This window comes from Triticum urartu, chromosome 6A (genome assembly GCF_056163025.1).
Source record: "Triticum urartu cultivar PI428250 chromosome 6A, HENAU_Tu73, whole genome shotgun sequence".
Taxonomy (NCBI): Eukaryota; Viridiplantae; Streptophyta; class Magnoliopsida; order Poales; family Poaceae; genus Triticum; species Triticum urartu.
Window position 1 is genome coordinate 563,108,949 of NC_141878.1, and position 72,089 is coordinate 563,181,037.

Consider the following 72,089-nt stretch of genomic DNA (forward strand, 5'->3'; position numbering starts at 1 on the left):
TCGCCTCTGCTTCCACTACTTCCCCTGCATCGACACCATGGCCGACGCCGCCGCCTCCAAGATGAAGGCCACGGACGACGCCGAGGCTGCTGCTACAGCCGCCGCGTTGGCCTGGCCAACCGGAGGGTATGATATGTTCATCCCTCGTTTACTCGTACTTATGCTAGCCGTATATGTGCTGCCCATAGAAGGTTCGGTTCTATGTTCTGCACGCGCTAGTATGCTTAGGTATCGCTATGAAATGCATACCTTTTATGCCATGCTTACTGTTTACTCGTGGAAGTCTAATCGGAAAAGTGCTAATATTTCCAACAATCCAAAAACCTTATTTTAGGCACTTTTCGATTCAAGGCTTTGCTGCTACTCTGAAACCGGAAAAGTTTACCGGGACGCATTTTAAGCGTTGGCAGACTAGGACCACCTTGTGGCTCACAGCGATGAACATGTTCTGGGTTGGTGGTGTGTTCCTCACAGAAACGATTGCTCCTGAACAGGAGAAGGCGTTTAGGGAGGCAACCACAATATTTCTGGGAGCAGTTCTGAGTGTGATTGGAGACAAGTTGGTTGACGCCTATATTCATATGGGTGTTGCCAAAAACTTGTGGGATGCGCTCGAAGTCAAATTCGGCGCAACTGATGCTGGTAGTGAGTTGTATGCCAGGGAGCAGTTCCATGATTACAGGATGGTTGATAACCGTTCTGTATTGGACCAGGCTCATGAGATACAGTGCGTTGCTAAGGAGCTAGAGCTCCTGGAGTGTGAGTTACCGGACAAGTTTGTTGCGGGTTGCATTATTGCAAAACTCCCTCCTACTTGGAGGAACTTTGCTACTTCTCTCAAGCACTTGAGACGTGAATTCTCTGTTGAGGATGTCATTGGTCATCTCGGTGTTGAGCAAAACTCGAGAGCAAAGGACTCGCACATGAAAGGGGCAGAGGGTTCTTCTAGCGCCAATGTGGTGCAGAAGAACTTCCACAAGTTCAAGGGAAAGAACTCTGTCCAGCAGAATACTACCTTTAAGAAGAAGGGTAAGAAGAAAGACAAAAAGAGAGATGGTTGCTTTACTTGTGGTTCAGATGAACATTGGGAAAACAAGTGCCCAAACAAGTATAAGAAGCCAGCACAGGACTCCAAGTCTGTGAATGTCACTCTGAGAAACCATGATGCGGCATCTGGGTATGGTAATCTGTTTACCATACTTTCAGTCTGTCAGTCCACCGATTGGTGGATTGACACTGGGGCCAATATTCATGTGTGTGCTGATGTGTCTTTGTTTTCTTCATACCAGGTCGCACGAGATTGTTCCGTGCTGATGGGGAATGGCTCGCATGCTTCTGTTCATGGTGTTGACATGGTAGATCTGAAGTTTACTTCGGGAAAGATCATGCAACTGAAGAACGTGCAGCATGTCCCCGCCATAAAGAAGAATCTCGTTAGTGGCTCCCTTCTATGTAAAAAAGGGTTTAAGTTAGTATTTGAGTCTAACAAAGTAGTCATATCTCGGTATGGACTATTTGTTGGAAAAGGATATGATTGTGGTGGTTTGTTCCGCCTTTCCCTGGAGGATTTCTGTAATAAAGTCGTGAACCAAATTTATTCTAATGTGAACGAATCTGAGGTTTGGCATTCACATCTTTGTCACATAAATTTCGGTTGTATGACGCGGCTAGCTAAGATGGATTTAATCCTGAGTTTCACTTTAGCCAAAGGCTCTAAGTGCCATGCATGTGTGCAAGCTAAGCAACCTCGTAAGCCTCACAAGCCTGCGAAGGAGAGACACCTGGCACCTCTAGAGCTCATACATTCAGATCTCTGTGAGATGAATGGTGTGTTGACTAAAGGTGGAAAGAAATACTTCATAACTCTGATTGATGATTCCACTAGATTCTGCTATGTGTATTTGTTAAATACTAAGGATGAGGCTCTACACTACTTCAAAGTCTATAAGGCTGAAGTTGAGAACCAACTTGAGAAGAAAATAAAATGAGTCCGGTCTGATCGTGGTGGAGAGTACTTTTCTAATGAGTTCGATTTATTCTGTGCGGAACATGGTATTATTCATGAGAGGACGCCTCCCTACTCGCCCCACTCAAACGGGGTTGCCGAACGGAAAAACCATACTCTAACTGATTTGGTTAACGACATGTTAGATACATCGGGTTTATCCAAGGCATGGTGGGGGGAGGCTGTATTGACATCTTGTCATGTCCTGAATAAAGTTCCCACAAAGGATAATGAGACTACTCCCTATGAGCAATGGGAAAAGAAAAGAACTACACTCTCTTACTTGTGCACTTGGCGCTGTTTGGCGAAAGTCAATGTGCCGATAATCAAAAAGCGCAAGTTGGGACCAAAGACCATGGACTGTGTTTTTCTTGGCTATGCCAAGCATAGCGTTGTCTATAGATTTCTAGTGGTGAAATCTGAGGTACCTGACCAGAAGGTCGGTATAATTATAGAGTCTAGGGATGCTACATTCTTTGAGGATATTTTCCCCATGAGAGATATGCAAAGCAATTCTAGACTGGAATCTGATGGACTCCTGAACCTGCTATTCCGATGGAATATTATGAACATAAAAGTGATAAGAGTTCCACGGAGGATGACGAGGAAGCTCCTATTAGGAGCAAGAGACAGAGGACTGCAAAGTCCTTTGGTGATGATTTCCTCGTGTACCTCATGGATGATGATACTCCCAGCTCCATTTCAGAAGCTTATGCATCTCCGAATGCTGACTACTGGAAGGATGCGGTCCGTAGTGAGATGGATTCCATTTTGGCTGACGGGGCATGGGAGATCACTGATCGTCCTTATGGTTGTCGACCATTAGGATGTAAGTGGGTGTTCAAAAGGAAGCTTAGGCCTGATGGTACTGTTGAGAACTACAAGGCTAGGCTTGTGGCCAAGGGTTATACCCAGAAAGAAGAAGAGGATTTCTTTGATACTTATTCACCTGTGGCTAGACTGACAACCATTCGAGTGTTACTCGCTTTGGCTGCCTCGCATGGTCTTCTCGTTCATCAGATGGACGTTAAGACGACTTTCCTTAACGGAGAGCTAGACGAGGAAATTTACATGCAACAGCCGGATGGCTTTGTAGTAAATGGTCAGGAAGGAAAGGTGTGTAAGCTAGTGAAATCTTTGTATGGCCTGAAACAAGCACCTAAGCAATGGCATGAGAAGTTCAACACTACTCTGACATCTGCTGGCTTTGTTGTGAACGAAGCTGACAAATATGTATACTATCGCTATGGTGGGGGCGAAGGAGTTATACTGTGTCTGTATGTCGATGACATACTGATATTTGGGACCCACCTCAAGGTCATTGAGGAGGTCAAGTCTTTTCTATCTCACAACTTTGAGATGAAGGACCTGGGTGTGGCTGATGTTATCCTGAACATCAAGCTACTGAGAAATTCTGAGGGTGGAATTACACTTTTGCAATCCCACTATGTTGAGAAGATTTTGAGCCGTTTTGGATATTCGGACTGCAAACCTTTTGCAAAACCATATGATCCTAGCGTGCGGATTCGAAAGTTCGAAAGCACAGCTGTAGATCAATTGAGATATTCTCAAGTGGTTGGTTCACTGATGTACCTAGCATGTGCTACTCGTCCTGACATCTCATTTGCTGTGTGCAAACTGAGCCGGTTTGTTTCCAATCCGGGAGATGTGCACTGGCATGCTGTTGAGCGAGTGATGCGTTATTTGCAAGGTACTGCGAACTATGGAATTCACTATTCTAGGTACCCGGCGGTACTTGAGGGGTATAGTGATTCGAATTGGATATCTGATGCTGATGAGATGAAAGCCACAAGTGGACATGTCTTCACACTTGGTGGTGGTGCTGTTTTCTGGAAGTCTTGCAAGCAGATGATCTTAACCAAATCGACTATGGAAGCAGAACTCACAGCATTAGACACATCATGCGTCGAAGCAGAATGGCTTCAAGAGCTTTTGATGGATTTGCCGGTGGTTGATAAACCAGTGCCGACTGTCCTTATGAATTGTGACAATCAAACAGTGATTGCCAAGGCTAAGAGTTCAAAGGACAACATGAAATCCACAAAGCACATAAGAAGAAGATTGAAATCTGTCAGAAAATCAAGAAACTCTGGAGTAATAGTGTTGGATTATATCTAGACGGCTAAGAATCTGGCAGACCCTTTTACGAAAGGTCTATCACGGATTGTGATAGAAAATGCATCGAGGGAGATGGGTATGAGACCCACGTAAGTTGCCATGGGGGTAACCCAACCTATGTGATCGGAGATCCCATGAATTATGATGTAACGCCCTGAGACCGATGTGCCAGGTGTCCTCTAGTTATTCGATGTTGTTTGCCTTGTCTTTGCTTGCGTGTCATGCATTGCATGTCATGTCATCACGTGCATTTCATTTGGATACGTGATCGTCTCATGCATCCGAGCATTTTCCCCGTTGTCCGTTTTGCATTCCGGCGCTCCGTTCTCCTCCGGTGGTCATTTCTACCTTTCTCTCGTGTGTGGGGATTAAACATTTCTGGACTGGACCGAGACTTGCCAAGCGGTCTTGGTTTACTACCGGTAGACCGCCTGTCAAGTTTCGTACCATTTGGACTTTGTTTGATGCTCCAACGGTTAACCGAGGGATCGAAAAGGCCTCGTGTGTGTTGCAGCCCAACACCCTTCCAAAGTGGCTCCAAACCCACATAAATCTCCTCCGTCATCTCGGTCGTTCGATCACGATCGCGTGGCCGAAAACCACACCTCATTTGGACTCTCCTAGCTCCCTCTACCTATATATATGTGGCCATCCCTGAAATTTTCGCGGATGAACCCTAGCCCCGCTCCTCTCGCATCGCCGGACATGTCCGCGCCGCCGCCACCTCACCCGGGCCAATCGGGAGCCGCCACCTCAGCACCGCCGCCTCCCTCCTCCACTCGCGCGCCGCCATGTGTCGCAGCCTCCCTCCTCCACCGCGCGGCCCGCGGAGCCATCGCGGGCCCGTGCGAGCCCGACCGCGTCCGCCGCTGCGCCCTGCGGGCCTGAGCGCTCCGCCGCCGCCGCTCGGGTTCCCCGCCACCGTTTGCCGCCGGCGAGCTCCACCGCCGCCGCCATGGCAGCGCCATCCCTCACGTCGCCACCTACCACGCGCCAAGACGACGCCGGGTTCGCCCCGCAGCTCCCCGTCGCCCTCTCTCATGGATCCGCTCCGCCACCGCTCGTCCTCGACTGCCGGAGCCGCTGTCAACCTCCGTCGCCGCCGCGTCCAAGCTCTGTCGTCGCCGGCGTCGCCATGGACCGCCTCCACCAGGGACCGAAGCCCTCCGCCCGGATCTGGCTTGTCCCCGCTCGGATCCGGTCTCCCTCGTCCTTCCCCGCTGCCCACGGCCCGGTCCGGCGCCTTCACAACCTCTCCGGCCAACTCCGGTGGGATTCCGGCGAGATCCACCGCCCGCGTTGACTTTCTGCGAAGGTCCATTTCTGCCAAGTCCTCGAAATTCCCAGATCCACATGCCCATGTTCATTGCGTCGTAACTTTGCATCTGTAGATCCGATTTGCACATATAGCATATCAAAGTGTTCGTCTCAGAGAGCACATCATTTCATCTCATTGCATCATTTTCATTTGAGTTCATGTTGATGCCTGAAATGCTGTTGGAAGAGTGCTACTTGAGATATTTGTCAGATCTGCTGCTCCATTTAGATATTTGTCATTTTTGCCATGATTATTGTGTGCATGATATGCCCATGAGCTCGACATATGTTTTGTTAAGGGTTTTGCCATCTTTCCAGAGGTGCAACCCATGTATTTTTGTGATGTGCGTGGTGACTAGCACAAGCTTGCAAAGTGAGGCACTTGGTAATGCTGATTTCAGGGACTTAGCAATTCCACTAAGTCCTTGACCTGTTTATCTCATATTGCCATACGTTCATGTTGTTTCCTAGTGATCCGAGCCTCTTTTGAGGATGTTTAGTAAGGATGTTTTGTTAATATTGTAGTGCTCTATCCATCTATGTCTTTGTTTGCAATTATGGAGCACCCTAGCTTGAGTCAATCGAGCTCTACTTTTGCTACTTCGTGAATCCGGGCAGATTGTCTACTTGTTAGCGATTTTGCCGAGGATGTTGTAGTTGATCCGTGCATCCTATGTTATTGTTCTTGCCATGTCTAGTTTGTATTTTGTGTATTCTTGATGTGTGTATGCTTAGATTATCATGACTTGCTCTATAATGAGTGCATCGAGCTCGTAAACATGCCTACTTGATATCTGATTTGCATGCTCCAGTTTTTCTCTAAGTCTGTGATCTGATTATGTTTTTGCCATGTTCACATGCTTGCAATTGTATTTTCTGATCCCTTTTGGCTCAAGGTCACTAAGGGACTTTTGTTAAGCTCTTTGAGTAGTTCCATGCCATGCTTTACTTTGCCATGTTCAGGTCCTGTAGTATATAGTTTTCATGCTCTGAAGTGTGCTACCTGATCTGAAATTCCAGAGAAGTGTTAATTTCACTAAGTCTGAAATCTGTTTACCAAATGCATTTTTGCCATGCTTGTTTGAACCTGTTAATGGATGAATTGGCCGTAGCTCAGTGTTCATCTTTTGTTAAGCATCTTGAGTGGATCCCTGCCATGTATTTTGTTGCCATGTTTGAGTGCTGTAGCATGTTCATCTTGTTGCATTTAGTTGGCTACTTGCTGTAAATCGCAGACCGGTGCCATATTTGAATTGCTCGCCATTTCCAAACCGTAACTCCAATTCCGGTGATCTTTATATCGTTTTCAAGCGATTTCACCTCACCTTTCCAGTGGCACACTTGGGTTTCCAAGTTGAGGCCAGGTTCAATCATTCCTTGTCAAATCATGCATATGCATCGTATACCGCATCTCGCATATCATACCATGTTCTTGTGTTGGTTGTTTACTATGTTGTGTGCTTCTTTCCGGTGTTTGCTTCTTCGGGTTGGTTCCGGTAACGGCGTTGTGAGGACCCGTTCGTCTACGTCCATTTGTATTCTTCATGGACTCGCTCTTCTTCCTTGCGGGATTTCAGGCAGATGATCATACCCTCGAAATCACTTCTATCTTTGCTTGCTAGATGCTCGCTCTTTTGCTATGTCTATGCTGCGATACCTACCACTTGCTTATCATGCCACCCATATTGTTGAACCAAGCCTCTAACCCACCTTGTCCTAGCAAACCGTTGTTTGGCTATGTTACCGCTTTGCTCAGCCCCTCTTATAGCGTTGTTAGTTGCAGGTGAAGATCGAAGTTTTGTTCCTTGTTGGAACATGGCAATGTTGTTCCTTGTTGGAACATGGTTACTTGTTGGGATATCACAATATATCTTATTTAATTAATGCATCTATATACTTGGTAAAGGGTGGAAGGCTCGGCCTTATGCCTGGTGTTTTATTCCACTCTTGCCGCCCTAGTTTCCGTCATATTAGTGTTATGTTCCCGGATTTTGCGTTCCTTACGCGGTTGGGTTATAATGGGAACCCCTTGACAGTTCGCTTTGAATAAAACTCCTCCAGTAAGGCCCAACCTTGGTTTTACCATTCGCCACCTAGCCTTTTTTCCCTTGGGAGTCGCGCATCCCGAGGGTCATCTTATTTTAACCCCCCCGGGCCAGTGCTTGTCTAAGTGTTGGTCCGAACTAGAGTCCTTTGCAGCGCCACCTCGGGGAAACTTGAGGGCTGGTTTTAGTTGTACGGAGCGCTCATCCGGTGTTGCCCTGAGAACGAGATATGTGCAGCTCCTATCAAGATGTCGGCGCATCGGGCGGTCTTGCTGGACTTGTTTTACCATTGTCGAGGATGTCTTGAAGAACCGGGATACCGAGTCTGATCGGAATGTCTCGGGAGGAGGTCTATTCCTTCGTTGACCGTGAGAGCTTGTCATGGGCTAAGTTGGGACACCCCTGCAGGGATTTGAACTTTCGAAAGCCGTGCCCGCGGTTATGGGAAGATGGGAATTTGTTAACGTCCGGTTGTAGAAAACCTGAAGTCGACCTTAATTAAAATGAATCAACAGCGTGTGTTACCATGATGGTCTCTTTCCGGCGGAGTCCGGGAAGTGAACACGGTGTTGGAGTTATGCTTGACGTAGGTTGTTCTAGGATCACTTCTTGATCATAGTTTCTCGATCGTGCTTTGCTTTCTCTTCTCGCTCTCATTTGCGTATGTTAGCCACCATATATGCTACTCGCTTGCTGCAGCTCCACCTCATACCTTTACCTTACCCATAAGCTTAAATAGTCTTGATCGCGAGGGTGCGAGATTGCTGATTCCCCGTGGCTCACAAATACGTCCAAAACCAGCTTGCAGGTGCCGATGAGTCCGTGCAGATGACGCAACCAAGATCAGGAGGAGCTCGATGAAGATCTTGTCCTTTGTGTCATTTCGTTCTAGTTGATCAGTAGTGGAGCCCAGTTGGGGTCGATTGGGGCCTTTGTCGCATTTGGGGTTCTTCTTTTATTTTGGTTCCGTAGTCGGACCTTGATTGTATCTGGTTGATGTAATGCTTTATTCATGTATTTGTGTGAAGTGGCGATTGTAAGCCAACTATGTATCTCTTTCCCTTAAGTATTACATGGGTTGTGTGAAGATTACCTCACTTGCGACATTGCTTTCAATGCGGTTATGCCTCTAAGTCGTGCTTCGACACGTGGGAGATATAGCCGCATCGAGGGCGTTACATAGGACCTGGAAAAACAATCCAGCGGTCAACTGAGGAGAGTATCCTTAATTAACCCACTCCGTTGGAGATGCACAATACTCTCAATTCTGTAAGGCAAGCTGACTTTTGTCTTAATGTGTTCCAAAGCTTGTGTAAGCAAGATGCTAACCTACAGAGCATTCTTTGGAGGAACACACCTCTGTGAGCCCGACTGCTGGTCACAGTCTATGAGATTGGGCAATCTCTAGTAAGCTCATGAGAAGGTACGGAGTATGACTAATAGGCTCCACCCGTGGGGTTTAGCCTTCGGCAGCCACGTATCAGCTGACAATAGGCAAAACTTCTGCACGCCAAACTGATAATTCAAGGCATAGTCCATTGTTCAGTTGTGAAGAAGTCTAATCATGTTGCTCTAGGTGGAAGTTCAACTTAACAGTCTTCACTGAAAATTCTGGTATATCAAACATTGTTTGGAACAGTTGACAAACTTATGTGCCTCGAGATCTGGTGGGGGATTGTTGGATTATGGATGGGCTTAGGCCCATATAAGACACTAATCCTTGGTTAATCTTGAGGCCCATGTATGAGATGGCAGGTGGTGGCAAGTTTAGTCACACCTTGCTAGTTGAGGAGAGTTGAGACCCCTTTATAAGGGCTGCTCTACCACTTGCCATTGAGAGCTTGGGAAGAGGAGTGATACACGCGCGCTCCTCCTCCTCCGCCGGTCGCCTCGCCATGCCTCGCCTTGCCTTGTCACGACGCGCGTGCGCCGTGGGTTGCGGGTTGCGGGTTGCGGGAATGAGCCGAGCCGAAGCTTATTTTTGCCGCTCAGGAATGAATTAATTAATCAGGTATTAATTAACGAGTCGCTAACATGTGGGCCATTGTCCAAGACATTGGACTGTGAGCTGACTTGTGTTGCCGGGATTCGTCGACTCCCTTGCCGGGACATATTCGTCGACTCCCTTGCCGGGAACAACGACTCCCTTGCCGGGAGTGGGCCGACTCGGTCGTGGGCCTTGGAAAGGCCCACGACTTTCTTCCTTACGGACTATATAAGAAGGCTCTAGCCAGTGAAGTAACCTAGTTCGGTTCACTCACTCCCTCTCGTGTGACCTAGCCGTCATCTACTGTTCCTCACTCTGTGCTGCCTCCGGCGATCCCATCCCGACGACCGCGTGCACGGCTGGTTGGGAGAGCAGGTGCCTCTGGTGTTGGAAATATGCCCTAGAGGCAATAATAAAAGTATTATTATTATATTTCTTTGTTCATGATAATTGTCTTTATTCATGCTATAACTGTATTATCCGGAAATCGTAATACACGTGTGAATACATAGACCATAATATGTCCCTAGTAAGCCTCTAGTTGACTAGCTCGTTGATCAACAGATAGTCATGGTTTCCTGGCTATGGACATTGGATGTCATTGATAACGGGATCACATCATTAGGAGAATGATGTGATGGACAAGACCCAATCCTAAGCATAGCACAAAGATCGTGTAGTTCGTTTGCTAGAGCTTTTCCAATGTCAAGTATCTTTTCCTTTGACCATGAGATCGTGTAACTCCCGGATACCGTAGGAGTGCTTTGGGTGTATCAAACGTCACAACGTAACTGGGTGACTATAAAGGTGCATTACAGGTATCTCCAAAAGTGTCTGTTGGGTTGACACGGATCGAGACTGGGATTTGTCACTCCATATAACGGAGAGGTATCACTGGGCCCACTCGGTAATGCATCATCATTATGAGCTCAAGGTGACCAAGTGGTTGGTCACGGGATCATGCGTTACGGTACGAGTAAAGTGACTTGCCGGTAACGAGATTGAACAAGGTATTGGGATACCGACGATCGAGTCTCGGGCAAGTAACATACCGATTGACAAAGGGAATTGTATACGGGGTTGATTAATCCTCGACATCGTGGTTCATCCGATGAGATCATCGTGGAGCATGTGGGAGCCATCATGGGTATCCAGATCCCACTGTTGGTTATTGACCGGAGAGTCGTCTCGGTCATGTCTGCTTGTCTCCCGAACCCGTAGGGTCTACACACTTAAGGTTCGGTGACGCTAGGGTTATGAAGATATGTATATGCAGTAATCCGAATGTTGTTCGGAGTCCCGGATGAGATCCCGGACGTCACGAGGAGTTCCGGAATGGTCCGGAGGTAAAGAATTATATATAGGAAGTGCTGTTTCGGCCATCGGGACAAGTTTCGGGGTTATCGGTATTGTACCGGGACCACCGGAGGGGTCCCGGGGGCCCACCGGGTGGGGCCACCTGTCCCGGGGGGCCACATGGGCTGTAGGGGGTGCGCCTTGGCTTTCATGGGCCAAGGGCACCAGCCCTACTAGGCCCATGCACCTAGGGTTTCCACCACGGAGGAGTCCAAGTGGTGGAAGGCACCCCGAGGTGCCTTGGGGGGGAGGGAAACCCTCCCCTAGCCGCCGCACCTAGGAGATCAGATCTCCTAGGCTGCGCACCACCCCCCTTGGCCCTCCTATATATAGTGGGGGAGAGGAGGGATTTCATACCTCAGCCTTTGGTGCTTCCTCTCTCCCCGTTACGTCTCTCTCTCGTAGTATAGGCGAAGCCCTGCTACTGTGACGCCCTGCATCCACCACCACGCCGTCGTGCTGCTGGATCTTCATCAACATGTCTTCCCCCCTTGCTGGATCAAGAAAGGAGGAGACGTCATCCGTTCCGTACGTGTGTTGAACGCGGAGGCACCGTCCGTTCGGTGCTAAGATCATCGGTGATTTGAATCACGTCGTGTTCGACTACATCATCCCCGTTCTTTGAACGCTTCCGCTCGCGATCTACAAGGTACGTAGATGCATCTAATCACTCGTTGCTAGATGAACTCCTAGATGGATCTTGGTGAAACGAGTAGGAAAAATTTTGTTTTCTGCAACGTTCCCCAACATCTGGAACCCTGTCGTTCGAGATCCTGTCCGGGAGAACGGCAATAAGGTTTTTGGGGAGCGTCTCGACGCGACTGCTCCCGATCCGTCCCCAACTCTGTTCGCCTCTGGTTCCACTACTTCCCCTGCATCGACACCATGGCCGACACCGCCGCCTCCAAAAAAAGGCCACGGACGACGCCGAGGCTGCTGCTACAGCCGCCGCGTTGGCCTGGCCAACCGGAGGGTATGATCTGTTCATCCCTCATTTACTCGTACTTATGCTAGCCGTATATGTGCTGCTCATAGAAGGTTCGGTTCTATGTTCTGCACGCGCTAGTATGCTTAGGTATCACTATGAAATTCATACCTTTTATGCCATGCCTATTGTTTACTCGTGAATAAGTCTAATCGGAAAAGTGCTAATATTTCCAACATTCGGTAACAACAAACCAAAGAACCGGTAGGTACGAAGGACAAACAAATTTTTGTTACTTTTTTGGAACCCTAGCCTGAAAAATGGTAGTTTTATATGCTATTCACTTGTCAAACCACGGGCAACCAAAAAACAGAAAAGCTCAACCAAAATTTTGCCTTACCAATGCTTTGGTGGGGGCAACCTCGTGCATAAACCAAACATACCCAAAACCTTGACCAAATTCGCACAGCAAACCAAATTTTGGTAGGACTGGCTTGTGTACAAACCAAACACAACCAAAGGGTCATCCCTAACCATGAGAAACACGCTACCTTATGATTTTTCACGTTTTGTGAACTATTGGAGTTAAACACGCCATGAGTCCTTGAGCCCTACGTGTGCATCCAATACATATACATGTAGTATTGCTCTAGCTCACCCGCAAAAAAAGTATTGCTCTAGCTAAGGTATATCTTGTGCGACATGCCCATGTGGCGATCCAATAGTTTTGCATCCGTGCGTGTTGAAGCTTTGCACGTTATTATATCGATCAAAAAGGAACATATATCGTGCCAGTTTGGGGCCGGGCAGAAACCGTGTCAGCTTCGTCGTCGTTCAATCAACTAGGGAAAATCTCCGGCGACCGGCCGCCAGATCATGGCCAAACCATCTACCGTCGAGGGTCTCAACGGATCCGACCGCTGGTCATCCATGGAGCCGGAAGACGACCGAGAGGATCGGCTGAGCAGCCTGCCCGACGACGTGCTGCTCAACGTGGTGGAGCGGCTCGGCATCGCCGGCGCCACAAGAACCGGCATCCTCTCCGGCCGATGGAGGCGGATCCCCGCGATGATCTCCAGGCTCCGTCTGGCGGTCGGCTCGTCTGACCCCGAGCGTGACAGGTCGAAGCTAAGCTGCGTCGATGATGTGGTTCGGGCTAACGCCACCATAGCTGAAGCAGTTAGGAGCATGATGGAAAGCAGGAGCACAGGTCCATATGCGGTCCGCCTCCTGTGCCTGCAGTTCTTCCTAGGACATGAAAACATTGGCGTTGGCCAGGCCGTCGCCGACACCATGGCAACGGAAAACATTGGGCTGGCCGAGCTGACTCTATTGACAAGGAAGGACGGCCGGCGGTGCACCGATCAAGATTTGGTCAACTACGGCGGGTAGATGAGGTTGTTCCTCTACGCGTGCCCAAACACATTGTTCACCGGCCTCGCACGGCTCAAGCTAGAGAATTTGAGGCTGCCCGAATCCGAATCCGATTTCCCCAAGATTCTAGGTATATGTGAGCGCCTGGAGTTCCTCCGCCTCTACAACTGCGACGCCGGGATCAAGTCGTCGCTGCAGGTGGAGCACCAGAAGCTCCGCGAGCTTGAGATCATCAGGAGTGGTTTCGAGAAGGTTGATCTGAACTGGCTCCTAGAGCTCAGGACGCTCAATTTTTCCTCTTGGAAGTCTCATCATGATGATCCCATGGCATTCCGTCACGTCCCGCTGCTCCACACCGTAACCATGAGTAATACGGCCGCTTCATGTCACAAGATGCTAAGCTTGAGCGAGTTTCTCGGCACGGCCACCATAAACAACCTGCATTTAAACTTTGAAAGCGAAAAGGTTAGTCAAGGTTACACTCTTGTTTGTTGATGATGCACGTAATTTTTCCATGGCTATGTCACTAGTTGTGAGGTTTTTGTAACGCCCCGAGACTTATATGCCAGGTGTCCTCCAGTTATTCGTTGTTGTTACCTTATCATTGCTTGTGTGTCATGCATTACATATCATGTCATCATGTGCATTTCATTTGCATACATGTTCGTCTCATGCATCCGAGCTTTTTCTTTGTTGTCCGTTTTGCAATCCGGCGCTTCTATGTCATCCGGTGTCCCTTTCTACCTCTTTTCATGTGCGCATGTTAAACGTTTTCGGATTGGACCGAGACTTGTCATGCGACCTTGGTTTACTACCGGTAGACCGCCTGTCAAGTTTCGTGCCATTTTGACTTCGTTCGATACTCCAACGTTTAACCGAGGGACCGAAAAGGTCTCGTGTGTGTTGCAGCCCAACACCCCTCCAAAGTGGCCCAAAATCCACCTAAACCTCCTCCATCATTTCGGTCGTTCGATCATGATCGCGTGGCCAAAAACCACACCTCATTTGAACTCTCCTAGCTCCCTCTACCTATAAATATGTGCACCTCGTTCATTTTCACGGACGAAACCCTAGTCTACCACCTCCCCGCGCCGCCGGACACGTCCACCGACGGCCGAACATGTCCACCGCCAGCAGCCACGCGTTCCGGCCAATGAGAGGCCGACACGTCGTCACCGCCGCCTCCCCCGTCCAATCCTGCGCCGCCACGTCACCGCTGCCATCTCCTCTCTCCTCTGGCCCGACAAGCCAGCGGGAGGCCCTCCCGGGCCCGAGGCGGCCGCCGCCTACCTCCGCCCGGGCCCGCGCGTGAGGAGCCGCTTCTCCGCCCGCGCCGGCTTGTCTCACCGCCCAGCGCCGCCGCGTCGCCATCGCCGCGCCTCTCGCCGGGAGCCGGCCGCGCCGTCGCGCTTCTCCGGCGTTGGGAGCCCGCCGCGCCCTTCTCCACCCGCGGCGACTGCGCCTCGCTCCGGCCATCGCGTCTTCAGCTCTGGCGACGACTTCCGGACATCCTCGTTTTGCGTGCCACTACAGTACCGGATCTGGATCCAGATCCAGATCGGGTTGACTTCCCCTCCAAACCCTAATTATTTTGACATCTTCATCGCATCATAACTTCATCACCGTTGCTCCGATTCGTGCGTGTAGCATATCAAAATGTTCGTCTCGACGAGTACATCATTTCATCTCATTGCATCATTTTGATTTAAGCTCATCTTGGTGCCCGAAATGCTGTTGGAAGAGGGCTATGTGATGATTATGTCGGATCTGTTTCAGCAAATGGCTTGTTGTCATTTTTGCCATGATTAATGTGTGCATGATATAATCCTGAGCTCTACATGTGTTTTGTTGAATGCCATGCCATCTTTACAGGGGTGTATGCCATGTATTTTTGTGATATTGGTGGTGACTAGCACAAGCATGCAAATTAGCTTACTCAATGATGTTGATTTCAGGGACTTAGGATTATTCTAAGTCCTTGTCCTGTTTTCGTCTTTATGCCATATGTTCATGTTGTTTCCTAGTGATCCGTGCCTCTTTTGAGGATGACCAGTAAGGATGTTTTGTTAATATTGTGGTGCTCTATCCATCCATGTCTTTGTTTGCATTTATGGAGCACCCTAACTTGAGTCAATCGAGCTCTACATTTGCTATAAAATGATCCTGGCAGATTGTTGACATGTTCAGCGATTTTGCCGAGCTTATTGTTGTTGATCCGTGCATGCTATGATGTTGTTCTTGCCATGTCTAGCTTCTATGACATGTCTACTTGATGGGTGTATGCTTAGTTTGTAATGCCATACTTTGTGGTGAGTGCATCGAACTCGTAAACATGCCTACTTGTTAACAGTTTTGCCATGCTCCGGTTTTTCACTAAGTCTGAATCTGTTTATATTTTTGCAATGTTCACATGCTTGCAATTGTATTTTCTGATCCCTTTTGTCTCATGGTCACTAAGGGACTTTTGTTATATGCTTAGAGTAGCTTCATGCCATGCCTTTCCTTGCCATGATATGTTCCTGTAGCATGTAGTTTTCATGCTCTAAAGATTACTTCCTGATGATAAATTCCTGACATGCTGTTAATTCCACTAAGTCTAAAACCTGTTATCTTTTGCACTTTTGCAATGCTTGTTTGAACCTGTTAATGAGTGAATTAGCCGTACCTCAGTGTTCATCTTTTGTCAAGCTTCATGAGTGGATCCCTTCCGTGTATTTTGTTGCCATGTTTGAGTGCTGTAGTATATTTATCTTGATGCATTTAGATGGCTACTTGCTGTTTATCGCTGACCGATGCCATATTTGCTTTGCTTGTCATTTCCAAACCGTGCATCCGATTCCGGTGATCTTTATATCGATCTCAACCGAAATCATCTCACCTTTCCAGAGGCACTCTTGGATTTCCAAGTTGAGGCCAGGTTTATGAAGGAAATATGACCTAGAGGCAATAATAAAGTTATTATTTATTTCCTTATATCATGATAAATGTTTATTATTCATGCTAGAATTGTATTAACCGGAAACATAATACATGTGTGAATACATAGACAAACAGAGTGTCACTAGTATGCCTCTACTTGACTAGCTCGTTGATAAAAAATGGTTATGTTTCCTAACCATAGACATGAGTTGTCATTTGATTAACGGGATCACATCATTAGGAGAATGACGTGATTGACTTGACCCATTTCGTTAGCATAACACTTGATCGTTTAGTTTGTTGCTATTGCTTTCTTCATGACTTATACCTGTTCCGATGACTATGAGATTATGCAACTCCCGTTTACCAGAGGAACACTTTGTGTGCTACCAAACGTCACAACGTAACTGGGTGATTATAAAGGTGCTCTACAGGTGTCTCCAAAGGTACTTGTTGGGTTGGCGTATTTCGAGATTAGGATTTGTCACTCCGATTGTCCGAGAGGTATCTCTGGACCCACTCGGTAATGCACATCACTATAAGCCTTGCAAGCATTGCAACTAATGAGTTAGTTGCGGGATGATGTATTACGGAACGAGTAAAGAGACTTGCCGGTAACAAGATTGAACTAGGTATTGAGATACCGACGATCGAATCTCGGGCAAGTAACATACCGATGACAAAGAGAACAACGTATGTTGTTATGCGGTTTGACCGATAAAGATCTTCGTAGAATATGTAGGAGCCAATATGAGCATCCAGGTTCCGCTATTGGTTATTGACCGGAGACGTGTCTCGGTCATGTCTACATAGTTCTCGAACCCGTAGGGTCCGCACGCTTAAAGTTCGATGACAGTTATATTATGAGTTTATGTGTTTTGATGTACCGAAGGAGTTCTGAGTCCTGGATGAGATCGGGGACATTATGAGGAGTCTCGAAATAGTCGAAACGTAAAGATCGATATATTGGACGACTATATTCGGACATCGGAAAGGTTTCGAATGATTCGGGTATTATCGGGAGTACCGGGGAGTTACGGGAATTCGTATTGGGTCTTAATGGGCCATACGGGAAAGGAGAGAAAGGCCTCAAAGGGTGGCCGCACCCCTCCCCATGGGCTGATCCGAATTGGACTAGGGAGGGGGGGCGCCCCCTTCCTTCCTTCTCCTTTTCCCTTCCCTTTCCATCCCTCCTACTCCTCCTACTTGGAAGGGTTCCTAGTTCTACTAGGAAAGGGGGAATCCTACTCCCGGTGGGAGTAGGACTCCCCTAGGGCGCGCCATAGAGAGGGCCGGCCCTCCCCCTCCTCCACTCCTTTATATACGGGGGCAGGGGGCACCCCAAAGACACAACAATTGATCTCTTGATATCTTAGCCGTGTGCGGTGCCCCCTTTCACCATAATCCACCTCGATCATATCGTAGTGGTGCTTAGGCGAAGCCCTGTGTCGGTAGAACATCATCATCGTCACCACGCCGTCGTGCTGACGAAACTCTCCCTCAACACTCGGCTGGATCGGAGTTCGAGGGACGTCATCGAGTTGAACGTGTGCAGAAATCGGAGGTGTCGTGCGTTCAGTACTTGATCGGTCGGATCGTGAAGACGTACGACTACATCAACCGCGTTGTGCTAATGCTTCCGCTTTCGGTCTACGAGGGTACGTGGACAACACTCTCCCCTCTCGTTGCTACGCATCACCATGATCTTGCGTGTGCGTAGGAAATTTTTGAAATTACTATGTTCCCCAACAGTTCAATCATTCCTTTCCAAATCATGCATATGCACTGCATACCGCATCCCGCATATCATGCCATGTTCATGTGTTGGTTGTTTACTATGTTGTGTGATTCTTTCCGGTGTTGCTTCTTCGGGTTGGTTCCGATAACTTCGCGTTTGTGAGGATCCGTTGGCTACATCCGTTTGTCTTCTTCATGGACTCGTTCTTCTTCCTTGCGGGATCCGAGACAAGATGACCATACCCTCGAAATCACTTCTATCTTTGTTTGCTAGTTGCTCGCTCTTTTGCTATGCCTATGTTGCGATACCTACCACTTGCTTATCATGCCTTCCATATTGTTAAGCCAAGCCTCTAACCCACCTTGTCCTAGCAAACCGTTGTTTGGCTATGTTACCGCTTTGCTCAGCCCCTCTTATAGCGTTGTTAGTTGCAGGTGAAGATTGGAGTTTGTTCCTTGTTGGAACATGGATATTTTGTTGGAATATCACAATATCTTTATTTAATTAATGCATCTATATATTTGGTAAAGGGTGGAAGGTTCGGCCTTATGCCTGGTGTTTTGTTCCACTCTTGCCGCCCTAGTTTCCGTCATATCGGTGTTATGTTCCCGGATTTTGCGTTCCTTACACTGTTGGGTTATAATGGGAACCCCTTGACAGTTCGCCTTGAATAAAATGAAGGAAATATGCCCTAGAGGCAATAATAAAGTTATTATTTATTTCCTTATATCATGATAAATGTTTATTATTCATGCTAGAATTGTATTAACCGGAAACATAATACATGTGTGAATACATAGACAAACAGAGTGTCACTAGTATGCCTCTACTTGACTAGCTCGTTAATCAAAGATGGTTATGTTTCCTAACCATGAACAAAGAGTTGTTATTTGATTAACGGGATCACATCATTAGTTGAATGATCTGATTGACATGACCCATTCCATTAGCTTAGCACCCGATCGTTTAGTATGTTGCTATTGCTTTCTTCATGACTTATACATGTTCCAATGACTATGAGATTATGCAACTCCCGTTTGCCGGAGGAACACTTTGTGTGCTACCAAACGTCACAACGTAACTGGGTGATTATAAAGGTGCTCTACAGGTGTCTCCAAAGGTACATGTTGGGTTGGCGTATTTCGAGATTAGAATTTGTCACTCTGATTGTCGGAGAGGTATCTCTGGGCCCTCTCGGTAATGCACATCACATAAGCCTTGCAAGCATTGCAACTAATGAGTTAGTTGTGAGATGATGTATTACGGAACGAGTAAAGAGACTTGCCGGTGACGAGATTGAACTAGGTATTGAGATACCGACGATCGAATCTCGGGCAAGTAACATACCGATGAAAAAGGGAACAACATATGTTGTTATGCGGTCTCACCGATAAAGATCTTCGTAGAATATGTAGGAACCAATATGAGCATCCAGGTTCTGCTATTGGTTATTGACCAGAGACGTGTCTCGGTCATGTCTACATTGTTCTCGAACCGTAGGGTCCGCACGCTTAACGTTACGATGACAGTTTCATTATGAGTTTATGTATTTTGATGTACCGAAGGTTGTTCGGAGTCCCGGATGTGATCACGGACATGACGAGGAGTCTCGAAATGGTCGAGACATAAAGATCGATATATTGGACGACTATATTCGGACACCGGAAGTGTTCCGGGTGATTTCGGAGAAAACCGGAGTGCCGGAGGGGTTACCGGAACCCCCCGGGGAAGTATTGGGCCTTAGTGGGCCTGAGGGGAGAGAGAGGGCAGCAGCCCAGGAGGTGGCGCCCTCCCCCCATGGGGAGTCCGAATTGGACTAGGGAGGGGGGGCGCGGCCCCTCTTTCCCTCTCACTCTCCCTCTCTTTCCTTCCCCCTCTTTCTTCCTAGTTGGACTAGGAAAGGGGAGTCCTACTCCCACTAGGAGGAGGACTCCCCCCTCCCTTTGGCGCGCCCCATAGGGCCGGCCGGCCTCCCCCCTTGCTCCTTTATATACGGGGGCAGGGGGGCACCCTAGGACACACAAGTTGATCTTCGTGATCGTTCCTTAGCCGTGTGCGGTGCCCCCCTCCACGATATTACACCTCGATCATATTGTAGCGGTGCTTAGGCGAAGCCCTGCGATGGTTGAACATCAAGATCGTCACCACGCCGTCGTGCTGACGAAACTCCTCCCCGAAGCTTTGCTGGATCGGAGCCCGGGGAGCGTCATCGAGCTGAACGTGTGCCAAGAACTCGGAGGTGCCGGAGTAACGGTGCTTGGATCGGTTGAACCGGGAAGACGTACGACTACTTCCTCTACGTTGTGTCAACGCTTCCGCTTCGGTCTACGAGGGTACGTAGACAACACTCTCCCATCTCGTTGCTATGCATCACCATGATCTTGCGTGTGCGTAGGAATTTTTTTGAAATTACTACGTTCCCCAACAGTGGCATCCGAGCCTAGGTTTTATGGTTTGATGTTATATGCACGAGTAGAACACAAGTGAGTTGTGGGCGATATAAGTCATACTGCTTACCAGCATGTCATACTTTGGTTCGGCGGTATTGTTGGATGAAGCGGCCCGGACCGACATTACGCGTACGCTTACGCGAGACTGGTTCTACCGCCGTGCTTTGCACACAAGTGGCTGGCGGGTGTCAGTTTCTCCAACTTTAGTTGAACCGAGTGTGGCTACGCCCGGTCCTTGCGAAGGTTAAAACAGCACCAACTTGACAAATTATCGTTGTGGTTTTGATGCGTAGGTAAGGTTGGTTCTTGCTTAAGCCCGTAGCAGCCACGTAAAACTTGCAACAACAAAGTAGAGGACGTCTAACTTGTTTTTGCAGGGCATGTTGTGATGTGATATGGTCAAGACATGATGCTAAATTTTATTGTATGAGATGATCATGTTTTGTAACCGAGTTATCGGCAACTGGCAGGAGCCATATGGTTGTCGCTTTATTGTATGCAATGCAATCGCGCTGTAATGCTTTACTTTATCACTAAGCGGTAGCGATAGTCGTGGAAGCATAAGATTGGCGAGACGACAACGATGCTACGATGGAGATCAAGGTGTCGCGCCGGTGACGATGGTGATCACGACGGTGCTTCGGAGATGGAGATCACAAGCACAAGATGATGATGGCCATATCATATCACTTATATTGATTGCATGTGATGTTTATCTTTTATGCATCTTATATTGCTTTGATTGACGGTAGCATTATAAGATGATCTCTCTCTAAATTATCAAGAAGTGTTCTCCCTGAGTATGCACCGTTGCGAAAGTTCTTCGTGCTGAGACACCACGTGATGATCGGGTGTGATGGGCTCTACGTTCAAATACAACGGGTGCAAAACAGTTGCACACGCGGAATACTCAGGTTATACTTGACGAGCCAAGCATATACAGATATGGCCTCGGAACACGGAGACCGAAAGGTCGAGCGTGAATCATATAGTAGATATGATCAACATAGTGATGTTCACCAATGAAACTACTCCATCTCTCGGGATGATCGGACATGGTTTAGTTAATTTGGATCACGTAATCACTTAGAGGATTAGAGGGATATCTATCTAAGTGGGAGTTCTTAAGTAATATGATTAATTGAACCTAAATTTATCATGAACTTAGTACCTGATAGTATCTTGCTTATGTATGTTTGATTGTAGATAGATGGCCCGTGCTGTTGTTCCGTTGAATTTTAATGCATTCCTTGAGAAAGCAAAGTTGAAAGATGATGGTAGCAATTACACGGACTGGGTCCGTAACTTGAGGATTATCCTCATTGCTGCATAGAAGAATTACGTTCTGGAAGCACCGCTGGGTGCCAGGCCTGCTGCTGGAGCAACACCAGATGTTATGAACGTCTGGCAGAGCAAAGCTGATGACTACTCGATAGTTCAATGTGCCATGCTTTACGGCTTAGAACCGGGACTTCAACGACGTTTTGAACGTCATGGGGCATATGAGATATTCCAGGAGTTGAAGATTAATATTTCAAGCAAATGCCCGGATTGAGAGATATGAAGTCTCCAATAAGTTCTATAGCTGCAAGATGGAGGAGAACAGTTCTGTCAGTGAGCATATACTCAAGATGTCTGGGTATTGTAATCACTTGATTCAACTGGGAGTTAATCTTCCGGATGATAGCGTCATTGACAGAATTCTCCAATCACTTCCACCAAGCTACAAGAGCTTCGTGATGAACTATAATATGCAAGGGATGAATAAGACTATTTCCGAGCTCTTCGCGATGCTGAAAGCTGCGGAGGTAGAAATCAAGAAGGAGCATCAAGTGTTGATGGTCAACAAGACCACTAGTTTCAAGAAAAAGGGCAAAGGGAAGAAGAAGGGGAACTTCAAGAAGAACAGCAAGCAAGTTGCTGCTCAAGAGAAGAAACCCAAGTCTGGACCTAAGCCTGAAACTGAGTGCTTCTACTGCAAGCAGACTGGTCACTGGAAGCGGAACTGCCCCAAGTATTTGGCGGATAAGAAGGATGGCAAGGTGAACAAAGGTATATGTGATATACATGTTATTGATGTGTACCTTACTAATGCTCGCAGTAGCACCTGGGTATTTGATACTGGTTCTGTTGCTAATATTTGCAACTCGAAACAGGGACTACAGATTAAGCGAAGATTGGCTAAAGACGAGGTGACGATGCGCGTGGGAAATGGTTCCAAAGTCGATGTGATCGCAGTCGGCACGCTACCTCTACATCTACCTTCGGGATTAATATTAGACCGAAATAATTGTTATTTGGTGCCAGCGTTAAGCATGAACATTATATCTGGATCTTGTTTGATGCGAGACGGTTATTCATTTAAATCAGAGAATAATGGTTGTTCTATTTATATGAGTAATATCTTTTATGGTCATGCACCCTTGAAGAGTGGTCTATTCTTATTGAATCTCGATAGTAATAATACACATATTCATAATGTTGAAGCCAAAAGATGCAGAGTTGATAATGAAAGTGCAACTTATTTGTGGCACTGTCGTTTAGGTCATATTGGTATAAAACGCATGAAGAAACTCCATTCTGATGGACTTTTGGAACCACTTGATTATGAATCACTTGGTACTTGCGAACCGTGCCTCATGGGCAAGATGACTAAAACACCGTTCTCCGGTACTATGGAGAGAGCAACAGATTTGTTGGAAATCATACATACCGATGTATGTGGTCCGATGAATATTGAGGCTCGTGGCGGATATCGTTATTTTCTCACCTTCACAGATGATTTAAGCAGATATGGGTATATCTACTTAATGAAACATAAATCTGAAACATTTGAAAAGTTCAAAGAATTTCAGAGTGAAGTTGAAAATCATCGTAACAAGAAAATAAAGTTTCTACGATCTGATCGTGGAGGAGAATATTTGAGTTATGAGTTTGGTGTACATTTGAAAAACTGTGGAATAGTTTCGCAACTCACGCCACCCGGAACACCACAGCGTAATGGTGTGTCCGAACGTCGTAATCGTACTTTACTGGATATGGTGCGATCTATGATGTCTCTTACTGATTTACCGCTATCGTTTTGGGGTTATGCTCTAGAGACGGCCGCATTCACGTTAAATAGGGCACCATCAAAATCCGTTGAGACGACGCCTTATGAACTGTGGTTTGGCAAGAAACCAAAGTTGTCGTTTCTTAAAGTTTGGGGCTGCGATGCTTACGTGAAAAAGCTTCAACCTGATAAGCTCGAACCCAAATCAGAGAAATGTGTCTTCATAGGATACCCAAAGGAAACTGTTGGGTACACCTTCTATCACAGATCCGAAGGCAAAACATTCGTTGCCAAGAATGGATCCTTTCTAGAGAAGGAGTTTCTCTCGAAAGAAGTGAGTGGGAGGAAAGTAGAACTTGACGAGGTAACTGTACCTGCTCCCTTACTGGAAAGTAGTTCATCCCAGAAAACTGTTTCAGTGACACCTACACCAGTTAGTAAGGAAGCCAATGATAATGATCATGAAACTTCAGATCAAGATACTACTGAACCTCGTAGATCAACCAGAGTAAGATCCGCACCAGAGTGGTACGGTAATCCTGTTCTGGAAGTCATGATACTAGATCATGATGAACCACGAACTATGAAGAAGCGATGGTGAGCCCAGATTCCGCAAAGTGGCTTGAAGCCATGAGATCTGAGATGGGATCCATGTATGAGAACAAAGTATGGACTTTGGTTGACTTGCCCGATGATCGGCAAGCGATTGAGAATAAATGGATCTTCAAGAAGAAGACTGACGCTGACGGTAATATTATTGTCTACAAAGCTCGACTTGTCGCAAAAGGGTTTCGGCAAGTTCAAGGGATTGACTATGATGAGACCTTCTCACCCGTAGCGATGCTTAAGTCTGTCCGAATCATGTTAGCAATTGCCGCATTTTATGATTATGAAATTTGGCAGATGGGTGTCAAAACTGCATTCCTGAATGGGTTTCTGGAAGAAGAGTTGTATATGATGCAACCAGAAGGTTTTGTCGATCCAAAGGGAGCTAACAAAGTATGCAAGCTCCAGCGATCCATCTATGGACTGGTGCAAGCCTCTCGGAGTTGGAATAAATGCTTTGATAGTGTGATCAAAGCATTTGGTTTTATACAGACTTTTGGAGAAGCCTGTATTTACAAGAAAGTGAGTGGGAGCTCTGTAGCATTTCTGATATTATATGTGGATGAAATATTACTGATTGGAAATGATATAGAATTTCTGGATAGCATAAAGGGATACCTGAATAAGAGTTTTTCAATGAAAGACCTCGGTGAAGCTGCTTACATATTAGGCATTAAGATCTATAGAGATAGATCGAGACTCTTAATTGGACTTTCACAAAGCACATACCTTGACAAGATTTTGAAGAAGTTCAAAATGGATCAAGCAAAGAAAGGGTTCTTGCCTGTGTTACAAGGTGTGAAATTGAGTCAGACTCAATGCCCGACCACTGCAGAAGATAGAGAGAAAATGAAAGATGTTCCCTATGCTTCAGCCATAGGCTGTATCATGTATGCAATGCTGTGTACCAGACCTGATGTGTGCCTTGCTATAAGTCTAGCAGGGAGGTACCAAAGTAATCCAGGAGTGGATCACTGGACAGCGGTCAAGAACATCCTGAAGTACCTGAGAAGGACTAAGGATATGTTTCTCGTATACGGAGGTGACAAAGAGCTCATCGTGAATGGTTACGTTGATGCAAGCTTTGACACTGATCCGGATGATTCTAAATCGCAAACCGGATACATGTTTACATTAAACGGTGGAGCTATCAGTTGGTGCAGTTCTAAACAAAGCGTCGTGGCGGGATCTACGTGTGAAGCAGAATACATAGCTGCTTCGGAAGCAGCAAATGAAGGAGTCTGGATGAAGGAGTTCATATCCGATCTAGGTGTCATACCTAGTGCATCGGTTCCAATGAAAATCTTTTGTGACAATACTGGTGCAATTGCCTTGGCAAAGGAATCCAGATTTCACAAGAGAACCAAGCACATCAAGAGACGCTTCAATTCCATCCGGAATCTAGTCCAGGTGGGAGACATAGAGATTTGCAAGATACATACGGATCTGAATGTAGCAGACCCATTGACTAAGCCTCTTCCACGAGCAAAGCATGATCAGCACCAAGGCTCCATGGGTGTTAGAATCATTAACTGTGTAATCTAGATTATTGACTCTAGTGCAAGTGGGAGACTGAAGGAAATATGCCCTAGAGGCAATAATAAAGTTATTATTTATTTCCTTATATCATGATAAATATTTATTATTCATGCTAGAATTGTATTAACCGGAAACATAATACATGTGTGAATACATAGACAAACAGAGTGTTACTAGTATGCCTCTACTTGACTAGCTCGTTAATCAAAGATGGTTATGTTTCCTAACCATGAAGAAAGAGTTGTTATTTGATTAACGGGATCACATCATTAGTTGAATGATCTGATTGACATGACCCATTCCATTAGCTTAGCACCCGATCGTTTAGTATGTTGCTATTGCTTTCTTCATAACTTATACATGTTCCTATGACTATGAGATTATGCAACTCCCGTTTGCCGGAGGAACACTTTGTGTGCTACCAAACGTCACAACGTAACTGGGTGATTATAAAGGTGCTCTATAGGTGTCTCCAAAGGTACATGTTGGGTTGGCGTATTTCGAGATTAGGATTTGTCACTCCGATTGTCGGAGAGGTATCTCTGGACCCTCTCGGTAATGCACATCACATAAGCCTTGCAAGCATTGCAACTAATGAGTTAGTTGTGAGATTATGTATTACGGAACGAGTAAAGAGACTTGCCGGTGAGGAGATTGAACTAGGTATTGAGATACCGACGATCGAATCTCGGGCAAGTAACATACCGATGACAAAGGGAACAACGTATGTTGTTATGCGGTCTGACCGATAAAGATCTTCGTAGAATATGTAGGAACCAATACGAGCATCCAGGTTCCGCTATTGGTTATTGACCAGAGACGTGTCTCGGTCATGTCTACATTGTTCTTGAACCGTAGGGTCCGCACGCTTAACATTACGATGACATTTTCATTATGAGTTTATGTATTTTGATGTACCGAAGGTTGTTCGGAGTCCCGGATGTGATCACGGACATGACGAGGAGTCTCGAAATGGTCGAGACATAAAGATCGATATATTGGACGACTATATTCGGACACCGGAAGTGTTCCGGGTGATTTTGGAGAAAACCGGAGTGCCGGAGGGGTTACCGGAACCCCCCGGGGAAGTATTGGGCCTTAGTGGGCCTGAGGGGAGAGAGAGGGCAGCAGCCCAGGAGGTGGCGCCCCCCCCCCATGGGGAGTCCGAATTGGACTAGGGAGGGGGACGCGGCCCCTCTTTCCCTCTCCCTCTCCCTCTCTTTCCTTCCCCCTCTTTCTTCCTAGTTGGACTAGGAAAGGGGAGTCCTACTCCCACTAGGAGGAGGACTCCCCCCTCCCTTTGACGCGCCCCATAGGGCCGGCCGGCCTTCCCCCTTGCTCCTTTATATACGGGGGCAGGGGGGCACCCTAGGACACACAAGTTGATCTTCGTGATCGTTCCTTAGCCGTGTGCGGTGCCCCCCTCCACGATATTACACCTCGATCATATTGTAGCGGTGCTTAGGCGAAGCCCTGCGACGGTTGAACATCAAGATCGTCACCACGCTGTCGTGCTGACGGAACTCCTCCCCGAAGCTTTGCTGGATTGGAGCCCGAGGAGCATCATCGAGCTGAACGTGTGCCAAGAACTCGGAGGTGCCAGAGTAACGGTGGTTGGATCGGTTGAACCGGGAAGACGTACGACTACTTCCTCTACGTTGTGTCAACGTTCCGCTTCGGTCTACGAGGGTACGTAGACAACACTCTCCCATCTCGTTGCTATGCATCACCATGATCTTGCGTGTGCGTAGGAAATTTTTTGAAATTACTACGTTCCCCAACATAAAACTCCTCCAGCAAGGCCCAACCTTGGTTTTACCATTCGCAACCTAGCCTTTTTTTCCCTTGGGAGTCGCGCTCTCGAGGGTCATCATTATTTTTAACCCCCTCCCCCCCCGGGCCAGTGCTCCTCTGAGTGTTGGTCCAACTTGTCAGCCGCCGGTGGCCACCAGGGGCAACTCTGGGTTGGCCTACCGGAAGTTTGGACAATCTAAGTGTGCCCTGAGAACGAGATATGTGCAGCTCCTATCGGGATTTGTCGGCACATTCGGGCGGCTTTGCTGGACTTGTTTTACCATTGTCGAGGATGTCTTGTAACCGGGATGACGAGCCTGATCGGATTGTCTTGGGAGAAGGAATATCCTTCGTTGACCATGAGAGCTTGTGATGGGCTAAGTTGGGACACCCCTGCAGGGATTTGAACTTTCGAAAGCCGTGCCCGCGGTTATGGGCAGATGGTAATTTGTTAATGTCCGGTTGTAGAAAACCTGAAGTTGATCTTAACTAAAATACATCAACCGCGTTTGTAACCGTGATGGTCTCTTTCCGGCGGAGTCCGGGAAGTGAACACGGTGTTGGAGTTATGCTTGACGTAGGTTGTTCTAGGATCACTTCTTGATCATAGTTTCTCGACCGTGCTTTGCTCTCTCTCTTCTCGCTCTCATTTGCGTATGTTTAGCCACCATATATGCTAGTCGCTTGCTGCAGCTCCACATCATACCTTTTACCCTACCTATAAGCTTAAATAGTCTTGATCGCGAGGGTGTAAGATTGCTGAGTCCCCGTGACTCACAGATACTTGCAAAATCAGTTTGCAGGTGTCGACGATGCCGTGCAGGTGACGCAACCGAGCTCAAGGAGGAGCTCGATGAAGATCTTGTCCTTTGTGTTGTTTCGTTCTGGTTGATCAGTAGTGGAGCCCAGTTGGGATCGATCGGGGATCTATGTAGCATTTGGGGTAGTCTTCTTTTATTTTGATTCCGTAGTCGGACCTTGATTGTATCTGGATGATATAATGCTTTAGTCATGCAATTGTGTGAAGTGGCGATTGTAAGCCAACTATGTAACTCTTTCCCTTATGTATTACATAGGTTGTGTGAAGATTACCTCACTTGCGACATTCTTTTCAATGCGGTTATGCCTCTAAGTCGTGCTTCGACACGTGGGAGATATAGCCGCATCGAGGGCGTTATAGTTTTAGTCTTAATCTGTCATTCTCTTTACCTTTTCCCAGGTCGATCATGTAATCATTGTCAGGTTCTAGTATTTAACCTGGATAATATATTTGTCATTGTCTTGGCCTTTTAATTTGCAGATTTGGGTCAAACCTGAAGGTCCAATAGAATTATCACAAGTGTTTGACAAGCTAAAGTTTGTGAATTTGGCCGACATTTCAGAAGAATGTGATCTGACTTGGACATTGTTTATCCTGCGAGGCGCGCCTAGCCTCGAGGAGGTATGCGTAAGCATGTGGAATAGATGCGACTTGGTAAGGGGTCACAAGGATAGGAAGAAGCTTCAGCTTAGCGAGGAGAAGAAGGACGCGGGCACGGAGTGGGAATCATCTTCCGCACCAGATTTCAAGCACCACAACCTGGCTGTGCTCAGGATCTTTGGGTTTCAGTTGCAAGACAAGTTTGTGAATTATGTCAATGGCATCATGGAATCGGCGGTTGATCTCAAGGGAGTGTACCTGCATAAGAGGCCGGGGTGTGGGGCTTGTGTGTGCAGAATTTGGAAGGATGGATACCCATGGACGGAGAAGCAGAAGGTCTCGCTTTTGAATAGTTTCAACATGGATGCATGCCCGCTCTTAACGATTTACTTCCCGAGCTCAAGAACCTGAAGGATCGATGTGTTTCGTTGACCTCGAATGCTGCTCGTGTATCATGTTTTGAGATTCCTTGAGATGGTAACTAAATTCAACATAATGAGCAGTGAAATAATAGCCGCGGGTGTTTTTATTAGCTAATGGTAAGTGCTGATAATTCTTCTGGTTATGTAAACAACTTACCAATATTTGTGTTGCATAATATAAGGTGGTGTTATCATGCCTTGCAAATTCTATGAGTAGTGAAATATTGCTAAGGATCTACAAATAAAATTGTGCTTCGAGTTTATTTTTCATGTGCTACTCATCGTATTCCCCTTGAGAAAATGCTCGTGATCCACCAATGAAATCATGTTCTTCTCCAAAAAAACAAGGAAGCAGTTAACAGTGGTAGCAGTACTGCTACTACCGATCCTGATAGTCGCACTGCTAATGCGGCGCCATCATTAGTACTATGTTGATTCTCTGACAAGCAAGCATAAGAAAGTGATGTGATCATGGTGCAAGAATTTAAATATTATATTTTTACTAGGTCAGAGGAGAAAGAACAGAAGCGGGTTGTAGTTTAAGAGCACAAGTATAATGTATATCTATATCTATACCTATTACTCGTCATATGTTTTACAAAAAAGCACCTGAATTTTTCTTTAAGTAACCCGTGGCATTAAGTGCCCTTTCTCTGTTGGGCTTTAGCTCAACTGCTGCAGCAACTATCTCACGCGTCTGGGCACCGGTTAGTTTTCTGTGTTCAGCTGCAATAGGCCCAGTACGGCTTGGGGGCGGACTTGGGCTTAGATGGAGCAGCCCCAGTCCTTATGGCATCCCTCATAAGCTTATGTGTCTTAGGTGGAGGTGCAACTGGCTCTTCCTCCTCCTCATCTTCTTCATCACTCCTTGTCATAGAAGGATGACCAAGCACTCTGGCAGTGGTCTTTCTGACTCTCTCCTTCCTCTTCTTTCCACCTGCAGCCTCTTCCTCTCTTGGTTCAAGAGTGAATTTCATGGTTTCTTGAGTTGAGGCTCTGGCCTTCGACATTGAAGCTCTCTTGGCAGGAGCCTTCTACTGCATTCCAGGCTTGGTAGCAGCAGCAACATACTCTTTGTTGAGTACTTTCTTGGAGGTCATCTCCTCCTCAATAACAAAATCCTCATCCTTAGATTCAGATGGTCTCTTCTTCCTTTGCCTAGTTGTTGCCTTAGGCAAATTGCTGGGAGTCATTCTACTCCCCTCATCATAGCTGCTAGAGGGACTAGTGCCCTCACTGAGGTTGAGCTGCTCTTCAGACTTGTTCCGGCTTTCACTGCCCTCTGACATTGCTGAAACTGGCCCTGTGAATAGTTGGGTATAGATAGAGTAGATGAGCATCACAAAGTGCAGCTTATTTTGCAAAAAATATTGAGACAAAAACTTAATTTTAGTTTTCTATAGAAAGCATTTTGGAACTATAGATTTGACAAACTCGGTGACACCGAAGCGCACATAGAGTCTAAACATGCAGTTTCGGTCAGACCGAAATGCAGTTAGGTAACTCCGAGATGCTAGGGTTTCACAGAGAAAGTGATTTCGGTCTCACCGATCAGTGCACTTCGGTTAGACCGAGTTGTAGTTGTGCAATGGCCAGGGCCAATCATTGTGACCAAGATCCTCAGATCGGTCGGCCCGAGATGGGTTTGGCGGAAACCTAACCCCAAGTTTTTGCATCAAATCTATTCTATGGAATTCGTTTGGTGGATAGATCAATCTCATACGTGGGAAGAACATATGCATTATACTTTGTGCAAGATTTGGAGTAATGAAAAGCACAAAGGGTCAAGTCAGTACCCTAACTTGGCGACGGACTCGCTATGACGGCAACGACGGTGAGGATTCCGTTGACGGCGGCGGAGACCAGCGAAGGAGGTCACTGCCGACGACGGCGACGATCCGAAGACCAAGGGGCAGCAGTGCTGGGAGGCGCGATTGAGTGGTTTGAAGGAGTTTCCAAAATTTCAATGCGCGGTATATATACCCGGTCACTGTCGGTGTGACCGAGTGGAACGACTCGGTGTGACCGGATTGTTCTAATCGGTTGCGTCGAGAAAGCACCGCATGTGCCGCTTCCTGGCGCAGGCGACTGCTCCGCGTTCAAACGACACAAGGACCGTCCGTCCGTCTGCCGCCCTGCTACTTGTGAGCTGTGTTGTGATTTTCCCCGAAGAGGAGGAGAGATGCAGTACAATAGAGATAACTATTTCCCTCAGTCGTACTCAAAATCATTGTTTACATGAACTTTTTTCCACATGATGATTTTTTACATTGGTGTTGATTTTTTCCAAAAGAAGTACTATGATGAACATTTTGCAAATAACATTGTGTGCTCTTTAAATACACGATGGACATTTTTTCAAATACACGTTGAACGTATTTTAGATACATGATAACATTCACGTTGTACACTTTTTAAATTGACGATGAAATTTTAAAGTGCAATGATGGATATTGTTCTAAACATGGGATGCTTTTAAAAATGTGAACATTTCTCTAAAACTACGTAAACATTTTAATGGGTCTGTATAGCAGGTTTTCCTTTTCCTTTACAGTTTTATACACGAACATTTATGTGCTTTAAAAAAAGTAACCAACGAACTTTTTTGAAACACCCAATGAACATTTTTCTGATATGCCTGATGAATATGTCTTTAGTTTTATGATGAGAATTTTGTAAATATAAGATGAACATTTTTTAAATACATGGTGAAAATTTGTTGAAATAAGTGATGATCATCGTTTCGAAATTAGTATAAAAGTTTTATAAAAGAATACACAATGACCATTTTTTTTTAATACCATATGATAAGAAACAATTGTAATTCATGCCGAATATTGGATTCTCATCAGTTTACTTAGACGGACTTGTTTTACCTGGTCCAATTGGTACCGTGTGTGGAGTGGACACCTTGCCAAAGCCGTGTCCAGCTGTGGGTCGGCCGCTAATTACGTGCGCATGTAGCTTAGCTTAGGGTTAGGGAAACCAACTCTATCTTCCCTGCTCGATCTGAACTCGGAGTCGATCGGGCCTCCGCTGATCGAAACCAACGTTATAAATAGCCACCACCCTCCGTCTGTCCATTGATCCAACACGTTCGCTCCGCTCGCAACTCACGAAAACAACCGCAAGCTCAGATTGGTATATGCTCCGGTCGCCGCTTTCGCATCCATCGCTCACCGCCGTCGACACCGTCAAGACAGGTCTCCCGTCTCTCTCGACAACAACGAGACCGCCGCGCACTTTGATCCTGAACGATGAAGCTCGTCGGAAAAAGCCTCGCCCGCGACGGGCCCGGCTCCGTCAAGCTATTGCCGGAGGTGGATGACGACCTGTGGGACGCCTACAACCTCATCGCCGCCGGCGACGCCGTCGAGGCCGTCACTGTCCGGAAGATCACGAGGTCCGGAGGCCGCGACGCGGAGCGCATCAAGCTGACGCTAGAGGTCGCGGTGGAGTCCACGGACTACGACAAGGACGGCTCCGTCCTGCGCGTCCGCGGCAAGAACCTCACCAAGAACGAGCACGTCCAGATCGGCCAGTACCATACCTTGGAGATCGAGCTGCGGAGGCCCTTCGTCCTCCGCAAGGAGGCCTGGGACTGGCCGGCGCTCGACACCATCCGCAAATCCTGCGACGAGACCGCCGCCAACGCCGACCTCGCCGTGCTCCTCATGCAGGAAGGCCTCGCCCACCTCTTCCTCGTCGGCCGGAGCGTCACGGCCACCAGGGCGCGCGTCGAGGTGCCCATCCCCAGGAAGCACGGCTCCAGCGCCGGCGCCGTCGCCGCGTACGACACCGCCCTCAAGGACTTCTTCCAGCGCGTCCTGGCCGCCTTCGTGCACCACGTCGACTTCGACCTCGTCCAGTGCGTGGTGATCGCCAGCCCCGGCTTCACCAAGGACCAGTTCCGCGACCACATGCTCCTGGAGGCCGCCCGGCGAGGGGAGCTGCGCGCCATCACGGAGCACAAGGCGCGCATCGTGCTCGCACCCGCGCCCTCGGGCTACCCGCACAGCCTCAAGGACGTCCTGGCCGCCCCGAGCGTCCTGTCGCTGATAAAGGACACGAGGGCCGCGCTGGAGGTGCCGGCGCTGCAGGAGTTCTATGCCATGATCGCCAAGGACTCGGCGAGGGCTTGCTACGGGCCCAAGCACGTCGAGGTCGCGCATGAACGTCTCGCCATCCAGACCCTCTTGCTCACGGACACTTGGTTCCGGAATCCTGACGTTGTTGCTAGGCGCAAGTGCGTCGATTTGGCCGAATCCGTGAAGAAGGTCGGTGGCAAGGTGTGCGTCTTTTCGTCCATGCATGTCTCCGGCAATCAGCTCGAGCAGCTCACGGGGATAGCCGCAGTTCTTCGTTTTCCCATGCCTGATCTCGACGACATCGAGATGTGATGATAATTAAGGGCTATGCTTATATTTTTCTTCTACTACTACTAGGGTGTACTACGCTCTCTGTTTCACTTTTACTTGAACTATGATTTTAGATGTCTCAATACACAACTTTGATCACTTATTTCTATTATACGATGTGTTATTTATGTAACCAAGCAAAGTTTATACATTGTGGAGTTGTCTTTTTCATTGAAAATATCAATGCGAAAATCTAAGTTACTAAGCTCCGTGGAATTGCTAGCACGTGGTGGCTTGTGGTTTTTATAAGGTAATGATGGGGCCCGGTTGAAAGTGTGAGTATCGTTGCATGACGGAGTGAAATCTATTTTAAACCTTGAAGTTGTAGAGCCTGTTTAAAATGAACCCTTACCTTAAAATCCCTGAAGTTTGTACATGTACTCATGATCCTAGTTTGATCCCGACCCCGAAACTGTTTGGCACACCGGGAAACATTCCATCCCGCCCAGGATCAGAGTCTATCCTTACTTACATCGTTAACCCACGTGCCAATCCATCCTCTATCCCTAGTGCCCTCTCTCTCTCTCTCTCTCTCTCTCTCTCTCTCTCTCTCTCTCTCTCTCTCTCTCTCTCTCTCCTGAAATCAACACAGACGCGTCTGTGCCGGTGCCGTGCGCCTCGTGCCCACCGTTGCAAACAACGTCGTGCGCTGCTCCAGTCCATGCCAGGACCCGGGCCGCGCGTCGGCAGTACGCCTCATGCCGAGGAGTCCGTGCTCTCGTCGTGAGTAGAGGAGAGCAAGATGATGAAGTGGTGCCCGCACATCGGTGCTCCCTTGGCCATGCAATTAGTGGGGTAGCACGGCATCGAGTAGCTTGACGTGGTGTGTGCGACCACGGCTTATACTTGGTCCTTGCTGAGAGAGTTTGTTGCATGCAACGTTCAAGTCAAGACCGGTTCCTGCCTCCAACAACAAACCTCCACATCTGGCGGAAAAGTAGGATCGCTCCAGACGATTAAGGGAGGCGGCGAGGGTTCCCTTGCGCGCCGCCGGTGACGTCGTCGGTTCCCTCTCTCTCCGTCGACCGCTCCGGCGGCGGGAGGGAGGGGAAACCTCGGGTCTGTTCGCTAGGTGGGTGTGTGGTAGGGTTAGGGTTGAGGGAGACGCTGCCGCGGCCGTTGCGGTGGTGTCGCGTCAAAATAAGTTTCTCCGGGTTCCGTTCGCGGTCAGGCGAGGCTTTTGCCTTCGTCTAGGAGCCAGCAGGGTTGGGGATCCTCGGACCTCGTCGAGGTCGCGGGCTATGGTGGCTGGAGGTCCATCTGCACTGGCCGTTTGGGTCCTCAGATGGGCGATGGATGCAGGGAGACGAAGACCTTTCTGTTTTCTTTGTTGGTATGATTTCCTGCTGTTGTTCTTCTCCTTCCTCTATGCTGATGCTGGTGGGAGATCCTACTTTGTCCGGCCAGATGGCCCGGCCGCGGTGCTGGAGCGCGTCAAGCTGACGCTGGAGGTGGCGGTCCAGTCCACGGACTAGGACCAGTTCCGCGACCGCATGCTCCTTGAGGCCGCCCGGCGAGGGGAGCTGCGTGCGATCATGGAGCACAAGGCGCGCATCGTGCTCGCGCCCGCGCCCTCGGGTTACCCGCACGGCCGCACAGCCTCAAGGACGTGCTGGCCGCCTCGAGCGTCATGTCGCTGATAAAGGACACGAGGGCAGCGCAGGAAGTGCCGGCGCTGGAGGAGTTCTTCGCCATGATCGCCAAGGACTTGGCGCGCACTTGCTACGGGCCCAAGCACGTCGAGGTCGCACATGAACGCATGGCCATCCAGACCCTCTTGCTCACGAACACTTGGTTCCGGAACCCCGACGTTGCTGGCTTGCTGCTGTTAAATGATATGGCTGTAGTTGTAGCATGACATATGTCATGGCGTGTAACTTGTGTGCGTGTGTTGTAACTTGGGCAGGTTGTTGGAGATTAGAGATCCTTATCTTGTATAGTCTTGGATGAGGGGTCAAGCTAACACAACAACCTGCCAACCGATGTAATCTTGTCTTGCTATTTAACACGCACGCGTCCCTGCCAGGAGGCATACGCTTCACCTCTTTTCTTTCATGGTAATCAGAGCCTACCTCGGGTTCATCCATGGCGAGCTCTTCCTCCGCAAATTCCTTCCCCTCGTCTCCGTTTGCACACAACGCAACCGAGAAGCTTACGAGAGGGAACGAGGCCTTATGGCGGGCCACGGTGCTCTCAGCCATCAGGGGAGCGCAGATGGCAAGCTTCCTCAACACCGAGCAGCCGCCTCCGCCCACGACCATTGAAGTCACCGGCGATGACGGCAAAACCAAGACGAAGGCGCCGAACCCTGAGTTCGGTGTGTGGTACGCGCGGGATCAGCAGGTTTTCTCGTACCTTCTAACTACGCTACCGCGTGAGATGGCCGTCCAAGTGGCAACCTGCCACACCGCGGCCGAGCTATGGAACACGGACCATTGAAGTCACCGGCGATGACGGCAAAACCAAGACGAAGGCGCCGAACCCTGAGTTCGGTGTGTGGTACGCGCGGGATCAGCAGGTTTTCTCATACCTGCTAACTACGCTACCGCGTGAGATGGCCGTCCAAGTGGCAACCTGCCACACCGCGGCCGAGCTATGGAACACGGTGCAAGGGATGCTTGCGTCGCACACCAGGGCGCAGACCATCAACGTCAGAATCGTCCTAGCCAATCTTCAGAAGGGCAACTCCACGATCACAGAGTATGTTGGTAAGGTCCGAACCCTGTGTGATGAACTAACTGCTTCAGGGAAGCCTTTGGACGAGGAAGAGGTGATCTCCCACATCCTTGCTGGACTGGATGAGGAGTACGACCCAGTGGTGTCGGCCATGTGTTCTAGGGTCGAACCTGTCAAGATCCCGGAGCTGTTCTCACAGCTTCTGAGTTTTGAGACTCGCCTGAATCTCCACGGCAGGTCCTCTCAGTCGTCCGCAAATGCGGCGGCGCATGGATGCGGCTTCAACAAGAACAACAACTCCATCGGCAATAGTGATCGCGGCGGTGGTCGCGGCTTCAACAACAAACCAGGCGGTGGTGGTGACCGTGGCCGTGGTGGTGACCACGGTCGTGGTGGTGATCACGGCCGTGGTCGAGGCAACTCGAGAGGCAGGGGGAACTACAACAACAACTCCTCTGCCAAGCCGGTGTGCCAGATCTGTGGAAAAGTTGGCCACCCTGCTTGGAAGTGCTGGAAGCGCTACGACTCTTCATATCAGGGAGGAGAGGAGCGCTCAGCCAATATGGCTGCTCATCAGTATGGGGTTGACACCAACTGGTACATGGACAGTGGTGCAACCGGCCATATTACGACCGATATGGAGAAGCTGACCGTCCGGGAGAGGTACACGGGCGGTGATCAGATTCATACTGCAAACGGATCAGGTATGTCCATTGATCATATTGGTTATGCAACTATTTCTACCCCAGATCGTAATCTTCATATAAAAGATGTTCTTCATGTTCCGGAGGCAACAAAAGATTTGATTTCTGCAAGTAAACTTGCTCTTGACAATAATACTATTGTTGAAATTCACCCTCATTTTTTTCTCATCAAGGATCTGGAAACGAGGAAGGTTCTACTTCGAGGCAGGGGTAGAAGAGGGCTCTATCCTGTCAAACACACCGGGGGAAACGTCCAGAAGCATATGCTCAATGTCACCAAACCACCTCTGGATTGGTGGCATAGACGTTTAGGTCATCCTTCTTCCATAGTTGTTAGGAAGATTCTTAGTGAGAATAAACTCCCGTGTATCAATAATGATAGCAATAAGCATGTATGTGACGCCTGCCAAAAGGACAAAAGTCACCAGTTACCTTATCCTCGATCCTTGAGTGAATCTAAATTTCCTTTGGAACTTGTCTTTTCTGATGTGTGGGGTCCTGCTGTTGAAACAGTAGGCAGAAAAAAAATACTATGTGAGTTTTATCGATGACTTTAGTAAATTCACGTGGATCTATCTCATCAAGCACAAATCTGAAGTTTTCCAGAAATTTCATGACTTCCAAAACCTTGTTGAACGACATTTTGATCGCAAGATTCTTGCCCTCCAAACTGATTGGGGAGGGGAGTACGAAAAATTGAACTCTTTCTTCACCAAAATTGGTATTTCACACCATGTATCATGCCCTCATGCTCATCAACAGAATGGGTCAGCTGAGCGCAAACACCGTCACATTGTTGAGGTTGGCCTCTCCTTGCTCGCTCAAGCCTCTATGCCCTTGAAATTTTGGGATGAGGCCTTCCTTGCCGCAACCTATCTGATCAATAGGGTTCCAAGCAAGGTCATAAATCATGAAACACCTCTTACTAGGTTATTCGGTGAAACTTCCAACTATTCCTCTCTTAGAATTTTTGGGTTTGTGGATCTAGTCTCTCCTAAACAAGGCAGAAACATTATAGATTGCAAATGGGTATACAAAATTAAGAGGAATGCTGATGGTACAATAGATAGATACAAAGCTAGACTAGTAGCAAAGGGGTTTAAACAACGTTATGGAATTGACTATGAAGACACTTTTAGTCCAGTAGTCAAGGCAGCTACTATTAGACTTGTTATGTCTATTGCTGTTTCCAGGGGATGGACTCTTCGCCAATTGGATGTACAGAATGCATTCTTACATGGCATTCTCGAGGAGGAGGTGTACATAAAGCAACCACCTGGGTTTGTGGATGGCACCAAACCACAGCATGTGTGTAAATTGGACAAAGCACTGTATGGTCTGAAACAAGCACTCAGAGCTTGGTACTCAAGACTAAGCACAAAGCTTCAACAACTTGGTTTCCGACCCTCAAGGGGAGATACTTCTCTGTTTTTCTTCAAAAATGAGAAGATGATCATTTATATGCTTATATATGTAGATGATATAATTGTTGTTAGCTCCTCTCCACAAGCCACCTCAGCTTTACTCAGAAACTTGAAGAATGACTTTGCTCTCAAGGACTTGGGAGAATTACATTATTTCCTTGGCATAGAAGTAAAACAGGTACATGATGGTATACTGCTGACTCAGGAAAAATATGCCAAGGATATACTCAAGCGTGTAGGTATGAGAGACTGTAAACCCTCCAGTACACCTTTATCTACAACAGAAAAATTATCATTGCATGAAGGAGAGTTGTTGAGTCCAGAGGAAGGGACTAAATATAGGAGTGTGGTGGGTGCACTACAATATTTAACTTTGACAAGACCTGATATATCCTTCTCTGTTAACAAGGTCTGTCAATTTCTGCACTCCCCTACTTCACTTCATTGGACAGCAGTAAAAAGGATATTGAGATATGTTCAAGGAAGTGCAGGTACAGGACTGAAAATATGTAAATCACCCTCAACAACTGTTAGTGCCTTTTCTGATGCAGATTGGGCAGGGTGTCCTGATGACAGAAGGTCTACAGGTGGATTTGCTGTTTTCTTTGGTTCTAACCTCATATCCTGGAATGCAAAGAAACAAGCAACAGTCTCTCGCTCTAGTACTGAAGCAGAATATAAATCTCTGGCAAATGCAACAACTGAGGTAATGTGGATGGAAACTCTATTAGATGAGCTAGGAGTAAGAAGAACAAGCACTTCTTGCCTATGGTGTGATAATCTTGGGGCAACATATTTCTCAGCTAATCCAGTGTTTCATGCAAGGACTAAACACATAGAGATTGATTTTCACTTTGTCAGAGAGAGGGTTGCTAAGAAATTATTGGAGATCAGATTCATTCCAACAGGAGACCAAGTGGCGGATGGTTTTACAAAACCGTTACAGATTCGACAACTACAAGCCTTTAAGAATAATCTCAACCTTGACACGTTTAGATTGAGGGAGGATGTTAAATGATATGGCTGTAGTTGTAGCGTGACATATGTCATGGCGTGTAACTTGTGTGCGTGTGTTGTAACTTGGGCAGGTTGTTGGAGATTAGAGATCCTTATCTTGTATAGTCTTGGATGAGGGGTCAAGCTAACACAAAAACCTGCCAACCGATGTAATCTTGTCTTGCTATTTAACACGCACGCGTCCCTGCCAGGAGGCATACGCTTCACCTCTTTTCTTTCAGCTGCTAGGTGCAAGTGCGTCGATTTGGCCGAATCGGTGAAGAAGGTCGGTGGCACGGTGTGCGTCCTTTCTTCCATGCATGTCTCCGGCGATCAGCTGGAGCAGCTCACAGGGATAGCTGCGGTTCTTCGTTTTCCCATGCCTGATCTCGACGACATCGAGATGTGATAATCGTTCTGCTTATTCTTCTACTAGCGTCTACGCTCCCTGTTTTACTTTTATTATTACTTGAACTATGTATCGTGTGTCTCGCTCGAACACACAACTTTGAGTCTTTGATCACTTATTTCTATTATACCATATTTATTCAGTTTTGTAACCAGACAAAGTTTATACATTGTGGAGGTGATTTTTCGTTGACAATATCAGTCTGAAAATCTACCCAAGTGACTAAGCTCCCCAGAATTGCTAGCACGTGGTGGCTCGTGGTATTGTAAGGCATTTATGCGGCTTGATTTGAACGGTTCTTCGTTTTCCCATGCCTGATTTGGAGAACATCGAGATGTGATACCGGCTGTGCTTATTTTTCTTAAAAGAACTTTTAGTTGAACTATTGTTTTAGATGTCTCCACGAATACACAATTTTGATCACTTATTCCTATTATCAGTCTCAGTTAAGTTTCAGTCAATGCTAATGACCGTGAGATCTTACATTGAGAATTGTGTAAAATTTTCTTTTTAGTATTTCTTTTTTCTCTCTCGCATATAATGTCACTTGATCGTGACTTGGTTAAATCTCAGTCGAGTAGGACCTAGCCACACACCCCTATTATACCAAGCAAAGTACATTGTGGAGGTGATTTTTTTTCTAAAAATATCAATGTTACATTTTTTTAAGAGAACGGGAGAGTTTTATTGCATCAAGAGAGAATATGAATATTTCGCTAACGCATGCACATCCCTGTTAAAGACGAGGATGAATATTTCGCTAACGCATGCGCATCCCTATTAAACTCTCTCAGTTTGTGGCCGATTTTGACCAAGTGAGCTCCCTAGTTTAGACACACTTTCTAGGGAGCTCACTTGAAAGTTTATGCCCGGTTGAAAGTGTGTGTAAAGCTTTCTAGAATTACTAGCATGCAATGGCTCGTGGGCTTTGTATAGCATTGGTGGGGCCTGGTTGAAAGTGTGTGTAAACCTTTCAAGAATTACTAGCATGCAATGGCTCGTGGGCTTTGTATGGCATTGATGGGGCCTGGTTGAAAGTGTGTGTAAACCTTTCAAGAATTGCTAGCATATTATGGATCGTAGCTTTGTAAGGCATCGATGGGGCTGGTTGGAAGTGTGTGTATATCGCTGCCTGAGGTAGTATGTGCATGCATGTGAGTGTGGAGCTAGTATGAGCCGTGTTTCTTCAAACCTAGCGACTCACGACAATGCCACATGGCAGGAAAAAAACACACGCATACATCCTACAGTCTATAGATATGTAGCAACGCCCGATCACAAGCTTCGCTCAGATATGGGCCGGCCAATATTCACGAAAACACGCGCCTCTCTCCTATCGGTATTGGAACCTTCCTTGAACTAGGTTTTCAATTTACGTGCTTTTTATTTTGTTACTTACTTTCTTTCTTCTTCCTCCTCCTTTCTCTTTTTCTTTTATATTTATTTTATTTTATTTCTATTTTAAAATTTCAAATAATTTTTAAAATTCATGAAATATATTTATCCAATTAAAGAATTTATTTAAAATTTGAGCCAATGAACATTTTCTTAAACTAGAAAATATTTTATATTTTTCGAAAATTAAATAATCCGCAATCATTTTTTTCAATCAATGGGGATTTTTAAAATTTGGGACCAATTATAAAATGTTGTGAACATTTTTTTGGATTCATAATTATTTTTCAAATTTGTGAACATTGTTTGAAATTCGGACCATTTATAAATTAAGATTTTTTTAAAAATACAAACTATTTTTTCTATCTGGGAACATGTTTTAAAATTTGGATTATTATTTCTTAATCCGAGAACATTTTCTGAAGGTTGAAACATTGTTTTAAATTCGAAACATTTTTAATTTTGTAAGGAAAAATCCTGACATTTTAAAAAGAAGCAAAAGAAAAAGAAAACATGAGCACCCACCCCACACATGGGATGTCCCAAAAGAACCCGCGGGGGAGCAGGGGGTTTGGGGGTGGGGGTGTGGAGATGTTAATCCACTAAAAAAAATTCAGATTTTTTCTAACAGTTTTGAATGAAAACCGAAGTCCGGCGCACCGATAGCACCAATTGCCCCAGTGCACTAGATATGCCCTCGGAGAGTCGGAGGCATAGTTTCGTTCACGACTTGCGCTACAGTCATTAGCTTTTTGTGATATGCCCTCGGAGAGTCGGAGGCATAGTTTCGCTCACGACTTGCGCTACAGCCATTAGCCTTTTGTGATATGCCCTCGGAGAGTTTGAGGCATAGTTTCGCTCACGACTTGTGCTATAGCCATTAGCTTTTTGTGATATGCCCTCGGAGAGTCGGAGGCATAGTTTCGCTCACGACTTGCGCTACATCCATTAGCCTTTTGTGATATGCCCTCGGAGAGTCGGAGGCATAGTTTCGCTCACGACTTGCGCTACATCCATTAGCCTTTTGTGATATGCCCTCGGAGAGTCGGAGGCATAGTTTCGCTCACGACTTGAGCTACATCCATTAGCCTTTTGTGATATGCCCTCGGAGAGTCGGAGGCATAGTTCCGCTCACGACTTGCGCTACAGCCATTAGCCTTTTGTGATATGCCCTCGGAGAGTCGGAGGCATAGTTTCGCTCACGACTTGCGCTACATCCATTAGCCTTTTGTGATATACCCTTGGAGAGTCGGGGGCATAGTTTCGCTCACGATTTGCGCTACAGCCATTAGCCTTTTGTTTAGGGTAGGGTGCTAGCCTTTGTGCATTGAGTGTAGGCGTGCAACCATATGGTCCGAGGCCTAGGAGTAGGCGTGCAACCATTGCGTGTTACCGTGTAGGTCTACAAGATGTACTACCAAGTAGGGGCCATGATTTATTAGCCTGGGCAGATTTCCGTAAAAAAACACCTGATTACTAGAATACTCCTAATTGGCGCTTTAGGCGCCAGTTCACAAACTAGCGCTCACTCAGCCGCTTCGTTCGATCATACAGCCGCTTGGTCGGCTCGGTCTTTCAGTTTAACAGTCAATTGTTGACAATTTGATTGTTGACTTTAATAAATATAGATTTCAAAAACCTCTTCTTAAATTTGATTTTTTTTTACAAATTCAAGAAAATTTCAAGAATATGAAAAAACATGAAATTGAAGAGTTTTGTGATTTAGAAAAATATTCACGAGTTTAAAAACGATGACGGAGTTCACAAAGTTGTGATATCGGAAAAACTCTACAAGTTTTAAAACAATCACACGTTTGAAACTATCATGAATTTTAATAAATGTTCAAAAGAAGAAAAGAACAAAGGGAAAAAAGAGAGCAAACAAAATTCAGTAGAAAACCCTTGCAGAAAAACATTAAAAAAACTTAAGCTTCCAGCAAGTTCCAAAAAACTGGAGCTAGCCATAACGTTACATGAGCCGGCCCAATACAACACGTGTGTCGCACCATGATTTTTGCTTCTTTTTAACGTTACTAAAGGGCTGTTTGGATTGTAACTATTTTTGACATATATTGGCACATAATTTTTGCCACACTTGCCACATTTGCCTTAGTTGAGTTGTTCAAATTGTTCGCCACACTTTGGCTTGCCTAAAGGAATATTGCCATACTTTTTTTGTCTATGACATTTGGGGTTCACTACTCATAAAAAAAATCCTTGTCTTAGGTGTGGCTAAAACCAAACACCTACCTAACTTGATCAAACTTGCCTAAGGTTAGGTATGGCAAAGTGTGACAAGGTGTGATTGGGAACCAAACAGCCCTTAAATGTCGTGTTAAGTGCCGCATAGTAACCGACGATAATCTCTTTTTTCTCACAAATCCTGAAGAGTAGGAGTTATCCCTAGGCAGAGTATTTTTGGTAACATGCTTAAGCTTATCATTTGTGCACATCTCATAAATGAACTGTAATTTTTATGAAACTCGTAATCTTGAAATGGTCTTGATTTATGAGCAGTTTTTTGTAAAATCATTTTTAAGAGAAGCATGTGCTCTTGAGCGAGCAGACTTGATGGTTCTTGGTACGGTGAGCTCCTCTTGCTACGGCCGATCGAATTGTTATATGAAATGTTGGAGTAGTAACTTTTGCTTAGATTGTGTGAGTATGACAGCTTGAGCGAAGCTTTGGAACTCCGGAGCACGTAGAGAATCGCGATGGAGACCATTAGGGTGGTCGTAATGATAATATCATAATTAGTACTCCCTCCATTCTTTTACATAAGGCCACAAACTCATATTATAGGTATTAAGATATAATTTAATGACTTCTTTGCAAGTCGACTTCTCTTTTCGTTAACCGAGATCATTAATACACCACAAGCATGCAACGAATGAATGGGAAGGAAGTGGTTGAGTGTCATTATGACTACATACATGTAAGTATTAAAAAGGTTGCTAGTAAGAGAAAACATCATTAATTTTTGCCTCGATTACGGTTGATGGCCTTGTATTGATGCAAAATGTATTTTTGATAGTCGCTTTGTATAAGGGAATGGAGGGAGTATTAGGCTAGTCGTAGTGATAGTATCATAACTAGTATCATGCATGTCAACTAGGAAATTTTGATGAGATGTCGTAGCATTAAATGAAGAAAGAGAGGGTGAAGTATCATATCATGATACTGTATCATAATTAATGTTATACTACTTTGTATCATGCATGATAATAAATAAAGTACCACATGATACTAATATATGATACTATGCATTATGAAGATAGTATCATACACTAGTATCATATGCATGATACTAGCATTTGATACTCCCCGTTACAACCAACCTTATGCATGTCAACTAGGCAATTTTGATGAGGTGTCATAGCATTAAATGAAGAAAAATAGGGTGGAGTATCATATCATGATACCGTATCATAATAAATGATATATTACTTTGTGTCATGCATGGCAATAAATAAAGTACTACTCTCTTCGTCCGGGTTTATTAGGCCTAAAGACAATTTCTCTTAGACCAAGGCACATAGTAATTCGCTCATGCTAATTCTTCCATTCCATTCTCAATGCACTCTCTCACATGCATGCGGCCAACAAAAAAGAAAGAATGAAGTATATTAATTTTTCAGCTATGGCACCAACAACAATGACTTTCAATGTAACCAATGAAATGATTGTATGCATGCACCTTTCCAAAGCGGAGCCTTATAAAAAGGGACATGGCTATGATGCTGAGAGGCCTAAGGCTGCTTGTAATGGGTAGTATCATAACTTAGTATCATGCATATGATACTAGTGTGTGATACTATCTTCCTAATGCATAGTATCATGTAGTAGTATCATAGATGACTTTATTTATTGCCATGCATGACACATAGTAGCATTGCATTTATTATGATACGGTATCATGATATGATACTCAACCATCTCTTTTTTCATTTAATGCTATGCCACATCGTCAAAATTGCCTACTTGGCATGCATGATACTATCTATGATACTCCCATTACGACCAGCCTAATAAACCCGAACGGAGGGAGTACATGATACTAATATATGATACTATGCATTAGAGAGGTAGTATCATACACTAGTATCATATGCATGATATTAGTACTCCCTCCGTTCCAAAATTCTTGTTTTAGATTTGTCTAGATACGAATGTATCTAACACTAAAATATAATTAGATACATCTGTATTTAGACAAATATAAGAAAAGAATTTTGAGACGGAGGAAGTATATGGTACTCCCCATTACTACTAGCCTTAAACAAGTGAGCCTCGTGTCACGGAGGAGAAGAACAATTAACGTTGACCGATCAAGCGGAACACGGTTCCCGTCCCCCGAGGCCGCATGGGTGGTGGGGGCATGCAGAGGAGAAGACTTTGGATGGGCCCGACGCCGATCGGCAACGCCTCGGGTCTCGGACTGTTATTTCAGTGAACGATAAAGCTAAATTACAGTCGACTGGAATTTCGCAACAGATCTGAACGATCTCATCGCCGTCCGATGCGCATGCATGGAACTCGATCTGTTTTCCTGATTTTTCGGCAAACCTTCCTAGCACGTCGCGATCGTACTGCCATCCCGCAATTCACGCGCTCGCCAGTGTAATCCCGGTGCTCACCTTTTTTTTACCAGGTGATCCAATTTTCTGGGGCGAGAAAAAGAATTACGTAGGAGCATCGAGCTAGCCAACTCACACCTGATTAGTTCTTGTCAACAGGGTCCAGGTCTTTCTTATATGATTAGTTAGGTAGTTTTTTACCACATGTATGTGACAAAAAAAATTTGTTTCTTTTCTTTTTTGTGAACCAAATTTCTTTCCCCTTGTCTAAACATTTTCTTTCCTTTTTTCTAGTTAGAAGACGCGCTAAAAGTCCAGATAACTTACGCCTAGAAACACCCCGCTAATATTTTTTGTTCAAGCATATCCCAATAAATTATGTGCAAATATCATAGTAGTTTACACATGATAGACCTAATAACTTACATTTTGACCCAGTGAAAAATGTATGTTGAAACGTAATCCGATATTTTCTATGCAAATACGAGAAAGGTAACTTCCAGTCGACGGAAACTCGCAATAGATCCGAACACAGACGACGCAGTTATTTTTTAATTGCATGGTGCGTGCACTATCCCCATACCTCTTGGTAGATAACTGTGGCAGGTAACCACATGCCCTACACTAAGCTTGTGTTTTTCTGGTGCTCGCCTTTTTTCTTATCATTTTGGCATTTGTTTTCTTGTTGTTTTCTAGTCCGATGACTCATCTACTCTATTAGTATGGTTATATGCACAAAATGTTTCGATCCTTTGTACCTCTTATGACTTTATGAGGTAACTCTATTAGCCAACCACCTCACCTACATTCCCTTCTAGGTTTGCACAAAAGTTAATGTGATGTCTGTTCTTTTCCGCACTTAAGTAGATTATTTTACCAACTCATCTCGAGTCGATGACACCATGGTAATTTTGGCGACATGGAGGGGGAGGGGGTTGATGAAATATACCGCCAATTTTTGTGTACAACATGGTAACTCACACATCATAGACCTGATAACTTATGTACCCCTATCCTGATAACTTTGGCCGGGGGGGGGGGGGGGGGTGTTGATGAAATATCCCCCGTCACTTTTGTGTGAATATCATGGTAACTCACACATCAGAAACCTGATAACTTATGTCTCACAGTCCTGATAACTTTGGCGACCGGGGGGGGGGGGTGGGGGTGGGGGTGGTTGAAATATCCACCGATCACTTTTGTGTTAATATCATGGCAACTCGCACATCATAAACCTGATAACTTATGTACCCCGATGCTGATAACTTAGGTGCGGGGGCGGGGGGAGAGGGGATTGATGAAATATCCTCCGATAACTTTGGTGTGAATAATATGGTAACTCACACATAGTAGACCTGATAACTTATGCACCCCGGTCGTGGTAACTTTTTGCGACGAGGGGTGATGAAATATACCCTCGATAACTTTTATGTGAATAGCACGGCAACTCACACATCGCAGACCTGATAAATTATGTACCCTGGTCTTGATACATTTGGCGACCAGATGGGGGAAGGGCGCTTGATGAAATATATCCCCAGTAATTTTTGTGTGAATAGCATGATAACTCACACAACGCATACCTGATAACTTATGTTCCCCACTTCTTGTAACTTTGGCGACGATGATGAGGGATGTTGGAAAAAATAGTTGAATACCCTCCGGTAAGTCCTGTATAGTTATCATGGTAATATAAGCACCGTAGACCTGATAACTTAGGTATAGACACCATGGTAACTTTAGACCCGAATAAAAGGTTGTTGAAACATACCCCGGTTACTTCTATGCAAATAGCACGGTAATATATGCATCACGGACCTGATAACTTAGCTACAAATACCACAGTAACGTTGACCCGAGGGAAAGGAATCGTTGAAAACACACCCCCGGTCACTTCTGCATAAATAACATGTTAACATACATATAACATAAATGATAACTTATGGTAACTTTTGACGAAAAAAGTGATCAAAATATACCAACATGGGATCTAGTTTTGAAGTTGTCATCACGATGGATTTTTTATGTGAAAACGATTTTTCAGTCAGAAACAACAGTTTGAGCTATAAAACATTTTATAGTTTCAAAATAGTGAGAATCTACAATGCCATCAGCTTTCCTGTGCTATCGTGCATTTGCATGTGGAGAGAATGTTGGATTAGCCATTTTTATGCCCTGGTAATTTCTATGTAAACAGGATGGTAACTGACGTACCAGAGATGTGACAACTTATTTAGCCTAGATCTGATAACTTTTGACCTGAATTTTTTTTCGACGAAACATAACAACATGAGATCTAGTTTCGAAGCTCTCGTCGCGACGAATCTTTTATATGAAGACAATTTTTCAATCGGGGCGACGGTTTGAGCTACAAAACATTTTGATTTTTGAAATTAAAAGGAATCTAGGATGACATCATTAATTTTGTTTTTTTCTGCATGCATGCATGCATATATATGATAAAAGGAAGGTGGAGTTACACTCGATGCATCAATACTCTATCAATCGCTAAATTCCTGCGGTCCGGAAGTTAGTCACGATCATTCAGTGAAATCTGCCCGCAAGTGTAGCAATTTTGGGTCTCGGATGTCCAACCCACTCCGCAAATCGACCCCCGCGCACTTGCGCACACAGCACCGAGCCACCGAACGCATGAACCGCGCGCCATCGATCAATGCCGCTGCTGCCACCTGCCGGTACGTACTGTACGCACGCACGGCCTCTCTCGTCTCCACTAGTCGGTAGGTACGGTCGGGAGATATGGACGGCCTCATTTCGCTTCGATTTTCCCCATGTCTTGGTACTATGGCGCCATACGATGGAGCAGCACGTACGTACGTAGGTGTTGCTTTGGTGCTACTGCTAGCCCAACCTGTCGGCGTACGTGGCTTTGGCCATGCCACCTCGCTATCAGGCCGGGGTACCTTCGCTATCGGTCGCAAGGGTACAAAGAGGCCGACGTCGCTCTAGTCTCCGCGCTCTACTCCAGAATTCACCGTGCGTTTGACTCCGCGAGCTTGCCTGACGACTCTGCGAGACTAGCTAGAGGGTGTTTGATCAAGGGACTTATTTTAGAGGGTGTTTAAATTCAACGGATTTATTTTAGTCTGACTAAAAATAGTCTTTTTAAGAGACTAAAGTTTCAAGCACCCCTGACTAAAAAAAGGCTGAAACTAGTCTTTAAGACTAAAAATTTTAGTCAGGGGTATCCCTATTAAAATGTGGATTAGTCCTCTTTCTCTTCATTTAACTCCTCTCTTTTAAGACATGCGAGTTTTGGATTGGAGGATTTGAAGAATAATAAATACTCATTAACTTGATTTTTGTCTCTTTAGTATTTGGATCTAAGCATGAGTGATGCTAGCAAATTTTAGTTTCACTACTTTTAGTCATGGGACTAAAACGTATTCAAGCACCCTCTGAGCACATGTGAGTGTCACGGGACGGATTGCGGGCATTTTATGTCCATGGACGCACGATTTTCTAGCATGCACGGGCAGAGCGGGTAGTTCAATGGCGCAAAGCTTCTGAGTCCTGCCGCGCCACAAAAAGGCCTTGTGGAGAGAAAAAACAAACCGGCAAAGTCAACCAAAACCCCTGCCCGTCACCGTCAATACCGCCATGGCCACCGTATTACAACAAGCGGCACCATCTTCATCTGCCTCGGGATTCACGTGCGTCTGCCTGCTCCTTTCTTCATCCTCATGCTCCGGTGTCCAGGAGGAAGAAAACGCCGTCGCCAGTCACAGGCCTATGCCAGACCGTGACTGCGTTTTGTCTGAACCGGACCCCGACGTGTTGATTTTTTTTTAAACGGTGACAAAAGGTTTGTCTCATCCATTAATTAAGAAGAAGAAAAATTGACCAGTTAAATAATGGAAAACCGAACAGAAAATGAACAATAGACTATGTGCTGACAACTCGCTAAGAAAGAAACTCCATGACCACACGTCAACCCGACAAACATACATAAGACGAAACAACCACGACTCCTCGCACTTCTACGTTGCAAAGAAACTCTCAATGAAACCAAGATTGAAGACAACAGACACCACCAAATCCATGGAGACAATGGTCGAAGAGATTGAGTATCCTTTTTTTGCGGGTGCCTTACCAACTCGTTAATACGTGCAACATACCATCTCCACGCATGTTGATAATCAAGCAAGGAAGAAGGCTGGTTCCATTAGGGCAACCGTTTCCTCCCAACATTGTGATGCTCGGGTGACAATCATGGCTAGTACACAGCTCCACACGACGCATTGCGAGCTGAGTTCCTCGATCCTTTTATTTCCAGCATGGTTGTGGTGTGGCAGCGTATGAGATCATCTCATACAAACTAATTTTACCGCTAGGCTTCTCACTTTCGTCAAAGCAAAGGAAATGAAATTGTAGCAAGCAAATTGGAAGAAATTAAGACAAGGACAAAAATACTCAGACCGCAAATAAACAGAGCATCTGTCTAGACGGCCCAACTAAGAGCATCTCTAGCATATCCTGTATATCACGATAAATGGAAGAGCAGATCCCGTGCAGGTTGTGGGGGGAGCAGATCCCGCAAAAATTTACCGTAAAACTGAATATTTTTCGTGGTCTTCTTCTTACTCTCACCCGTGTTTTCCTGAATCCTTGTCGCCGCACAACGCACAATCCAGGCGTCGCCACACACGTCGCAGGCTGCCTCGCTCGCGCCCGGCCGTGCGACGGTGCATCAACGGGAGCCGCGACTGCTCGTGCGGTACCACCGACATTCCTCGCGTCCACGAACAGGCGCGACGGCAATGGCATTTTGCCGTCCCTCCCAAAGGAGAACCACGTGGAGCTCGCACCAGCCCGCTGAAATCAACTAGAATCGCTTTGAATTGGGAATGCCCACCGGAAATTTGGCTGAAATCAAGACCGGCATGATGATCTTGGTCGAAGTGGAGACTATTATGCCGGTTAGACCTGAAACTTTCCTCCCGTCAACCGTGTTTTTTTAAGGTGAGATTCGAGGGATTGGAGGATTGTTTTAAGGTTTCCCTAAAATCATACGGGGCGGCCAATTTTCGGGGATGTTGGGTCAGTTTTTCCGCTCAACCATGTAAAAAGTGGCAGCTTTATAGTTTTGACTCGTTTAAGGTATCTGGTAGAGATGTTCTAAGGGCAGATCCAACGCTATTACCCCAAACTGCCCCTAAACATTCGGATCATGCTATCCAAGCGTTTCTTGCCATCCGATGTTGAGCCGCAAAAGTCCACGGACGCGTTTCGGCGTTCGAATTTTCGCAAACTGGTGGGAGGTTTGCGGGGGTCCGCACCTCCGTCGTGTGGGCCTTCAACAACCCCGGCCAACCCAAGTCCCTTCTCCCAATTCACTTTCCCCCTACTTTGTCCCTTTCCCCTTGCGATCTATCCGCTTCAACCCAATCCGACGCTGCCAATCTACAACTCCAGTCACCATCCAGGCCTTGCCGGACACCCGCTTTGGACTACGCCGCCGTCCACCCAGGTTTCATCTGCAGTCAGGTATCCTCCACCCACTGCTCATGTCCTCCATGGTGGACACCACGTCCAGCAAGTGTTCGACTAAGTGCAAATGAGAAGTTTTTTGACGTTATCACAATAGCACATGCAAATGTGACGTCCTTTTCAGCCGTATTATTCATCTGATGTGTACATAAAGTAAGGTCTTCAATGATGAGCCCGAGAGAGGTGATGTTGCGAAGTATTTGCTACCGGAAGGTCATTGCATTACAGATTATTCATAGAATGTGAGTAGGGCAGTGTTTCAAATTTGACCAATTAGGTCGCGGGGTATTGGGCAGTCCCAGAGGTAGTCGATGTCGCTCATTTGTATGATGTCAATTCTTTTGCCAAATTCTCCACACTAGGGAAGAGCAAATGAAGATGTGCCCTATATCCACCCCACCAAAGTTACATCTAGGACATGGCGTGTCAAGGGAGATATGCTTGTGAAGCAAGTTTGCTTTTGAGTAGCGGCGGCCATGGAACCGTAGACACGCAAAGATCTTAACCCCAGCCGGGCACCCTAGAGGGCCAAATGCAGCACCTGTTGGGGAATGTAGTAATTTCAAAAAAAATCCTACGCACACGCAGGATCATCGTGATGCATAGCAACGAGAGGGGAGAGTGTTGTCTACGTACCCTCGTAGACCGCTCACGGAAGCGTTATATCAACGCGGTTGATGTAGTCGTACGTCTTCACGATCCGACCGATCCAAATACCGAAAGCACGGCACCTCTGAGTTCTGCACACGTTTGGCTCGGTGACGTCCTCGCCTTCTCGATTCAGCAAGAGGGGCGAAGTAGTAGATGAGTTCCGGCAACACGACGGCGCGGTGACGGTGTTGGTGAACAACAATCTTCGCAGGGCTTCGTCTAAGCACTACGAAAACTATGACGGAGGATAAACTAGAGGGGACGGGGTTGCCGGCACACGACTTGGTGTTTCTTGATCTGTCTTGGGTGCTAGCCCTACCCCTCTATTTATATGTTGAGCCTTGGGGTCGAAACTTGGAGTAAAAGCCTCCACAAAGTCGGTTTCACCCGAAAGGAAAGAGTCCTTCTCGGACTCCAGGGCCAGACGCCAGGGACCCTGGCGTCTGGCCCCTGGACTCCGCAAAACTTCCTTTTGCGCTTTCCAAAAACCTTGTGGGCTTTCCCCTTTGCCCAGATAAAGTGTTCTCGTACCCAAACATTTCGGGAAACATCCGGAACCCCTTCCGATGGATTCCGGAACCTTTCCGGAGATCAAACACTACTATCCGCATATCAATCTTTACTTTCGGACCATTCCAGAGTTCCTCGTCATATCCATGATCTCATCCAAAACTCTGAACATCATTCGGTCACCAACATACATAACTCATAGTACTATATCATCAACGAATGTTAAGCGTGCGGACCCTACGGGTTCGAGAACTATGTAGACATGACCGAGACACCTCTCTTGTCAATAACCAACAGCGGGACCTGGATGCCCATATTGGCTCCTACATATTCTACGAAGATCTTTATCGGTCAGACCGCATAACAACATACGTTGTTCCCTTTGTCATCGGTATGTTACTTGCCCAAGATTCGATCGTCGGTATCTCAATACCTAGTTCAATCTCGTTACCGACAAGTCTCTTTACTCGTTTTGTAATACATCATCTTGCAACTAACTCATTAGTTGCAATGCTTGCAAGGCTTAAGTGATCTGCATGAAGGAAACATGTCCTAGAGGCAATGGTAAAGTTATTTCCTTATATCATGATAAATGTTTAGTATTCATGCTAGAATTGTATTAACCAGAAACATAATACATGTGTGAATACATAGACAAACAGAGTGTCACTAGTATGCCTCTACTTGACTAGCTCGTTGATCAAAGATGGTTATGTTTCCTAACCATAGACATGAGTTGTCATTTGATTAACGGGATCACATCATTAGGAGAATGATGTGATTGACTTGACCCATTCCGTTAGCATAGCACTTGATCGTTTAGTTTGTTGCTATTGCTTTCTTCATAACTTATACATGTTCCCATGACTATGAGATTATGCAACTCCCGTTTACCGAAGGAACACTTTGTGTGCTACCAAACGTCACAATGTAACTGGGTGATTATAAAGGTGCTCTACAGGTGTCTCTGAAGGTACTTGTTGGGTTGGCGTATTTCGAGATTAGGATTTGTTACTCCGACTGTCGGAGAGGTATCTTTGGGCCCTCTCGGTAATGCACATCACTTAAGCCTTGCAAGCATTGCAACTAATGAGTTAGTTGCGGGGTGATGTATTACGGAACGAGTAAAGAGACTTGCCGGTAATGAGATTAAACTAGGTATTGAGATACCGACGATCAAATCTCGGGCAAGTAACATACCGATGACAAAGGGAACAACGTATGTTGTTATGCGGTCTGACCGATAAAGATCTTCGTAGAATATGTGGGAGCGAATATGAGCATCCAGGTTCCGCTATTGGTTATTGACCGGAGACGTGTCTCGGTCATGTCTACATTGTTCTCGAACCCGTAGGGTCCGCACGCTTAAGGTTTTGATGACAGTTATATTATGAGTTTATGAGTTTTGATGTACCGAAGGAGTTCGGAGTCCCGGATGAGATTGGGGACATGACGAGGAGTCTCGAAATGGTCGAGACGTAAAAATCGATATATTGGATGACTATATTCGGACATCGGAAAGGTTCCGAGTGATTCGGGTATTTTTTGGAGTACCGGAGAGTTACGGAAATTCGTCGGGGAGTATATGGGCCTTATTGGTCCATACGGGAATAGAGGAGAGATGCCAAAAGGAAGGAGGCGCGTGCCCCCCCTCTGGTCCGAATTGGACATGGGGTGCAGCCCACTTTTCCTTGTTCCTCTCCCCCTCTTTCCTTCTCTCCTACTCCAACAAGGGAAGGAGGAGTCCTACTCCCGGTGGGAGTAGGACTCCCGCCTAGGCGCGCCCTCCTCCTAGGCCGGCCGCCTCCCTCCCTTGCTCCTTTATATACGGGGGCAGGGGGCACCCCATAGACACAACAGTTGATCATTGATCTCTTAGCCGTGTGCGGTGCCCCCGTCCATCATAGTCCTCGATAATATTGTAGTGGTGCTTAGGCGAAGACCTGCGACAGTAGAACATCAGGATCGTTACCACACTGTCGTGCTGACGGAACTCTTCCCCGACATTCTGTTGGATCGGAGTCTGGGGATCGTCATCGAGCTGAACGTGTGCTAGAACTCGGAGGTGCCACAGTTTCGGTGCTTGATCGGTCGGGCCGTGAAGACGTATGACTACATCAACCGTGTTGTGCTAACTCTTCCGCTTTCGGTCTACGAGGGTACGTGGACAACACTCTCCCCTCTCGTTGCTATGCATCACCATGATCTTGCGTGTGTGTAGGAATTTTTTTGAAATTACTATGTTCCCCAACAGTGGCATCCGAGCCTAGGTTTTATGCATTGATGTTGTGCACGAGTAGAACACAAGTGAGTTGTGGGCGATATAAGTCATACTGCTTACCAGCATGTCATACTTTGGTTCGGCGGTATTGTTGGATGAAGCGGCCCGGACCGACATTACGCGTATGCTTATGCGAGACTGGTTCTACCGACGTGCTTTGCACACAGGTGGCTGGCGGGTGTCAGTTTCTCCAACTTTAGTTGAACCAAGTGTGGCTATGCCCGGTCCTTGCGAAGGTTAAAACAGCACCAACTTGACAAACTATCGTTGTGGTTTTGATGCGTAGGTAAGAACGGTTCTTGCTTAAGCCCGTAGCAGCTACGTAAAACTTGCAACAACAAAGTAGAGGACGTCTAACTTGTTTTTGCAGGGCATGTTTTGATGTGATATGGTCAAGACATGATGCTAAATTTTATTGTATGAGATGATCATGTTTTGTAACCAAGTTATCGGAAACTGGCAGGAGCCATATGGTTGTCGCTTTATTGTATGCAATGCAATTGCGCTGTAATGCTTTACTTTATCACTAAGCGGTAGCGATAGTCGTGGAAGCGTAAGATTGGCGAGATGACAACGATGCTACAATGGAGATCAATGTGTCGCGCCGATGACGATGGTGATCATGACGGTGCTTCGGAGATGGAGATCACAAGCACAAGATGATGATGGCCATATCATATCACTTATATTGCTTGCATGTGATGTTTATCTTTTATGCATCTTATCTTGCTTTGATATGACGGTAGCATTATAAGATGATCTCTCACTAAATTTCAAGATAAAAGTGTTCTACCTGAGTATGCACCGTTGCCAAAGTTCGTCGTGCCCAGACACCACGTGATGATCGGGTGTGATAAGCTCTACGTCCGTCTACAACGGGTGCAAGCCAGTTTTGCACACGCAGAATACTCAGGTTAAACTTGACGAGACTAGCATATGCAGATATGGCCTCGGAACACTGAGACTGAAAGGTCGAGCGTGAATCATATAGTAGATATGATCAACATAAGTGATGTTCACCATTTAAAGGTACTCCATTTCACGTGATGATCGGTTATGGTTTAGTTGATTTGGATCACGTGATCACTTAGAGGATTAGAGGGATGTCTATCTAAGTGGGAGTTCTTAGGTAATATGATTAATTGAACTTTAATTTATCATGAACTTAGTCCTGGTAGTATTAGCATATCTATGTTGTATATCAATAGCTCGCGATGTTGCTCCCCATTAATTTTTTTATATGTTCCTAGAGAAAACTAAGTTGAAAAATGTTAGTAGCAATGATGCGGATTGGATCCGTGATCTGAGGATTATCCTCATTGCTGCACACAAGGATTATGTCCTTGATGCACCGCTAGGTGAAAGACCTATTCCAGGAGCAGATGCAGACGTTCTGAACGTTTGGCTGGCTCAATATGATGACTACTTGATAGTTTAGTGCACCATGCTTATGTTGGGGATCGTAGTAGAAATTTAAAATTTTCTACGCATCACCAAGATCAATCTATAGAGTAATCTAGCAACGAAGGGGAGGGGAGTGCATCTACATACCCTTGTAGATCGCTAAGCGGAAGGGTTGCAAGAACGCGGATGAAGGAGTCGTACTCGTAGCGATTCAGATCGCGGTTGATTCCGATATAAGCGCCGAACAACGGCGCCTCCGCGTTCAACACACGTGCAGCCCGGTGACGTCTCCTACGCCTTGATCCAGCAAGGGGAGAAGGAGAGGTTGGTGAAGACTCCGTCCAGCAACAGCAGGATGGCGTGGTGGTGGTGGAGGAGTGCGGGACTCCAGCAGGGCTTCGCCAAGCACTACGAGAGACGAGGAGGGAGAGGGGCAGGGCTGCGCCAACAGGGGAAGAACTTCGTGTGTTGGGCTGCCCCTTTGCCTCCACTAAATATAGGAGAAGAGGGAGGGCTGAGCCCCCACCTAGGGTTTCCACCCCAAGGGGTGCGGCAGCCCTAGATCCCATATAGGGTGGCGGCCACAAGGGGGAGAGGGGGAGGCGCACTTGGGGTGGGCCTTAGGGCCCATCTGCCCTAGGGTTTGCCCCCCTCCCCTCTTGGAGGCACCTTGGGCCTTGGTGGGAGGTGCCCCGGCCCACCTAGGGGCTGGTCCCTTCCCACTATTGGCCCATGTAGGCCTCCAGGGCTGGTGGCCCCACCTGGTGGACCCCCGGACCCCTCCGGTGGTCCCGGTACACTACCGGTGATGTCCGGAACACTTCCGGTGGCCAAAACCATATTTCCTATATATTAATCTTTACCTCCGGACCATTCCGAAACTCCTCGTGATGTCCGGGATCTCATCCGGGACTCCGAACAACATACGGTAACCGCGTACATACTTTCCCTATAACCCTAGCGTCATCGAACCTTAAGTGTGTAGACCCTACGGGTTCGGGAGTCATGCAGACATGGCCGAGACAACTCTCCGGTCAATAACCAACAGCAGGATCTGGATACCCATGTTGGTTCCCACATGCTCCACGATGATCTCATCGGATGAACCACGATGTCAAGGATTCAATCAATCCCGTATACAATTCCCTTTCTCTATCGGTACGATACTTGCCCGAGATTCGATCGTCGGTATCCCGATACCTTGTTCAATCTCGTTACCGGCAAGTCTCTTTACTCGTTCAGTAACACATCATCCCGTGATCAACTCCTTGGTCACATTGTGCACATTATGATGATGTCCTACCGAGTGGGCCCAGAGATACCTCTCCGTTACACGGAGTGACAAATCCCAGTCTCGATTTGTGCCAACCCAACAGACACTTTCGAAGATACCCATAGTGAACCTTTATAGCCACCCAGTTACGTTGTGACGTTTGGCACACCCAAAGCACTCCTACGGTATTCGGGAGTTGCCGAATCTCATGGTCTAAGGAAATGATACTTGACATTAGAAAAGCTTTAGCATACGAACTACACGATCTTGTGCTAGGCTTAGGATTGGGTCTTGTCCATCACATCATTCTCCTAATGATGTGATCCCGTTATCAACGACATCCAATGTCCATGGTCAGGAAATCGTAACCATCTATTGATCAACGAGCTAGTCAACTAGAGGCTTACTAGGGACATGGTGTTGTCTATGTATCCACACATGTATCTGAGTTTCCTATCAATACAATTCTAGCATGGATAAGAAATGATTATCATGAACAATGAAATATAATAATAATAACTAATTTATTATTGCCTCTAGGGCATATTTCCAACAGTCTCCCACTTGCACTAGAGTCAATAATCTAGTTCACATCGCCATGTGATTAACACTCACAGGTCACATCGCCATGTGACCAACATCCAAGAGTCTATTAGACTCAATGATCTAGTTCACATCACTATGTGATAAACACTCAAAGAGTTCTGGGTTTGATCATGTTATGCTTGTGAGAGAGGTTGTAGTCAATGGGTCTTGCCATATGCAGATCCCTATGTATTTCGCAAAACTTTATGTCATATTGTAGATGCTGCTACCACGTTCCACTTGGAGCTATTCCAAATTGTTGCTCCATTATACGTATCCGGTATCTCTAGGTGTTAAGCTTGCATCGACGTAACTCTTTACGTCGAACTCTTTATCATCTCCATAACCGAGAAGCATTTCCTTATTCCTCTAAGGATAATTTCGACCGCTATCTGGTTATCCACTCCTAGATCACCTTTGTACCCTCCTGCCAGACATGTGGCAAGGCACACATCAGGTGCAGTACTCAGCATGGCATACCGTATAGAGCCTATGACAAAAGCATAGGGGACGACCTTCGTCCTTCCTCTTTCTTCTGCCGTGGTCAATCTTTGAGTCTTACTCAACTTCACACCTTACAACTCAGGTAAGAACCCCTTCTTTGACTGATCTATTTTGAACTCCTTCAAAATCATGTCAAGGTGTGCGTTCTTTGAAAGTATCATCAGGCGTCTGGATCTATCTCTATAGATCTTGATGCCCAATATGTAAGCAGCTTTATCCAGGTCTTCCTTTGAAAAACACTCTTCAATCAACCGTTTATGCTTTCCAGAAATTCTACATTATTTCGGATCAACAATATGTCACCCACATATGCTTATCAGAAATGTTGTAGTGCTCCCACTCACTTTCTTGTAAATACAAGTTTCTAGAAAACATTGTATAAACCTAAAAGCTTTGATCACTCCATCAAAGCATATATTCGACTCCGAGATGCTTGCTCTAGTCCATAGAAGGATCGCTGGAGCCAGCATACCTTTTAGCATCCTTAGGATCGACAAAACCTTTTATTGTATCACATACAACTTTTTCTTACGAAAATTGGTAAGAAAACTTGTTTTGACATCCATCTGTCAGATTTCATAATCGAAAAATACAGCTAATGCTAACATGATTCCGACGGACTTAAGCATCGCTACGGGTGAGAAATTCTCATCGTAGTCAACTCCTTGAACTTGTGAAAAGACTCTTTCCCACAAGTCGAGCTTCATAGACGGTAACATTACCGCCCACGTCCGTCTTCTTCTTAAAGATCCATTTATCTCAATGGCTTGCCGATCAACGGGCAAGTCCACCAAAGTCCATACTTTGTTCTGATACATGGATCCTATCTCGGATTTCATGGCTTCTAACCATTTGTCGGAATACGGGCCCACCATCGCTTCTCCATAGCTCGTAGGTTCATTGTTGTCTAACAACATGATATCTAAGACAGGATTATCGTACCACTCAGGAGTAGTACATATCCTTGTTGACCTATGAGGTTCGATAGCAACTTGACCCGAAGCTTCATGATCACTATCATTAACTTCCTCTTCAACAGACGTAGGTGCCACAGAAAACATCTTTCTGTGTTGCATCACTCTCTGGTTGAAGTAAAGGTTCGACAACCTCATCAAGTTCTATCTTCCTCCCACTCAATTCTTTTGAGAGAAACTCCTTCTCGAGAAAGGACCCGTTCTTAGCGACAAACAATTTGCCCTCGGATCTGAGATAGAAGGTGTACCCAACTGTCACCTTTGGGTATCCTATGAAGATGTGTTTGTCCGCTTTGGGTTTGAGCTTCTCCGGCTGAAGCCTTAAGCATCGCAGCCCCAAACATTAAGAAATGACAACTTTGGTTTCTTGCCAAACCAATGTTCACACGACGTCGTCTCAACGGACTTAGATGGTGTCCTATCTAAAGTGAACGCAGCTGTCTCTAACGCATAGCCTCAAAATGAAACGGTAGATCGGTAAGAGACATCATAGATCGCACCATATCTCATAAGGTTCGATTACGACGTCCGGACACACCATAACCCAGTGGTGTTCCAGGTGGCTTCAACTGTGAAACAATTCCACAATGTCTTAAGTGATTGCCAAACTCATAACTCAGAAATTCTCATCGATCAGATCGTAGGAATTTGATCTTCTTGTTATGATGGTTCTTAACTTCACTCTGAAATCGCTTGAACTTTTCAAACGTTTCAGACTTGTGCTTCATTAAGTAAATATACCTATATCAACTCAAATCGTCAGTGAAGATGAGAAAATAGCGATATCCACCGCACGCTTCAATTCTCATTGGATCACACGCATCAGCATGTATGATTTCCAACAAGTCACTTGCCCGTTTCATTGTACCTGAAAACGGGGTCTTAGTCATCCTGCCCATGAGGCATGGCTCGCATGTGTCAAGCGATTCAAAATCAAGTGACTCCAAACATCCATCGACATGGAGTTTCTTCATGCATCTTACGCCAATATGACCTAAGCGGCAGTGCCACAAGAAAGTGGTACTATCATTATTAACTCTACATCTTTTGGCGTGAACATGTGTATTACCACGACCGAGATTCAATGAACCATTCACATAAGGTGCATGACCATGAAAGGTATTATTCATGTAAATAGAATAACCACTATTCTCTATCTTAAATGAATAACAATATTGCAATGAACATGATCTAATCATATTCATGCTTAACGTAGACACCTGATAACATTTATCTAGGTTCAGTACTAATCCCGAAAGTAGATGGAGCGTGCGATGGCGATCTCATCAACTTTGGAAACACTTCCAACACACATCGTCACCTCGCCCTTAGCCAGTCTCCGTTTAGTCCGTAGCTTTTGCTTCAAGTCAACAATAATAGCAACTGAACCGGTATCCAATACCCAGGTGCTACCAGGAGTACTAGTGAGGTACACATTAATAACACGTATATACTTTGTTGAAGTTGCCAGCCTTCTTATCTACCATGCATTTGGGGTAATTCCGGTACCAGTGACCGTTCCCCTTACAATAGAAGCACTTAGTCTCGGGTTTGGGTTCAACCTTGGGTTCCTTCTGTTGGGAACGTAGCAGAAATTCAAAATTTTCCTACGTGTCACCAAGATCTATCTATGGAGAGACCAGCAACGAGGGGAAGGAGAGTGCATCTACATACCCTTGTAGATCGCTAAGCGGAAGCGTTCAAGAGAACGGGGTTGAAGGAGTCGTACTCGTCGTGATCCAAATCACCGGAGATCCTAGTGCCGAACGGACGGCACCTCCGCGTTCAACACACGTACAGCCCGGTGACGTCTCCCATGCCTTGATCCAGCAAGGAGAGAGGGAGAGGTTGAGGAAGACTCCATCCAGCAGCAGCACAACGGCGTGGTGGTGGTGGAGGAGCGTGGTACTCCAGCAGGGCTTTGCCAAGCACCGCGAGATATGAGGAGGGAGAAGGTAGGGCTGCGCCAGCAAGAGGAGAGGAACTCGTCTGTATTGGGCAGTCCAAACCTCAACTATATATAGGGGGAGGGGAGGGGCTGCGCCCCCACCTAGGGTTCCCTCCCTAGGGGTGGCGGAAGCCCCCTAGATCCCATCTAGGGGCGGCCAAGGGGAGGGGAGAGGGGGAGGCGCACCAGGGTGGGCCTTAGGGCCCATCTGCCCTAGGGTTTGCCCCCTTCCCCTCTTCCTTGCGCCTTGGGCCTTGGTGGGGGGGGGCGCACCAGCCCACCTGGGGCTGGTCCCCTCCCACACTTGGCCCATGCAGCCCTCCAGGGCTGGTGGCCCCACTTGGTGGACCCCCGGGACCCTCCCGGTGGTCCTGGTACGTTACCGATAAACCCCGAAACCTTTCCGGTGACCAAAACAGGACTTCCCATATATAAATATTTACCTCCGGACCATTTCGGAACTCCTCGTGACGTCCGGGATCTCATCCAGGACTCCGAACAACATTCGGTAACCACATACAAACTTCCTTTATAACCCTAGCGTCATCGAACCTTAAGTGTGTAGACCCTACGGGTTCGGGAGACATGCAGACATGACCGAGATGACTCTCCAGTCAATAACCAACAGTGGGATCTGGATACCCATGTTGGCTCCCACATGTTCCACGATTATCTCATCGGATGAACCACGATGTCAAGGACTTAATCAATCCCGTATGCAATTCCCTTTGTCTATCGGTACGATACTTGCCCGAGATTCGATCGTCGGTATCCCGATACCTTGTTCAATCTCGTTACCGGCAAGTCTCTTTACTCGTTCCATAACACATCATCCGTGATCAACTCCTTGATCACATTGTGCACATTATGATGATGTCCTACCGAGTGGGCCCAGAGATACCTCTCCGTCACACGGAGTGACAAATCCCAGTCTCGATTCGTGCCAACCCAACAGACACTTTCGGAGATACCCATAGTGCACCTTTATAGTCACCCAGTTATGTTGTGACGTTTGGCACACCCAAAGCACTCCTACGGTATCCGGGAGTTGCACAATCTCATGGTCTACGGTATCCGGTATTCTAGCATGGATAATAAACGATTATCATGAACAAGGAAATATAATAATAATCAATTTATTATTGCCTCTAGGGCATATTTCCAACAGTCTCCCACTTGCACTAGAGTCAATAATCCAGTTCACATCGATATGTGATTAACACTCAAGGTCACATCCCCATGTGACTAACACCCAAAGAGTTTACTAGAGTCAACAATCTAGTTCACATTTACCATGTGATTAACACTCGATGAGTTCTGGGTTTGATCATGTTATGCTTGTGAGAGATGTTATAGTCAACGGGTCTGAATCTTTCAGATCCGTGTGTGCTTTACAAATCTCTTGGTCATCTCCTATATGCAGCTACCACGTTCTATTTGGAGCTATTCCAAATAACTGTTCTACTATACGAATCCAGTTTACTACTCAGAATAATCTGGATTAGTGTCAAAGTTTGCATTGGCGTAACCCTTTACGACGAACTCTTTTACCATTTCCATAATCGAGAAAATTCCTTAGCCCACTAGTTACTAAGGATAACTTTGACCGCTGTCCTGTGATCCATTCTTGGATCACTCTAGTACCCCTTGACTGACTCATGGCAAGGCACATTTCAGGTGCGGTACACAGCATAGCATACTGTAGAGCCTATGTCTTAAGCATAGGGGACGACCTTCGTCCTTTCTCTCTATTCTGCCGTGGTCGAGCTTTGAGTCTTAACTTCATACCTTACAACTCAGGCAAGAACTCCTTCTTTGACTGATCCATCTTGAACACCTTCAAGATCATGTCAAGGTATGTGCTCATTTGAAAGTACCATTAAGCGTTTTGATCTATCCTTATAGATCTTGATGCTCAATGTTCAAGTAGCTTAATCCAGGCTTTCCATTGAAAAACACTTTCCAAATAACCCTATATGCTTTCTAGAAATTCTACGTCATTTCTGATCAACAATATGTCAACAACATATATTCATCAGAAATTCTATAGTGCTCCCACTCACTTCTTTGGAAATACAAGTTTCTCATAAACTTTGTATACACCCAAAATCTTTGATCATCTCATCAAAGCATACATTCCAACTCCGAGATGCCTACTCCAGTCCTCAGAAGGATTGTTGGAGCTTTGCATACTTATTAGCATCTTTCAGGACTGACAAAACCTTCCGGTTGTATCACATACAACCTTTCCTCAAGAAATCGTCGAGGAAACAATGTTTTGACATCCTATCTGCAAGATTTCATAAATAATGTAGTAATCGCTAATATAATTCCAACAGACTCTTAGCATCGCTACGAGTGAGAAAGTCTCACCGTAGTCAACTCCTTGAACTTGTCGGGAAACTTCTTAACGACAAGTCGAGCTTTCTTAATGGTGACATTTACCATTGTTGTCCGTCTTCCTTTTAAAATCCATCTGTACTCAACAGCCTTACGACCATCGAGCTGTTCTGCCAAAGTCTACACTTTGTTTTCATACATGGATCCTCTCTCGAATTATATGGCCTCGAGCCATTTTGGAATCCAGGCCCACCATCGCTTCTCCATAGCTCGTAGGTTCATTGTTGTCTAGCGACATGACTTCCAAGACAGGATTACGTATCACTCTGAAGTAGTACACATCCTTGTCGTCCTACGAGGTTTGGGAGTGACTTGATCTGAAGTTTCATGATCACTATCATAAGCTTCCACTTCAATTGGTGTAGGTGCCACAGGAACAACTCCCTGTGCCCTGCCACACACTAGTTGAAGAGACGGTTCAATAACCTCATCAAGTCTCCACCATCCTCCCACTCAATTCCTTCGAGAGAAACTTTTCCTCGAGAAAGGACCCGATTCTAGAAACAATCCCTTATTGCTTTCGAATCTGAGACAGGAGGTATACCCAACTGTTTTGGGTGTCCTATGAAGATGTATTTATCCGCTTTGGGTTCGAGCTTATCGGCCTGAAACTTTTTCACATAAGCGTCGCAGCCCCAAAATTTTAAGAAATGACAGCTTAGGTTTCTCTAAACCATAGTTCATACGGTGTCATCTCATCGGAATTACGTGGTGCCCTATTTAAAGTGAATGTGGTTGTCTCTAATGCCTAACCCATAAACTATTGTGGTAATTCGATAAGAGACATCATGTTATGCATCATATCCAATAGGGTGCAGTTATGATGTTCGGACACACCATCACACTATGGTGTTCCAGGCTGTATTAGTTGTGAAACAATTTCCACAATGTCTTAATTCTGTGCCAAACTCGCAATTCAGATATTCATCTCTATGATCATATCATAGATATTTTATCCTCTTGTCACGATGATCTTTCAACTTCACCCTGAAATTACTTGAACCTTTCAATAATTCAGACTCGTGATTCATCAAGTAAATATACTCAACATCTACTCAAATCTTCTGTGAAGTAAGAACATAACGATATCCACTACACGCCTCAGCACTCATTGGACTGCACACATCAAAATGTATTACTTCCAACAAGTTGCTTTCTAGTTCCATTTTACTAAAACCGAGGCTTTCAGTCATCTTGCCCATGTGGTATGATTTGCATGTCTCAAGTGATTCAAAAATCAAGTGAGTCCAAACGGTCCATTTGCATGGAGTTTCTTCATGCATATACACCAATATACATGGTTCGCATGTCTCAAACTTTTCAAAAACGAGTGAGCCCAAAGATCCATCAACATGGAGCTTCTTCATGCGTTTTATACCGATATGACTTAAGTGGCAGCGCCACAAGTAGGTGGTACTATCATTACTATCTTATGAACATGTGTATCACTACGATCGAGATTCAATAAACAAGTCATTTTAGGTGCAAGATCATTGAAGGTATTATTCAAATAAACAGAGTAACTATTATTCTCTTTAAATGAATAACCGTATTGCGATAGTCATAATCCAATCATGTCTATGCTCAACGCAAACACCAAATAACAATTATTTAGGTTTAACACCAATCTCGATGGTAGAGGGAGCGTGCGATGCTTGATCATATCAACATTGGAAACACTTCCAACACATATCGTCAGCTCACCTTTAGCTAGTCTCCGTTTATTCCGTAGCTTTTATTTCGAGTTACTAACACTTAGCAACCGAACCGGTATCTAATACCCTGGTGCTACTAGGAGTACTAGTAAAGTACACATCAACACAATGTATATCCAATATACTTCTATCGACCTTGCCAGCCTTCTAATCTACCAAGTATCTAGGGTAATTCTGCTCCACTGGCTATTCCCCTTATTACAAAAGCACTTAGTCTCGGGTTTGGGTTCAACCTTGGGTTTCTTCAGTAGAGCAGCAGCTGATTTGCCGTTTCATGAAGTATCCCTTTTTGCCCTTGCCCTTCTTGAAACTAGTGGTTTCACCAACCATCAACAATTGATGCTCCTTCTTGATTTCTACTTTTGTGGTGTCAAACATCGCGAATATCTCAAGGATCATCATATATGTCCCTGATATATTATAGTTCATCACGAAGCTCTAGCAGCTTGGTGGTAATGACTTCGGAGAAACATCACTATCTCATCTGGAAGATCAACTCCCACTCGATTCAAGCGATTGTTGTACTCAGACAATCTGAGCACAAGCTCAGCAATTGAGCTTTTCTGCCTTAGTTTGCAGGTTAAGAAAATCGTCGGAGGTCTTATACCTCTTGATGTGGGCACAAGCCTGAAATCCCAATTTCAGCCCTCGAAACATCTCATATGTTTTGCGACGTTTCAAAACGTCTTCGGTGCCTCAACTCTAAACCGTTTAACTGAACTATCACGTAGTTATCAAAATGTGTATGTCAGATGTTCGCAACATCCACAGACGATGTTCGAGGTTCAGCACACTGAGCGGTGCATTAAGGACATAAGCCTTCTACTGTCTGCATAATTGCTACTATCAACTTTCAACTAATTTTTCTCTAGGAACATATCTAAACAGTAGAACTGAAGCGCGAGCTACGACATAATTTGCGAAGACCTTTTGACTATGTTCAGGATAATTAAGTTCATCTTATGAACTCCCACTCAGATAGACATCCCTCTAGTCATCTAAGTGATTACATGATCCGAGTCAACTAGGCCGTGTCCGATCATCACGTGAGACGGACTAGTCAACATCGGTGAACATCTTCATGTTGATCGTATCTACCATACGACTCATGCTCGACCTTTCGGTCTCTTGCGTTCCGAGGCCATGTCTGTACATGCTAGGCTCGTCAAGTCAACCTAAGTGTTTTGCATGTGTTCCGAGGCCATGTCTGTACATGCTAGGCTCGTCAACACCCGTTGTATTCGAACGTAAGAATCTATCACACTCGATCATCACGTGGTGCTTCGAAACGATGAACTTTCGCAACGGTGCACAGTTAGGAGGAACACTTTCTTGAAATTTTAATGAGGGATCATCTTATTTACTACCGTCGTTCTAAGCAAATAAGATGTATAAACATGATAAACATCACATGCAATCAAATAGTGACATGATATGGCCAATATCATATTGCTCCTTTTGATCTCCATCTTCGGGGCTCCATGATCATCATCGTCACCGGCATGACACCATGATCTCCATCATCATGATCTCCATCATCGTGTCTTCATGAAGTTGTCTCGCCAACTATTACTTCTACTACTATAGCTAACGGTTAACAATAAAGTAAAGTAATTACATGACGTTTATGTTGACACGTAGGTCATAAATAAATTAAGACAACTCCTATGGCTCCTGTCGGTTGTCATACTCATCGACATGCAAGTCGTGATTCCTATTACAAGAACATGATCATCTCATACATCACATATATCATTCATCACATCCTTTGGCCATATCACATCACATAGCATACCCTGCAAAAACAAGTTAGACGTCCTCTAATTGTTGTTTGCATGTTTTACGTGGATGCTATGGGTTTCTTGCAAGAACGTTTCTTACCTACGCAAAGACCACAACGTGATATGCCAATTGCTATTTACCCTTCATAAGGACCCTTTTCATCGAATCCGATCCGACTAAAGTGGGAGAGACAGACACCCGCCAGCCACCTTATGCAACTAGTGCATGTCAGTCGGTGGAACCGGTCTCACGTAAGCGTACGTGTAAGATTGGTCCGGGCCGCTTCACCCCACAATGCCGCCGAATCAAGATTGGACTAGTAACGGTAAGCATATTGAACAAAATCAACGCCCACAACTACTTTGTGTTCTACTCGTGCATAGTAACTACGCATAGACCTAGCTCATGATGCCACTGTTGGGGAACGTAGCAGAAATTCAAAATTTTCCTACGTGTCACCAAGATCTATCTATGGAGAGACCAGCAATGAGGGGAAGGAGAGTGCATCTACATACCCTTGTAGATCGCTAAGCGGAAGCGTTCAAGAGAACGGGGTTGAAGGAGTCATACTCGTCGTGATCCAAATCACCGGAGATCCTAGTGCTGAACGGACGACACCTCCGCGTTCAACGCACGTACAGCCCGATGACGTCTCCCATGCCTTGATCTAGCAAGGAGAGAGGGAGAGGTTGAGGAAGACTCCATCCAGCAGCATCACAATGGCGTGGTGGTGGTGGAGGAGCGTGGTACTCCAGCAGGGCTTCGCCAAGCACCGCGAGATATGAGGAGGGAGAAGGTAGGGCTGCGCCAGCAAGAGGAGAGGAACTCGTGTGTATTGGGCAGCCCAAACCTCAACTATATATAGGGGGAGGGGAGGGGCTGCGCCCCCACCTAGGGTTCCCTCCCTAGGGGTGGCGGCAGCCCCCTAGATCCCATCTAGGGGCGGCCAAGGGGAGGGGAGAGGGGGAGGCGCACCAGGGTGGGCCTTAGGGCCCATCTGCCCTAGGGTTTGCCCCCTTCCCCTCTTCCTTGCGCCTTGGGCCTTGGTGGGGGGGGCGCACCAGCCCACCTGGGGCTGGTCCCCTCCCACACTTGGCCCATGCAGCCCTCCGGGGCTGGTGGCCTCACTTGGTGGACCCCCGGGACCCTCCTGGTGGTCCTGGTACGTTACCGATAAACCCTGAAACCTTTCCGGTGACCAAAACAGGACTTCCCATATATAAATCTTTACCTCCGGACCATTCTGGACCTCCTCGTGACGTCTGGGATCTCATCCAGGACTCCGAACAACATTCGGTAACCACATACAAACTTCCTTTATAACCCTAGCGTCATCGAACCTTAAGTGTGTAGACCCTACGGGTTCGGGAGACATGCAGACATGACCGAGATGACTCTCCGGTCAATAACCAACAGCGGGATCTGGATACCCATGTTGGCTCCCACATGTTCCACGATTATCTCATCGGATGAACCACGATGTCAAGGACTTAATCAATCCCGTATGCAATTCCCTTTGTCTATCGGTACGATACTTGCCCGAGATTCGATCGTCGGTATCCCGATACCTTGTTCAATCTCGTTACCAGCAAGTCACTTTACTCGTTCCGTAACACATCATCCGTGATCAACTCCTTCATCACATTGTGCACATTATGATGATGTCCTACCGAGTGGGCCCAGAGATACCTCTCCGTCACACGGAGTGACAAATCCCAGTCTCGATTCGTGCCAACCCAACAGACACTTTCGGAGATACCCGTAGTGCACCTTTATAGTCACCCAGTTACGTTGTGACGTTTGCACCCAAAGCACTCCTACGGTATCCGGGAGTTGCACAATCTCATGGTCTAAGGAAATGATACTTGACATTAGAAAAGCTTTAGCATACGAACTACATGATCTTGTGCTAGGCTTAGGATTGGGTCTTGTCCATCACATCATTCTCCTAATGATGTGATCCCCTTATCAACGACATCCAATGTCCATGGTTAGGAAACCGTAAGCATCTATTGATCAACGAGCTAGTCAACTAGAGGCTTACTAGGGACATGGTGTTGTCTATGTATCCACACATGTATCTGAGTTTCCTATCAATACAATTCTAGCATGGATAATAAACGATTATCATGAACAAGGAAATATAATAATAATCAATTTATTATTGCCTCTAGGGCATATTTCCAACACCTTCACTGGAGCGGCAACTGGTTTGCCATCCATGAAGTTTCCCTTCTTGCCCTTGCCCTTCTTGAAACCAGTGGTCTTGTTAAACCATCAACACTTGATGCTCCTTCTTGATTTCTACCTTTTGCGGTCTTAAGCACCGCGAACAGCTCCGGGATCAACTCCATCCCTTGCATGTCATAGTTCATCATGAAGATCTAGTAGCTTAGTGATAGTGTCTAGAGAACTCTATCAATCACTATCTTATCTGGAAGTTTAACTCCCACTTGATTTAAGTGATTGTAGCACCCAGACATTCTGAGCACATGCTCACTAGCTGAGCTATTCTCCTCCATCTTGTTGGCAAAAGAACTTGTAAGAGGTCTCACACCTCTCAACACGGGCATGAGCCTGAAATCCCAATTTCAGCTCTTGGAACATCTCATATGTTCTATGGCGTTCAAAACGTCATTGGAATCCCGATTCTAAGCCGTAAAGTATGGTGCACTAAACTATCGAGTAGTCATCAGGATGTGTCTGTCAGGTGTTCACAACATCCACAGACGACGTTGTAGGGGTTTGCACATCGAGCGGTGCATCAAAGACGTAAGCCTTCTGTGTAACAGTGAGGACACTCCTCGGACTACGGACCCAGTCCGCATCATTGCTTACAATATCTTTCAACTTGGTCTTTCTCTAGGAATGTATTGAAATAGGGAGCAACAACATGAGCTATTTATCTACAACATATTTGCAAAGACAATTTAGACTATGTTCATGATAATTCAGTTCATCTAATCAAATTATTTAATGAACTCCCACTCATAGACATCCCTCTAGTCATCTAAGTGAAACATGATCCGAGTCAACTAGGCCGTGTCTGATCGTCACGTGAGATGGACTAGTCAACATGGGTGAACATCTTCATGTTGATCGTATCTTCTATATGACTCATGCTCGACCTTTCGGTCTTCCGTGTTCCGAGGCCATGTCTGTACATGCTAGTCTCGTCAAGTCAACCTAAGTGTATTGCGTGTGTAAATCTGGCTTACACCCGTTGTATTCGAACTTTAGAATCTATCACACCCGATCATCACGTGGTGCTTCGAAACAACGAACCTTCGCAACGGTGCACAGTTAGGGGGAACACTTTTCTTGAAATTTTAGTGAGGGATCATCTTATTTAAGCTACCGTCGTTCTAAGCAAATAAGATGTAAAACATGATAAACATCACATGCAATCAAATAGTGACATGATATGGTCAATATCATTTTGCTCCTTTTGATCTCCATCTTCGGGGCTCCATGATCATCGTTGTCACCTTCATGACACCATGATCTCCATCATCATGATCTCCATCATCGTGTCTTCTTGAAGTTGTCTCGTCATCTATTACTTCTACTACTATGGCTAACGCTTTAGCAATAAAGTAAAGTAATTACATGACGTTTATGTTGACATGTAGGTCATAAATAAATTAAGACAACTCCTATGGCTCCTGCCGGTTGTCATACTCATCGACATGCAAGTCATGATTCCTATTACAAGAACATGATCAATCTCATACATCACATATATCATTCATCACATCCTTTTGGCCATATCACATCACAAGGCATATGCTACAAAAACAAGTTAGACGTCCTCTAATTGTTGTTGCAAGTTTTTTATGTGGCTGCTATAGGTTTCTAGCAAGAACGTTTCTTACCTACGCCAAAACCACAACGTGATATGCCAATTTCTATTTACCCTTCATAAGGACCCTTTTCATCGAATCCGATCTGACTAAAGTGGGAGAGACAGACACCCGCTAGCCACCTTATTCAACTAGTGCATGTCAGTCGGTGGAACCAGTCTCATGTAAGAGTACGTGTAAGGTCGGTCCAGGCCGCTTCATCCCACGATGCCGCCGAATCAAGATAAGACTAGTAACGGCAAGTAAATTGACAATATCGACGCCCACAACAACTTGTGTTCTACTCGTGCATAGAAACTACGCATAGACCTAGCTCATGATGCCACTTTTGGGGATCGTAGCAGAAATTTAAAATTTTCTACGCATCACCAAGATCAATCTATGGAGTAATCTAGCAATGAAGGGAAGGGGAGTGCATCTACATACCCTTGTAGATCGCTAAGCGGAAGCATTGCAAGAACGCGGATGAAGGATTCATACTCATAGCGATTCAGATCGCGGTTGATTCCGATCTAAGCGCCGAACAATGGCGCCTCCACGTTCAACACACGTGCAGCCCGGTGACGTCTCCTACGCCTTGATCCAGCAAGGGGAGAAGGAGAGGTTGGGGAAGACTCCGTCCAGCAGCAGCACAACGGCGTGGTGGAGGAGCACGGGACTCCAGCAGGGCTTCGCCAAGTACTACGAGAGACGAGGAGGGAGAGGGGTAGGGCTGCGCCAACAGGGGAAGAACTTCGTGTGTTGGGCTGCCCCTTTGCCTCCACTATATATAGGGGGAGAGGGAGGGCTGCGCCCCCACCTAGGGTTTCCACCCCAAGGGGTGCAGCAGCCCTAGATCCCATCTAGGGTGGCGGCCACAAGGGGGAGAGGGGGAGGCACACCTGGGGTGGGCCTTAGGGCCCATCTGCCCTAGGGTTTGCCCCCCTCCCCTCTTGGAGGCGCCTTGGGCCTTGGTGGGAGGCGCCCCAGCCCACCTAGGGGCTGGTCCCTTCCCACTATTG

At 46.1% G+C, this 72,089-nt stretch overlaps 4 pseudogenes; all 4 read left to right on the forward strand.

Moving 5' to 3' along the window:
- The first annotated feature begins 12,628 nt into the window (after positions 1-12,628).
- LOC147966350 (uncharacterized) lies at positions 12,629-29,077 on the forward strand (annotated as a pseudogene).
- A 3,119-nt stretch (positions 29,078-32,196) lies between these two features.
- LOC125512791 (protein PELOTA 1 pseudogene) lies at positions 32,197-33,517 on the forward strand (annotated as a pseudogene).
- A 1,363-nt stretch (positions 33,518-34,880) lies between these two features.
- On the forward strand, positions 34,881-39,715 carry LOC125516945 (protein PELOTA 2 pseudogene; annotated as a pseudogene).
- Positions 36,259-36,397, forward strand: LOC125517753 (small nucleolar RNA Z247; annotated as a pseudogene).
- Positions 39,716-72,089: the final 32,374 nt, after the last annotated feature.